General features: G+C 43.6%; 1 long non-coding RNA gene across 3 annotated transcripts; it reads right to left on the reverse strand.

The window, feature by feature from the left end:
• Nucleotides 1-3537: 3537 nt before the first annotated feature.
• LOC146377108 (uncharacterized) lies at nucleotides 3538-37786 on the reverse strand. 3 transcript variants are annotated; one of them, XR_014801717.1, is made up of 5 exons: nucleotides 37274-37786; nucleotides 33609-36367; nucleotides 33093-33480; nucleotides 31257-31418; nucleotides 3538-6887 (listed from the first exon to the last, which is right to left on the reverse strand). It is a non-coding gene; the product is annotated as an uncharacterized LOC146377108 (long non-coding RNA). The 3 variants fall into 3 exon arrangements; XR_014801716.1 differs by having other exon boundaries at nucleotides 31257-31413; nucleotides 33093-33508; XR_014801715.1 differs by having other exon boundaries at nucleotides 33093-33508.
• Nucleotides 37787-72089: the final 34303 nt, after the last annotated feature.

Here is a 72089-nt window from a genome sequence, read left to right on the forward strand (position 1 = left end):
CCACACTAAATAACAGCTTTCTTCTGTGTTCTCACCTGCTCCTCTCACTCCGTTCTCTTCTCCCACTTTGCAGTCCAATGGCAGTCAGTTCTCTTCAGCTTTGTCCTGTGTTTTCCACTGTCTCATCTTGCCATTTCATTCCAAAAGTGGCAAGTCACTCAGACAGTCTCCTCAAAAGTCATCTTCACACACAGTGAAGTTGCAGCTTGCTGGAAACACATCTCTATCCAGTCAGGTGATGGGTTTTCTTTCTCTCTCATGCCGTTTGCACACACTGCTGCTGGACCTCTCTGCTCAGGACTCTGCTGTTGTCTCTTGGGCTGCTGTCAACTGTTGATGTTCATGCCTGTGCTTCTGGAACTGCACTCCTTGTCTTCAGGCAGGGGTTAGCTTCTGTGGAGCTTGCTTTCTCAGGGTGAGGAACACATAGGAGTTAAGCTTTAAACACAATTCAGCCAAAAACTCGGCCTGGGTGTTTCCTAATGATGTAAGGAAACACTCATAATTTTCTTCCAACTGCTGCATATGGAAAATTGATCCAGGTCTGCTCTTCACCTGCAAGTGAAACACTGAGACATTTTCATTATTATCATCACTTAAACACGCTTAAACAACACACATCTCTCTCTCTGGTTTTTGAACTCTCCTTTCTTAAAAACAGAAAGTGAGATTGCAGTTGTTTCAGGCTGAGAAACACCAAACACTCTTTATTTATCATTGGGGTTTTTTTCATCAACACAAATTTTATTTCTTTTGTGTCCACTGGGGTAGTTGGTGACCTGCAGAATCATCACTGTCCCAGCTGGAGACCGCTTCACACACACACACACCGTGATGTCAGACACATTCACACTCACTTTTTCATCTGCTTTGTGCACAAATTCATTTCTGTCTTCAATGATCTACATACTATGTGCTGCCCGGTGAATACTTTGCAATGTATTCCATCCCCTTTCAAGGCATACTTACTCAGTTTATTCCCCATTAGAAAACAACAAACAGCCACACTCAAACTACATCGGGTCCGCACTCACTCACACGCGCGTTCACACACAAAATAGGCACCAACGAGTGCTCTATCCTCCTTACATATCAGTGGAGAAACCAAACACTCAACGCCCTCAGCGGCGAGGAAAAAACCTCCTTTCGGTCGAGAAACCTTCTTAACCCTCCTTAAAAAAAACTTGCGGAGAAACCATACCTCCTTGAAAACTTGCGGGGAAAACATGTAGCTTGCATCTCCATGCACAGGTAGCGCGCTCCCGTACCTGCGTTAAACTGCACGGTCACATAGCCACTCTCTATTGTTTTAGGTCCACGTGCACCTGCACGACCAACGCTCCCCCGGACTCGCATTTACACGCGCAGTCACTGTAACACATAAGGCCTTCTCTACTTACTGTTTGTGTTGCTTCTCGTTCACGGGAAGAGTCTCTGGATCCCGTTAATTGCCATCCAACCCGAGGGGAGTTCAGACGCTAACTCACCGGCCTGGCGCCAAGTTAAGCACCTGGGCTTTCTCCAAAAGTTGATTCTATTCATCTGGACGTAGCATTTTGTGGGAGAAACATTTCGTCACTCATCCAAGTGATTTCTTCAGTCTAAGCTGACTGCAGTTTTCCCCAATCTTATAAACAGTACATTTGCATAATGACTGAAACCAGCCCACTGAAACCAGCCCACTGGCTACAGGAAGAGGGTGATAGACTGTCTGAAGCAGTTAGAACAAGACAAGGCTATTGACCGGACCTCATACCACAGGCTATACCCAGGGGAGTCTACACCAAGTCTGTATGGTTTACCAAAAATACATAAACAGGGTGCACCTTTAAGACCAATTGTCTGTATGATCAACTCGGTCATCTATAACATCTCCAAGTTTCTGGCTTTGATCCTCAACCCGCTGGTGGGCAGCTCTGAACACCACATCCAGAACACTTTGGATTTTGTTGAGAAGGTGAGAGATGTCATTATGGAGGCAGATGAAATCATGGTCTCGTACGACGTTACATCTCTCTTCACTTGCATCCCAGTCATGGAAGCATTGGAGGTAGTTTGTAAGAGATTACATGATGACCCCAACCTCAGCAACAGGACCACTCATAGCATCGACCAAGTGTGTTTGCTCAAAATTGTCAAAAATGACCCCAAACAGTTCCTATGGAATCTTCTATGAAACTTTCATTCTTAGCAACTCTGACTGTCCCACTTACACTTCTGATGGATCAGGAATTAATTTTTACACAGTAACATACATGATTTATAGTCAGGGCTGCACATAAGTGGTCCGAGGGTGCGCATTCGCTGTAAAAATAAAAGTATTCCTGGAAATTCCGAGAATGAGCGCTTCTTTTGCGGTGGAGGAACAACAAAGTAATTGCTTACGGAGCTTGCTCTGTTCTGAACAAATGTCTGTCCTCCAGATTATCTTATGTACACAAACGCACGTTCTAACTTCTTATCTGGTGCGTGTCTTTTATTTTGACAGCGAATGCACACCTGCAGACCATTTATGTGCAGCCCTGTTTATAGTTTTCTGTGCATTTCAAACATAGTCCATTCTGATGTTTTTTTTTAAATATCTAAAGTAACATGGCTGCTATGAGGCCAGCTAAGATCCCTGTGGACCTTGCCCTACAAATGATCCAGGACGGATGGGGTGAGGAGCCCATCGGAGGCATTGACTCAGAATCTGACATCTCAGATATAGAGGACCCAGACTATGCCCCCCCCCCCCTCCCCCCTGCACTGAACAAGGCCAGTGAGATACAGAGGAGTCATCTGAAGAGGCAATGGATATTGGGTCTAACAGAATGAGCCCCTCTTACTGCTCTAGCCATAATATTCTGAATTAGTCAGCCAGGGCTTGCACCTGGGTTTAGTACTGTCTCCCCAATAGATGTATGGAAGATGTTCATGTCTGATAATATAATAGAAGAGGTGCTGACATGCACAAACATGGAGGCATGAAGAGTAGCCACAGACAGGGGAAAAGAGTGGAAAAATGTAATCAAACATAAGCTCCTGGCCTTCCTTTGACTGACCATTCTTGCAGGAAGTGAGAAGAACTGGGATGTACCAGTTGGTGTGTTTTTTGGGAGTCCTCTGCATAACCCATTGTACAAGGCCACTATGTCAATTCAAAGATTTGAAGATATTCGCCGTTTCTTGCACTTTGATGATAAGAGGACCAGAGCCTACCAACTGAAAACAAACCACATGGCAGCTTTCCGCTACATATGGGACCTGTTCCTGGTCAACTGCAGGCAGAAATTCATCCTCAGTGATTGTGTTACAGTGGATGAACAACTTGTGCCTTTCAGAGGGAAGACCAAGCTTCTGCAGTATATGCCGAGCAAGCATACAAAAGTGATACAAAAACTCAAATTTCTTAAAATTAATGAAAAAATAAATAAAAATGCAAAGGGTCAAAAACATGTTTTATGAGGAACATGTTTTATTCCCCTTCGGGTATTCCTATCCTCGGTCAGAAGGCACAGGTGACTTATATGATGAAAGAGGGGTCCACAGCCATGATAGTTTGGGTTCCTTTAATCCAGAAACATCTTCAGAACATTTTTAATCTTTAATCTTCGTATGATTAAGTGAATTTGTGTGAGTATGTATGTGGTTCTGTAAAATAACAGAAATTACAATTAAGAAACAATTAAGTAAACCAAAACTGGTCTAAATAATATGGAAAAGGTTGAACAGAAAAATCTAATTCAAAAATGACTAAACACCACTCTCTGGTGGACACAAATGGGCTGCTGCATAGGGATCGACTCCATCTTTACTTTGGGCAGCTCAGTCCACAAAGGTGGCGCCATTTTGGTCAATTCAACGTGAGTAACTACAGTGTCTCGTGGCTACACAAACCACTGGCAAACTCTATACAAGCACACACAACATACATGGGCGAGTATAGGATGAGTTACAACCATAGAACAAACAAATACAAGGCACTTACTTATCGTTCACGCACACGCACTACACATGTTCAGTGCAACAAATTAGCTCCACCAGTGCTATCACAGTGAACCAGCGCAAACAAACCCAGGAGGGGAGGAATGTACCATCTTAGCAGTAGTTAGAGGGGGTGCGTGGAAGAGTCTATATACACAAATCACAGGGGTTTTATACAGCCGCCCCCTAGTGTGTATAGCACATTAGTAAACATTAAAAAAAAAACATGTGAATATAACTAAAGACATTCAGCTGACCGTTGAGGTAAAGTGATAAGTTTTGACAAAGGCCATTGGTATTTATTTTCCCCAATGGTGACTTCAGCTACTCACACCTGTCCATCTGGGCTGGGAAACACCTGTGTTACCTGTCCTATGGGCCAGGAAGCCCGTGGGAGCTGATAGTCCACCACCATGACAGTTTGTCCCACTTTCAAAGGTGGAGTAGTCTGGTTCACTTCTGGCAATGCTGCAGTCCAGGCAGGTAGCGCTGAGTGAACTGAGTCCAGAACTGATCCGTGATGACTTGGCTGTAATGCCATTTGCGCCTTCCAAGTTTTTCTCTGGTGGCATAAACTGCCTGGGGAAGTGAAGCATCACGCTGCCCCATGAGCAGCATATTTGGCGTGATCGGATCAACATCACGCCAAATAGGCTGGAGGGCAGCACGGTGGCACGGTGGTTAGCACTGTTGCCGCACAGCAAGAAAGTCCTGAGTTCAATTCCAACATCAGGCCGGGGTCTTTCTGTGTGGAGTTTGCATGTTCTCCCCGTGTTTGCGTGGGTTCCCTCCGGGTACTCCGGCTTCCTCCCACCGTCCAAAGACATGCAGCTTGTGGGGATAGGTTAATTGGATAATCCAAATTGTCACTAGGTGTGAATGTGCGAATGAAAGTGAGTGCGAATGGTTGTCTGTCCCTGTGTGTTGGCCCTGCGACAGACTGGCGACCTGTCCAGGGTGTACCCCGCCTTTCGCCCTATGACAGCTGGGATAGGCTCCAGCGCCCCCCGCGACCCTGAAAAGGATAAGCGGAAGCGAATGGATGGATGGATGGACGGATCAACATCTGCAATATCCGAGGAAACGTATCCCAGTGGCTTGGAATTAAGTATGCCCTCTACTTCAATAAGAACGGTAAGCAACAAATCGTCTGGCACCGCTGGACCTTTGAGAACTACTTGAAGTGCAGATTTGACTGAACGGATCTCCCGTTCCCAGGCTCCCCCAAAATGTGGAGCATGTGGAGGGTTGAAGTGGAAAGTGATGCTCTGTTCACTGAGCTTCTCCTGCAGCCGTGGCTCCATCGCTTTGAATGCCTCCTACAGCTCTCTGTCTCCTCCTCTGAAATTGGTGCCCTGGTCACTCAGTATTTCGAAGGGTTTTCCTCTTCGAGCAATAAATCTGCGCAGCGCCATGAGATAGGAGTTAGTGTCCATACCAGTGAGGAGGTTGAGGCGAATGCAGCGGGTCGTAAGGCATTTAAATATAATGCCCCACCATTTCTCTTGTCTCCTGCCTATCTTTACAGTGAAAGGGCCAAAACAGTCAATTCCTGTGGACCAGAATGGTGGCTGATGTAATCGCAAGTGGGTAGCAGGAAGATCAGTCATCTTCGGTGAAACAGAATTGGCTCTCCACTTCTTAACACTCCAAACAGTGATGCTGATGCTTCTTTATAGCCTGTCTGCCTCTTAAAATCCAATACATGCGTCTCAATTCGGCAAAGACACGTTCTCAGCCAGGATGCAGGAGACGTGTATCATAGTCTTTGATGATGAGCTGAGTAGTAGGGTGGTCACGATAGGATGCAGAGTGTCAATGTCCATCTGCTCTACTCGCCGGAGACGTCTGCCTACTCGTATGAGGCCAAGCTGACTGTCATATTCTGGAGAAAGGTTGCTCAGTCTGCTGTCTTTGTGCACCTCTTTCCCAGATTTGAGTGTGTGTACTTCAACAGGAAAGCTGTCTTGCTGTGCCTGTTTGAGTGCGCCCCAGGGTGGCTGTGGCTACAATGTAGCTTGCCATCACCAGTGTGTGAATGTGTGTGTGAATGGGTGGATGACTGGATGTGTAAAGCGCTTTGGGGTCCTTAGGGACTAGTAAAGCGCTAATGCAAATACAGGCCATTTAGCATTTACAAATACTTTATAGTGGTAGGACTCGGACTGGATCCAGTTCAACACAGTGGTAGAATCGGTCCATAAAGTAGTCTCACTGATGGGCAGAGTAAGCTTAGTGAGGAGGAGTCTAGACAGTTGTGCCCCAGCCAGTACAGCACACAGCTCCAAACGGGGAATCGACAGTTTCTTGCGGGGGGCTACACATGATCTGGCCATGATAAAGGTAGTGTGGACCTCATTTTCTGCTGATTTGAATCTCAGATATGCCACTGCCTCGTAAGCACTCTCTGATGCATCACAGAATATATGCAGCTGGAAAGTTCCCTCTTGGTTTGCTGGAGCTGTGTAACATCTGGGCAGACAGATTTCTGGTAGATACTGTAGCTCACTCACCCACTCTTGCCACCGCTGGAGTAACTTGCCCTCGATGGGATCGTCCCAGTTTCTGTAGTTCTGCCGCAGACATTGAACAATAACCTTTGCCCGGGTCGTGAAGGGGATGATAAAACCCAGTGGGTCGTATTGAGAGGCGAGGATGCTGTAGATGTTTCTCATAGTTGAGTCCTGAGGAACCACTGGCCGACATTTGTAGGCGATCTGGTCCGTGGAGCAGTGCCATGCCAAGCCTAGGGTTGGTTCTTGGGGATCTGGTTGGTGTTCAGTCAACCACAGCTCGCAGGTAGGGGACTTTGCTTCAGTTGGGAGATGAGCAATGGCCTCCGGGTAGTTACTGGCCCACTGTCGGATTTCGAAACCACCAGTAGATAGCAACTCTCTGATGTTATCGACAAGTAGTCGCGCCTGCAAAGCAAAGGGCAGAGATTGCAAGCAGTTATCGACATAAAATAAGCACAGCACTGAGTCTAGTACTTGTTCATTGCCATCTTTATGATCCTGCACGTGGCGCTGAAGGGCATACGTAGCACAACAGGGGCTGCATGTGGTTCCAAAGGTCAGGACACACATCTCATAAATGTCCAGGCTCCGATCTCTCTCCATATCTCTCCACACAAATCTCAGCAGAGGCCTGTCATAAGGAAGAAGCTGCACCTGATGGAACATACCTCGTATGTCCCCACTCACAGCAACAGGGTGCTCCCGAAATCTCAACAGGACACCTATTAAGGATGGACCGAGAGTTGGACCTGGTAGCAGCTGGTTGTAAGGCAGTCTTGCCTGTATTGGAAGTATTAAATTTAGTTCTTTGCATTCTTTTGGCGAAAGAGAAAGACTGGACTCAGAGTGGTATAGCTCAAAAATGATCTTTATTTTACATTTCCGGAAATGGAGACGCAGATAAAAGCTCAGGTCTGAATTCTCTGCAGCTAAATCCGTATATATATTTCTGCACTGCGTCACACGGACACACAGTCAGTTCCTCTTTCTTTTTGTGTCTGATTTCCTGTGCAGCTCTGCACTAAACTTCTCCTTTCTAAAGTCTGTTGCCAAGGCGACCTGTCACCCTCTGACCTAGTCTTTGTCTCGTCTGGGGGTTGGTTTCTAAAGGCCGTCTTATTAAAATACATAAAACAATATAATCAGCAAATAAGCATTAAGAATATATATTTAAATCCTAACAGACCCCCTTTTCGTCTTTTTTAAAAGACGACATAATCCCTGATCTATCCCATTAAGTTCACTTGCATGTGAGAATAATAGCTAGAATGTAACAAAAGAAATCATATCAAAAATGAAACTTTTCAATTGCCCAACCCTTTAGGTCATCCATCCCCTCAACTAATTGTACATTTTCAATGTTCCCTTACTATTATGGCATAATTACTTGTATCCACAACAAATAAATCAAACAAATAAATCAAGCCTTTAGACAGCACCTCGCGTTTACGCTGGAGTACGAACTGTCCTACCTTAGGTACTACCCCCTTTTTAACCAGAATCCCAGTTTAAACCCACTTCTGACTTCCCTCACTGCTCACTGTAAAATCCAAACAGATATAATTAGCTTTTCCTAATAACAGGTCCTAGATTACTTCGATCGCTCTCTGGAAACAGTCTCTATTGTCTAACCCGTTTCCTCTTTAAAAATTTACTTAGGAGGAGAGGTAAGTGACGGAAGTGACGGAGAAAGGTAAGCGACCAATGTTGTAGGTGACGTCAGACGCCGGAGATTTGGCGGAAAAAAAAAAAAGCGAATGGTAGCATAGAATTTAACAAAGTTTCTTTAAACTTCAGTATTGCCAAATAAACTAACCAACTGTCATATAACTAACATCTGTCCTATCATCTCTAACACCCTGGAGGACAACGAGGAGAGTTTAGACGCTCTCCAAGAATACATCGACCGGTGCTTCGAAGATTTAGTAATGAAGAAGGCCCAGAGTGCGTCTTCCCCGGCCAAAGCTGAGACGCCGTCATCTAAAAGATATCGCCCGGCAGACTCCCCCGGCACAACATCGCCTGCCGGCAAAGATATCGTCGACATCCTGGAGTCAATCGATAAGCGATTGTCCAGTTTTGATGCAAGGCTGTCCCTGGTGGAGATCTTACACCAGGAATTTAAATCTCTAAAAGAATCCCTGGAGTTCAGCCAGCGGCAGGTGGAAACACTTGCTGCGGAAAACGCCACGCTACGGGACTCGGTCAAATCTCTAACCGAAAATGTGACCCAATTAAACATAGAAAATAAAAAATAAAAGAGACCGTTATAGATTTACAAGCCCGTAGCATGAGAGATAATCTGGTGTTTTCTGGTATTCCAGAGTCTGCCGGAGGGGACCCGGAAACAACCGTGAGAAGCTTCATTAAAATCCACCTGAAGCTGCCGGAGGACACGGTAAAAAACATAGGGTTCGAAAGAGTGCATCGCATAGGGGCTCCGAAGACAGGAAGCGGGAGACCACGTCCTATTGTAGCCAAATTCGGCCACTTCAAGCAGAAGGAGCAGGTGAAGAGTCGCGGCAGAGAGCTGAAAGGAACGGATTTCAGCGTGAACGATCAGTTCCCCAGAGAGATCCTGGAACGACGCAGGGTCCTCTTCCCAGTCCGACGTAGTTTTATCCAGAAAGGCTCCCGGGCTGTCATCGCCGTGGACCGGCTCTACGTGGACGGACAGCTCTACCGCGACCCTGGCACCACTCCATGGCTGTATTGACCGCACACCAGATAAGAATCCGCTACACTATTCTCTTCACTCACACTCTCTTGTATTAACTTTTGCTTAACTATGTAATTTCAGTTTGCTAATTTAGTATAACGTCACCGTCACTCTCCGCCAATGCTTTAATTGGAATGTTTTCGTTTTTATTTCTTTTTCCCTCTCTCTCTCTTGTCGCGCACCTTGCTTTTTGGTTTATTTGCTTTTCTTTTCTATCACTATGTCGATCACCTGTTTCCCTATCCATCCACAAGTGACACTATTTCTACATGCTTACTCTGCACGATCACGCACACACATGCGTTTAAAGGCAACACATTTACAACAGCCACACAGCGCACACAGATATAGGACACATGCACACATTTGCTCATATTAGTTATTATGCACACACATAGTCAGACCTATGGAGCTTCTTGCCACGCATTTTCTTCTCTTTACTTACAAAAAAAAAAAAAAAAAAAAGGATGTGTTTCCATTTTCCTCACCCGTCTAAGCGAGACACACAGCGTACATCATTAGCCACAAACACACAACTATGGGCATGCTAAGATTTGTCACATGGAATGTGCATGGAGCTGGCTCTAGGGAAAAAAGGTTAAAAATACTTAACCAACTTAAAAAATTACAGGCAGACGTTGTTTTATTACAAGAAACCCACATGCCTGTCACAGGTTTGAATAAACTTAAAACACCTGAGTTTCCTAATGTGTTCTCAGCCTGTTATAATTCTAGACAAAGAGGAGTAGCAATTCTAATACATAAAAATATTAATTTCACAGTACTCGATACAGTTATAGATCCAGAGGGCAGATTCCTAAACGTCAAACTATCTATACTTAACCAAAAGCTAGGTATTGTAAGTATATATGGTCCAAATGTTGATGACCCCTCATTCTTCCACGGTTTTTTTAGTACACTCTCCGAACACCTAGACTGCACAATTGTTCTGGGGGGAGACCTCAACCTGGGACTAAATGAAGAAATGGATAGGCTCAATACAGCAGGAACTCAGCGTAACTGGCAGTCCACAAATATAATCAAACAGTATATGAGCGACTTTGGTCTTTGCGATGCATGGCGCTCCCTTCACCCCAATAGTAAGGAATATACTTTCTTCTCACATGTCCATCACTCCTACTCTCGTCTGGATTATTTTCTGGTCAGCAGCTCACTGCTGAGTAACATTACAGACACTGAGATTCATCCTATAGCTGTCAGCGATCATGCTCCTGTATCTTTAACACTAATACAGATGAATAATACTACACCAAGAAAAAACTGGAGATTTAATACATCACTGCTCAAAGACGAAGAGTTTATCAAATACTTTAAAAAAGAATGGACTCTATATTTAGGCTTTTATGACATTCCTGGAACATCAGCATCTGTCCTCTGGGAAGCAGGGAAAGCCGTGATGAGAGGTAAAATAATCTCTTTCTCATCACATAAGAAGAAAGAAGAAAACAAAAAAATTCAGGAACTAGAGAAAAACATCAAATCCTTAGAAAAAGCCTATGTGTCACACCAAGACCAAGAAATATTAAACAAAATACGCAAGACAAAACTAGAATTAAATGAAATTATTAATAAAAAGACTAAATTCGTAGTACAAAGACTTCGCCTGCAAAATTATGAACACGGTAACAAATCCGGACAATTTCTTGCTAACCAGTTAAAAATCAATAAAGAAAAAACAACTATATGTGCTGTTAAAGATTTATCTGGGAATACAATATATGATCCTAAAAAAATAAACAAAATTTTTAGGGATTTCTATGAAACTTTATATACACCACAAATAAACCCATCTAAAAACGAAATTGATCAATTTCTCGACAACATAACTCTTCCAAAATTATTAGACACCCAAGCAATGGCACTGGATTCGCCACTGACGCCAGGTGAACTCCAGGAAGCTCTGATAAGTATGCCCAATAATAAGGCTCCAGGTCCAGACGGTTTTCCAACAGATTTTTACAAAGAATTCTGGACAATTCTGGCACCAGTTTTTCACAGGATGTTGCAGGAAATCAAAGAAAATGGTAGACTACCACCAAATATGAACTCTGCAAATATCAGTCTCTTACAAAAACCAGGCAAAGACCCTGCATTTCCTTCAAGCTATCGTCCAATATCCCTTATTAATGTAGACCTTAAAATAATCTGCAAAGCTCTCTCAAAGAGATTAGAGAAAATAACCCCCCTTTTAATTCATCCTGACCAAACTGGTTTCATAAAAGGTAGGCACTCATCAACAAATACACGTAGATTACTTAATTTAATAGACTACGCATACAGTAAAAACATTGAAACCATAATATTTTCTTTAGATGTAGAAAAAGCATTTGACAGAGTTAACTGGAAATTTCTATTTGCAACTTTACATAAATTTGGTTTTGGACCCTCTTTCATAAACTGGTTAAAAATATTATATAACTCCCCAACAGCTTGTGTCAGAACAAATGACCAAACATGACCAAACAGGGATGCCCACTCTCCCCTTCACTGTTTGCAATTTTTATTGAACCACTAGCAGCAGCAATTAGACAGGCTACAACAATTAAGGGCATAAAATGTAAGAATATAGAACATAAAATCAGCCTTTATGCAGATGATGTGTTACTTTTTCTCCAAAACTCACAAACCAATATCTCTGGGGTAATTACATTGATAAATTCTTTCTCAAGTGTCTCAGATTATTCAATTAACTGGTCGAAATCAACAGTTCTTCCGATTAATTGCTCCTTCCATAATTCTTCTCCTTCCCCACTGCAATGTGGAAATATAAAATATTTAGGTATTAATGTCTCTCCTAAACTTTCAGAATTAACTAAATTAAACCACATCCCACTTTTAAAGACAGTAGAAGGCGACCTGGCTAGATGGAAATCTTTACCCATATCACTCATGGGAAGGGTCGCCGCTATAAAAATGATGGTCTTGCCAAAAATAAACTATTTATTTTCAATGATCCCAAATAAGCCATCACAAGATTGGTTCAGATCTCTAGACTCGTATATTTCTAAATTCCTTTGGAAAGATAAACCCCCACGTATCAGCTTAAAAACACTACAAAGGACCAAGGATAAAGGAGGATTAGATCTGCCTAACTTTAATCACTATTTTTTAGCCAACAGGCTTCAGTTCATCTCTAGATGGTTTAAACACACCCTCTTAGATGAACCTTGGATAGATGTAGAACAGGCACTATGTAATAACCTAGAAATTTCAGACCTACCATTTATCAGCTCAAACATCAAACGACACGAATGCTTTAAAAGCATCAATATTAGCTCTTCTCTGACAGCATGGTGGGAGTTTCTAAAAATGACAGAGTCTTCATTAATCCCATGCAAACGTACACCTATCTGGAACAATCCGGACATATTACAAAACAATAATATGATAAACTTTTCAGATTGGAGTTGCAAAGGAATTAAATACTTGGAACATATGTTGGAAGGAACAGACTTTATTTCGTTTGACAGACTAGTTACACAATATGGGATCAACAAGAAACGATTTTTGGAATATCAACAAATTAAATCCATAGTAAAAAAGAAATTTAATCCCAGTGAAGCTGAATTACAAACACCACCAAGTGTGGTACAATTTTTTAGTCTAAATCCCCCCAAATTATTGTCTAAAATATACAGAACACTTTCTAAAATAGATGAATCAATATCCCTTCCTATTGCAAAATGGGAAGCAGATTTATCAATCAACTTAGACCCAAACCTTTGGTCTCAGATATGCTCAGACACTTTACCCTACCGCCTACTGGTGTTGGCCAGAGGGGCCGATGGCGCGATATGGCAGCCTCGCTTCTGTCAGTCTGCCCCAGGGCAGCTGTGGCTATAACCGTAGTTTGCCTCCACCAGTGTGTGAATGAATAGTGGCATTGTAAAGCGCTTTGGGTGTCTTGAAAAAGCGCTATATAAATCCAATCCATTATTATTATTATTATTATTATTTCAATTCCACCCCGCCCCTTCGAAACATCTTATGTGTCGAAGTATGAAGGACAATTGATTAGAGAGAGCAACCTGAAAATGCTTCACCACCTCTTCGGAAATTTAAGGAAAAATGTTAATGATATTATTTCTCAGAACACCTCAGCAATTCTCTCGAGTATATTTGCTCCGGGCCTGCAAACCTGTGTCAAGGAAAAAAATCAGTTTAATTATCATGTTAAATCTTTTGAACTCCTGGCTCCACCCAGAGCCTGCATCCTCGGAACTACCTAGAAACAAAACCTGTGTGTTAACATTAACTTCACATTTCAAACTCAGTTTTCCCCACTTATGATCCAATCTGCGTTATAAGAAACAAAACTTAAGACAGAACAGTTATCAATCGTGTGCTTCATACAAAATTTCCATATTTTTTAATTTCATGCTGATCCTCTCAGTGTCATCGTACTTTTCATTTTGACTTTATCAGCACTAACCAAAATATGTTTTCTCTCTTTACTTTGCTCCTGTCTTCCTCCAGTACCAGCTAGTATCACATACCCTTACCGATTGTGCTCTTTTTGATAATTTACTGTTTTAAAGGGAAAAAACCTTGGTCCCTTGGACCAGTGTTTGTTATTCCATAACTACATTTTGAATGTAAGAAGTCTACCAATCCCCTATATAAACTCCTAAATATTGCTTTGGTTCTGACTATTTTTCTCTATAAAATTTAATTGACTTCTACAGTGGCCTGCTTTTGTCAATGGTAACCTGAGTAATATCAAAAGTCAAGTCAGTCAAAACTTTAGTCCACATCGTCAGTCCATCACAGTTCAGTCACACATTCACTCACACGCATTCACACGAGATATTGCTGATAGTGGAGACTCCCGCGCAAATAATCACATTCTCCACCCTCAGCAACATGAGCTCATTCATTTGTTTTTTTTTTTGTTTTTTTTAGAAAAACAGTTCTTTATGATCTTTTAGCTGGATTGACTTGCTGCAATCCTTTTGGACAGGAACTCAAACGCTCATCGGTGTCATGGTCCGCGGCCCGGTGTCCAAGGAGCTGATGGGATGCCCACGCCCACGGGTGTGGCTGTCAACTCCACACCTGCATCCCAGGTGGTGGAACATTTAACCCAGCTCAGCCAGCTGCTCCACGCCAGTCCGTTAGTTGCCTCTCAGCGGTAACATGCTTCCACGTGAAGGCGTTTGCGAAATTCTCTTTTGCTGGAACAAACGCTAACCCTCTCCTTGTGCGCTTAGGTAACAGCTCGGCGTGTTTGGAGCCCTCTCCTGCCTGTCTTCCTGCCCGCCTGGAGTTTTTGGGTCACTACCGGCACTCGTCTCCTCTATTCACCTGGAGCTTCCCTGCGGACCCCCACCCCTCCCTCCAGTTCCCACGGCCCCATCTGGACCGTAAGATTACTTCTCTACCCACGTTTGCTGTTATTTCTCCGTTCCCCAGTAACCCTCTTCCTCTTTCTGTTGCAGCCTCCCACAGTCCCGATTACGGCGTTCCTGAGTTATTTCCCGGTCCCTTGGTTTTCTAGTTACCTGGCGTGTTTTCCTTTGACCCTTCCGGGACACCCTTAATTAAAATAAAGGTTTTTTTGCGTGTACCTTGGCTTGTTGTCTCTGCTTCTGGGTCCAGCTTATGTGCTGAACTACGGTTCATGACAATCGGTTCCCACAGTTAGAGCTTTTCCTCAGCCCATTATAATCTGGAAAAGCTCACCTTATATTTGTTCTCCCAAAAATGTTTTACAGCGCTGTTAATTCAATCTTGCAGGCCTGCTTAGAACAAAAATGAGAAAAAACAGAGCTGATTTTTAGCTCATCAAAGCACAAAACATCGTCACCTGACAGGTTTTCTCTAAGTGCACTGTTACAAAAATAATCGGCCCACTTATAGACATGTCCATGATTAGTAAAACTCCCTCTATTGAAATAAGAAAACAACCCAAACCTAACTGACAGAATTAACCCATCACTAAAACAAAAACCCCAAAAATCTTAATCCCAGAAAAGTTTTGCTTACTAATCTAACAATATGTTGTGGGAATTAGAACTTCGGGGCCACAAAGGTTTTGCCCTACTCTTGGCTTAACTAATACTTACATGGTCCGAAATCAGACTTAAAATCACTCCCTCTGTTCATTTTCCCCACATCATATTTCCGGGGTTGGCCTCAGGTTCTTCAGCGTCCCGAGACTCCACGGTAAACTGACATAATTTCACCTGCTAAATACACAGAAAATCTTGTTAAAAGCCGCACAGTTTGCACAAAATTAATATTCCCATTAAACCCTTTCTAAACACGTTATAACAATCTATCATCACTAAATTCTACATTTCTTTTCCAAATCTGGACTACTGGACTTAGTCACAGACCTGACCACTTTATTTAATTGTCCTGTATTTTACCATTATATATTTTACCAAACAATTCTTCTCAGTCACAGCTATGTTTCCTTCAGTGGAAGCCTTAGACACACAGCCAGACAGGAAGCTTCAGTTCTTCTTTTTTTTTTTTCTTTTTTTTTGTCGCCACTGATTCAGCTAATTTGCATACTCACTCATCTCAGAAGAAGTTGCCTTTACAAGAGAAATGCATATTTAAAACATTACCACATTATTAAATTCTTTTCTTTTCTTTCTAGAGTAATCAGTTCTTTTGGTCAATCGGCATAAGAGCACTTCTAATTGACTATTCTAAAAACTAAGCTTTTAATCACTGGTTTATCTGTTTCCTTTTCACAAAAATCACTCTATTGTCATGGAACTTCCCTGAGTTATTCCTCAAATTCAAGCTTTAAGTGTGTTAAATCTACACCATTTAGCATTTTGTCATGTATTCACATTCATGAATGTAAGCATGTCTTCATTGCATGTATGTTTTGTATTCAGATTAATATTGAGTGTAACCTGATCTTCATTGCATATGTGTTTTATAATCAGATCTAATTCATGCATCTTTGCGCTGAGCTGTGGATTCAAACTCTCTCACTTCTGATTCTCTCCAAAAATAATTTCACATGTGACAATTTGTATATGTGTCTTTTCTATTCATTCATGTAATTGTTAGTTTATTTATTTCTTTATCTCTCGCTCTCTTTTTTTTTTTTTACCTTTCTGTTGTTATGCTCTGGACATTTCTAAACCTCCATGAGCTCAGTCTCAATCTTCAATCCAATTTCCCATATTCTGTCACTTAAACTCATCCAGCCTTGACTTCTCACTGGTCCTCGTCCCTGTTCTCACAGTTTCCTGTGTGGCCTCCCAGATCAAACACAGGCCCAAATCAGCTGTTTCTTCTCTCCATTCCTTCTCTCTTGATCTTTTCAGTCTTTTCTTGGAGGTTCAAACTCAGAGTCCAGTGCTGTCCAGTACTTTCACCCAATCTTGTCACTGGTCAAAGCACATGTTCCATCCACAATGGTATTCATAGATGCTGCTGGACCCTTCAGTGTTTTAGGGCAGTTGCACTGTCTTTTGCCTGCTGTTGATTCTTCAAGTACACGGTCTTTCTCTGTCTGTCTTCTGTCTTCATCAGGAGATTGACTGTCCTTTAAGCTTCTTCTCAGGATAAGGACAGGATGAGAGGTGAAGCTGTCAAATTTTTAAGCCAAAGACTGGCCTGTTTTCGTCCCAATTCTGTTAATCTATCATTTTGCCGCTGTACTCATGTTTTCAGGTTGAGAAGAGTCCACCTATATTAACAAAATAAAACATTTATTTAATATCATTTTCATTACTATTTCTTAACACATTCATTCCCTAATTCTTCAGTCTAGATTTTTAACACGTCTCTCTCTCACTCGTTGCACACTACACACACACCCTGAATCCTCCCTTAGTTATGCTGCAATAGACGTAGGCTGCCGGGGGATTCCCATGATGCATTGAGTTTTTCCTTTCCAGTCACCTTTCTCACTCACTATGTATTAATAGACGTCTCTGCATTGAATCATATCTGTTATTTACCTCTGTCTCTCTTCCACAGCATGTCTTTATCCTGTCTTCCTTCTCTCACCCCAACCGGTCGCAGCAGATGGCCGCCCCTCCCTGAGCCTGGTTCTGCCGGAGGTTTCTTCCTGTTAAAAGGGAGTTTTTCCTTCCCACTGTCGCCAAAGTGCTTGCTCATAGGGGGTCATATGATTGTTGGGTTTTTCTCTGTATCTATGAAGCGCCTTGAGGCGACTTTTGTTGTGATTTGGCGCTATATAAATAAAATTGAATTGAATTGAATTGAATTAGCCAATTTCCTTTTATGGGCATGCAAACATGTTTACTTCCTGTAACAGGACCCCCCCCACACACACACACAGCAGTTCTCATACACACACACTCTTCATTTCACTGCATTTTCATCTGTTTCTACAACCTAACCGAACTCTTATTTTATATTTACAGTGTATATACCCTCTGTAACTGTACTAAGTTTTGATTTAAAAAAAGAATGCACCCTCAGCACACACACACGCACAAGTATACTCAGCTCTTTGCATTTGCAAGCATTCACATCAAAATCCAGCGTGGTTAGCAGAGCTCTTTTGGCTCAAATCCTCAGCACAATTAACAGTTTTTTCCACACAGATCACCATTCTTTAGCTCAGCTCTGTAACACAATTCACACAATACTTTCATCCGCATTTTTTGCACACTTTCCTGAGCTTCCCTAAAGAAAATCGTCTCACACACACACACACACACACATCACACCCTTTTCTCTCAGACTTTCAAACCAATGTGCACCTTTGATCATTCATCCAAATAACAATTTTACACTTCATTTATACATTCACACATTTATATGTATAACAAAAGACACCGACTGCCAAAACAAATTATTTCCATATCACAACTTCACATCATCTTCCTCTAGTACTAGTCATTCGCCCACCTTGCTGGTCAATCAACCCGCTTCGGGAACGCCTTCACCGATAGCGGTCAAATTTCTAGGCCCTATATTAATTTATAAGTGCTTCCCGCAGCTTGACAGGAAGCTCCACTAACAAACGTCTCAGTATCCCACTGGCGCCTGAAGCTTTTCTTAAAACTTTACCTGTCAGCCACGTTGACTGGTTACGCCCGAGCCCCGCTCTGTCGTTCAAACGGTGCAAGAAAAGTGATGCTTGACCACTGATTATTAACGACTGTCCCTAGTTGTTGCGGTAATCAACCGAACTAAGCCTCTTGCCGGAGGAAATTGTCACACGTCCGTGACAAGATGGAGACGTAACGCTCAGAACCTTTTGCACCCCAAGGGAATGCCTCCCCGTCCTAAATAATTTTAATAATTTTAAAAAGCATCACTGTGGACTCTAACCGGCAGTTTATTATCTGATGCCCGGGTCCAACCCTGCTAATCAATGTGGGAATAAAATCCCCTGACCAGATGTCCTAATCTAATCTCTTTTCTTGGCTGACGTAACACACTCACACACATAACACACCAACTTCAAACACACGTCACAACTTTGAACTTCACCCCAGTATTAACAACAATAAGCTTTCATCAAATATTCCCAGACTTTACTTTACTCAAAATTACCATGGACATGTCACCCGAAATCTACTTAACAGATTTTATAATTTACTTTAATTTAATTAATTTAATTAACTGTCTTAGCGCTTGAGAGGGAGTTGGTAACAGGGATGTGTGCAGACATGAAGCTTCAGTAGGTTGATGTAGAAAGGTACCCGGTCCCTGGATGGCCCAACCGAGGTTAGTGTTGACAGCAACAGGGCTGCCTAGTGGACCAACTTTGACAGGTGACAGAGGGGTGATGAGCTGGACATTATCTGAGCCTATAAGAAGCATAGGCTGCACATCCTTAAATGCTTTGATGGGAACGTCAGCCAGATGTGGATATCTCGGACAGAGTATGTCCACTGGACAGGATTGTTTTGCCAGATTAAGTTCTTTAGCAGTAAAAACACGTCTGATGTGATGTTTGATTTGGGGAGAGCTGGGTGCACATAGTTCGAAAGAGACAGATGCTCCTTGTAACTGTGACACCTCCTGCCTGATGGTTCGTAGTTTGAGGGACTCCTCTGTGATATTTAGTTGTAGATAATGAACCGCTGCAGATAGAGCAATAGTCCGCTCTGATCCGTCGTCAAGAATGGCGTAGCTGGACAGAGATCAGCCATTATTGTGGAGGGTAACTGGGACCACTTTAAGCATGACTCTGCCTGAATGAGTAACTTGGTCCAAATACACCATACTGGAGGCTGTACTCAGTGTCAGGATACTTATATCTGAGCTGGAGGCAGCTTCATGGAGGATCTGCAGGTGTTGTTCTCTACAGGTGGCACAAGGTTTCTTCAGATTGCAACTGTCAGGCTGATGACTCCGACCACATCTCCAGCATCTCTTGTCATTAATCCACGTAATAATCTGTGTAGTACTCAGCTTGCTGAAGTTAGAACAGGAACTCAAGTAATGTTCTGTACTGCTACAGAAGGGGCAGTAGGGTTTAAATTTCTCTCTTTTCTTCCCTTTCATAGGTTCTTTACTCTCAGTAGGGGCTGAAGTGGTATTAGCGGACGGTGTTGTAAGCTTGTCAGTGCCATAGTAGACTGATGAGGATGTCTTTAATGGTCTCGATGACTTGTCTCGGCGATCTGAGCGGGGTTTATCAGATATGTAGCTTTTTGTTGCTCTTCGTGATATCTGTATGGCCTGTGACTTCCTCTCCAACCACTGTGCAGTCAGGGAGAGTATAGGTGTTAGCTGAGTCACTCTGCAAGATGCCCTTTGCAAGACAATATTCAGCAAAGCTGTCTTGATAGGAGAAGGGGAGTTTACTCAAAAGCCTGTCCACATGGGAGCCACACTCTAGTTCACTCTTAGCAGCTCCTTCCATGGAGTTTAGTAGTCCCACCAGACTACTAACTGATAGAGCAAAGTCTTCAAACCCCTGTGCATCTCCAGCTTTCACTGTAGGAGCTCTCAAAATGTTGTTAATTTTACCTTGGACTAATTGGCATGGTTGTCCATAACGCTGCTGTAGAGCCTGCATTGCTTTAGTGAAGCGCATAGGGTCATGCACATACCTCTTTGCTAGCTGAAATGCAGGAGGGAACTTCAGATGATCCAGCAGTACTTGGAATTTGTAATCCTCAGATAGATGTGGGTGTGGTCCCAAAACTCCATCCAGACCTTTCTTCAGTAGCAGAAAATCACTCTCTTTTCCTGTGGTGAAACGGATCAGATTGGGTTTAGGAATGCCATATGAAGAGGAAATAGCCATCTCCAACAAGTTCGGTCTCTGAGAGGAAGGCAGAGATGAGGAGTATTGTGGGCTGCTCTGAATTACATCATGCTGTGAACCAACAGGTGGCGGTGCAGCTGGAGCAGGATACTGTGAACTAACAGCAGGTGGCAGCACTGGTGTAACGTATGGCACTGGGTGGCACAGACCACTGTGAGGTTGATGTAGGCCAGGGGTGCTCAATACGTCGATCGCGATCGACCAGTCGATCGCAAAGGTAGTATTGGTAGATCGCATGGCATTAAAAAAATAGATGCCAGCCTATCATCCATCCCGTCACTTGATTGATACAGGGAAGCCAGTCAGATGACATCAGATTTTTTCTGACGCTTAGGTCGCTGCGCATGCGCAAACAGCGGCGCGAAGTGTAGTAAAACTGACAAGCTAGTCAGCGAGTTAACTCCAATTTTTAGCTCTCGGTTTTTTCTCTTAAACCTAAGAAAGGGTTAAAAATGAGTGAGGGAGCTGGACCAAGTAAGAAGACAAAAACGTATCACTTTCATACGGAATGGGAGGAGGACTTTTTTTTCACGATGTCATTTTCGAAGTGCGTTTGCCTCATCTGCCAGGCTACCATCGCAATGCCAAAGAAGGGAAATGTGGAGCGGCATTTTCGAACTGTTCACGGAAAATATGACACTACATTCCCGCCGAAAAGCGAGCTAAGAAAGAAAAAGGTGAATAAACTAAAATCCCAGTTGTCCGGACAGCAGTCATTTTTCACACAACAAACTTCAAAAGCGAAAGCCGCCACCGAAGCATCGTTCCGGGTGAGTCACATCATCGTTAAAAACAAGAAGTCTTTTCAAGATGGAGAGATGGTAAAAGAGGCATTCGTTGAAGCAGCTGACTCATTGTTCCGAGACTTTAAAAATAAGGCAGAAATAACATCTTCGATCAAAGCTCTCCAGCTGTCAAGAAGTACAGTTACACGGCGCTGTGAAGCCATGGCGGAGGATTTAACCCAGCAACTTTGGAAGGACATCGGAGATTGCCAGTGTTTCTCACTGCAGTTGGACGAATCTACGGACGTGAGTGACACAGCCCAGGTGTGCATTTTCATTCGTATGGTGTTTACTGATATCACTGCAAAAGAAGAGCTATTAACAGTCCTGCCCATGAAAGAACAGACGCGAGGAGAGGACATATTTCAGTCGTTCAAAAACTTTATCGAGAAAACCCAGCTCCCAGTGTACAAATTGGTGTCTATTACCACAGATGGAGCACCCGCAATGGTTGGCCGCTTGAATGGATTTATTGCCAAGTGCAGGCAGGACGATGCTTTCCCGGACTTCCTAAATTACCATTGCATAATCCACCAACAAGCGTTATGCGCTAAAATGCTCAACATGAAGGAGATCATGAATGTTGCAACGAAGATCGCCTGTTCTATTCGCGCCAGATCTCTTCAAAGACGGTTATTTCGTGCACATCTGGAGAAGGCTGACTGCGACCACTCTGAGTTGTTGCTACACACTGACGTGAGGTGGCTTAGTCGAGGGAAATTTCTGCAAAGATTTCGAGAGCTCTGTCCGGAGATTAAGGAGTTTTTCCGTGTAGCTGGACAAGCAGAATACATGCAACTTAATGACGGTCAGTGGCTGTTAGACTTGGCATTTTTAACCAATCTGACAAACATGTTGAATGACCTTAATCTACAGCTGCAAGGAAAAGACAAAACAGTGATCAACATGATCAGCTCAGTTAATGCTTTCAAACGAAAGATGCAACATCTCTCTTTAAAGCTGCAGCGCCATGATTTGATAAACTTTCAAAACCTGGCGTCAGAGCTGGAGATGCAAGGGATGGCCTGTTTGCAACTTGACAGTGCACGCTACACAGAGCAGATTGACAATTGTCTGTCAGAGTTTGACAAACGCTTTCAAGACTTTTCTTTGCTCGAGCCAGTCGCTACCTTCATGTGCTATCCTTTTCGGGAAGATGCTGAGGTCGATTCACTCGCATCAAAAATTGCAAAACTATTTCACCTGAACTCTTCTGGAGTGGAAGATGAGATTTTGACACTACAAGCCGACATTGAGCTGAAGTCCAGAGATCATGGACAGTTCTGGAACTTACTCACAGAAGTAAAGTACCCCAACATGAGGAAATGTGCTGCGTCTTTGACTGCATTATTCGGCTCCACTTATTTATGTGAGTCATCATTTTCCCACATGAAGATCATTAAGTCCAAGTACCATTCCACCATGACTGATGAACATTTGGAAGTGTGTTTGAGGCTGGCCGTCAGCAGCTACTGTCCGGACTATGCATCCCTGGCTGATTCAATTCAGTGCAAGTCATCAGAGTAAACTCAGGTAATGACAAAAAATTTACATTGTTAATTGTGTTGTGAAATATTGGATATTGCGGTTATGCATGTATATACATTGTAGATATAAAGAATCCTCAATATATTTATAAATAAGTATATGTTTTGGATTTTTGTAGTGGGTAGATCATTTTGACTTGGTCATTTTATAAGTAGCTCACATGCGGAAAAAGTGTGAGCACCCCTGATGTAGGCCAATTCAGGTCTCTTTGTTGATGCCAGGGAGGATGTAAATGCAGACCGGGATACCACTGGTGTTGGCTGAGCAGCTGACGGCATAGGAGAGTGGACGCAGAGAGGAGGCTGAGGAATAGGTTAGTTAACAGGGAGAGTAGGAGCTGTTGACTGTAATATTTGAGGATTATCAACATGATGAGCCATGGGAGAGGTCTGCTGTACAGTATTCAACTGGGAGCCAGGTATTACTGGAGATATGGGATGGATGTTTTCCCGTCTGCCCATAGGGGGATCCTGTGTAGGATTATTATCCACAGTAAGTAGAGGCATACTATGGCTCCGGACCTGGGGTTGCAACTGTACTTGGGGGGGTTCTTTGACCAAGGTTCAAAGATACTTGTATAGCGCTCTGTATCTCCCTCATCTGCTCCTGTACCTGAGTAACACACTGCTCCATCCTCCTTATTCTCTCCATCTCTGGTGAGCCGTCGATGCCAGCTGTTGGGTGCATTGGAGTAGATGTTTGAAGCACTGGAATATTTGTGTTAGCATCCGGTGGAACTGGGTTAGTTGGCTGGGATGGATAAGTCCAGATGAAGTCATCCAGATATCTTGGAACCCGATGTGGTCTCCTGTGCCAGGCACCTTGTTGTTCTTCATCATATTGGGTTGTCGCCATGTTAGGAAAAGCTGTAATTTATCCGGCTCAAAGGACCACTTGAACTGGACATGTGTGTGCCGTCTGAGAGGCCGTCTGAATTATGAGACCAGTCCAGTTTATTGTTCAGATGAACACCAAGGTACCTGTAGCTGTCCGCAGTCTCAATGTCCATACCTTGGATGGTTGCAGTGGGGGATGTTTGTGCCTGCGGAAGTCTACCACCAGCTCCTTGGTTTTACTAGTGTTGATCTGGAGGTAGTTCTGCTGGCACCAGTCCACAAAGCCTTGTGTCAGTTCTCTGTACTCCTTGTTGTCCCCATCAGTGATGAGGCCAACTATTGCAGAGTTGTCAGAGAACTTCTGCAGGAAGCACTGGGTGGAGTTGTGGGAGAAGTCTGCAGTGTAGTTGGTAAAGAGGAGCGGTGCCAGAACCGCTCCCTGTGGGGCCCCCGTACTGCAGACAACCCTGTCCGACACACAGCCCTGAGTTCTCACATACTGTGGTCGGTCAGTGAGGTAGTCCAAAATCCATGTTGTCAGGTGATGGTCCACTCCTGAGTTCTCCAGCTTGTCCTTCAGGACCGTGGGAAGAATGGTGTTAAAGGCACTGGAGAAATCAAAGAACATGATTCTCACAGTGCTCCCAGTGGTCTCCAGGTGAGAGAGGGAACGATGCATGGACGTGAATGACGGCATCATTCACTCCGATGCCAGGCTGGTAGGCAAACTGAAGTGGGTCCAGTGATGAGCTCACCAGGTGCCGAAGCTGAGCCAGGATCAGCAACTCCAAGGTCTTCATCAGGTGGGATGTCAGAGCCACTGGCCTATAGCTGTTGAGGTCCTTGGGGCGTGAAGTCTTAGGCACAGGTACGACACAGGAGGTTTTCCGGAGCTGTGGGACTCTCCCCAGTCTCAGGCTCAGGTTGAAGAGGTGCTCCATCACCCCACACAGTTGATCTGCGCAGGACCTGACGACCCTTGAGCTGATGCCATCTAGACCCGCAGCTTTCCTGGCTTTAATCCTCCTCAATTCCCTCCTAACCTGGGTGGTTGAGAGAGACAGGCTGGAGCCTTGTGTTGAGAGTGTATTGGATGCTGTTGTTGGAGGTGGAGAGGAGTGAGCAGGGTGAGTAGAGGAGGTGTTAGGTATCTGAGGTGTCAGAGGTGGAACAGCAGCAGTGGGGGTGGGTGAGTCTGCAGCCGATGTTGGAGACTGCCTCATGGATGAATCAAATCTGTTGAAGAAATGATTCGGTTCATTTGCCCACCTCACATCCCCCCCAGGCAGAAAGTTCTGACCTTTGTGGCTGTGAAGGTTCTCAGTCATCCAGGTCATCGTAGTCAAAGGAGCTTGCAAAGAAAAGCGTCTGGACTTCTTTAAGTTACTTGAAGACGTTGGCCTGAGATGGTTCTGAGGCCTCTCCAGACTTCGCCAACATTGTTTTGTTGAAGCTGGTTCTCCATCTTATTCCTGTAGCTGTCCTTCCCTTTCCTTATCAGTCCCCTCAGCTCTCTCTGAACCCTTTTCAGCTCCTCCTTGTCTCTAGATTTGAAGGCCCTCCTCTTCTGCTGGAGGACAGCTTTAATTTCTGGGGTAATCCACGGTTTGTTGTTGGAGAAACACCGCACAGTCCTGGTGGGTGCGGTGTTATCTACACAGAAGTTAATATAGTCCGTAATGCATGTCACCAAGCTGTCAATGTCCTCTCCGTGGTCATCACAGATCACCTCTGACACAGTAGACTCAAAACAATCCTTAAGAGCCTCCTTGCTCTCCTCTGACCATCTCTGCACTGTGTGGGTGACTGGTGGCTCCCTGCGCACTAAGGGCTCATACACAGGGACAAGGTGCACCAGGTTGTGACCTTAATAGATTAATATTATATTAATAGAAGGGCTCTCAGAGATTGCGTTTGCAGTCTGCTGACCACAGAGTGGAGAGAGTCACAGGCTGCATCCGCGTTGGCTGAGGGGGGGACGTACGCTGTTATCGCGATAACATGCGAGAACTCCCGGGGCAGGTAATACGGACGCATGCTAACGGCTAACAGCTCAATGTCTCTGCTGCAGAGTTGTTCTTTTACAGTGACGTGCCCGGGTTTACACCATCACACCATCACAAAAACTGCCAGTCCCCTCCTTTCCTCTTACCGCTGTCTCGCGTCCTGTCCGCCTGCAGCAGCTGGAATCCCGGTAGTGTCACTCCCGTGTCCGGAGTTAGTGGTGTTAACCAGCACTCCGTTATCATGATGCTACATTGCTGGTATTCCCTCTGTGACCAGGTTGGCGACGTGAGTTCGTCCATCTTATTGGGTAAAGATCTTACGTTTCCAATGCTTAGAGAAGGGAGAGATGGTCTCTTTCTCGGGCGACAGCGCTCCCTCCCTCCCTTTTGAGCTGTGATTTTCAAGCTATTCAAAAAATGATAACTTATACTTTGTTTTACTCCATTCAAATACATGTAATAGTCAGAAACGCACTGTCTTGGCGAAATAAAGTGTGTTTTTTTAAACTTCATAAAGATAGCTGTAACTTTTGATAGAAGACTCAGACACACATATTTATGGCTTAATCTTATAGAATTCAATATCCCCGTGTTGGGCAAACAGGTTTTGCAGCTGTTTGAGCTGAGACTTTCAAGTTATTCACAAAATGAAAACTTATACTTTGTTTTGGGCGAGAACTCCATTCAAATGCATGTAATAGTAAGAAACGCACTGTCTTGGCGAAATAAAGCGTTTTTGTACAACTTCATAAAGATAGCTATAACTTTTGATAGAAGACTCAGACACACACACACCGTAAAAAATCTAACTTGCAATTGCTGAGCTTACAGTCATTTCTTTCACAATTCAGCAATAAAAGTTGAGTTGCCCCATAAACTCAAATACATTAAGGGTTTCAACTAATCCTTTAACATTTTGGAGCAAAAGTTGGTCTCAGATGAAATGTATTGCTGGCAAAATGAATGAATTCAAGTTTTACATGAGTTGAAGCTGTTGGCGCCTTTCTGTGCCTGAGCACGCGTGCGCATCTCTACTTTTGCAAGGACTGAAAGCCACCTGGCCATCTGCCTTAATGCAAACACGAGGCTTTTTACACCAGGAGCTTGATGCAGCTAAGGTCTCATCTTTCTTAACCTCCTAGGACCTGGCGTTCAAATATGAGGACATCACATTTTGGGTTATTTAGACCAAAATACTCAACTTGGCTCTACAAGGGCCTGATATCCACTTACGAGGACATTATACTGCTACTGTTCTATCGAAATTTTAAACGAATATGGAATTACTCTGTGACAGCAGAAATGTGCATAAACTACTTACGGTACATTTTGCCAAAGTAAGACATTTTGTCTAGGGGTGGGTTTTAATTATCGATTTATCGATTAAAATCGATTCTAGCTTGGATAACGTGATATCAATTCGTTAAAATCCTGAATCCTGAATCGTTAGAGAGTTAGATTAGCTTCAGTGCATCTGTAATAAATATGTGCAAGTTTCAGTGCTTCGTTTAAACTGTGTGATACTTATACTGACCCAGGGTCAGTGTAAAATACAATCCTAGCTGTGTGAACAAAGCCTGGCTCCGTTAATCCTGCATGACAAACCTCAGGATGCAGGTTATTATTACTCTTTCCTGCTGGCACACCTGTCACAGCTGAGAGTCAGCTAGAAACTTACAGTGACGTGGACATCATGCAAAGACTGCCAGACTCTGTAATACTGCAAATGATCAGTGACTCAGGTTAACACTAAACTTTAAACGGTACCTCTGTGTCTCTCTGTGTGCTGAACATCTAGAATCAGATTGAGTCAGGCTGCATTGACTTTATTCATTGGGACTTTAATGTGTTAAAAGCAGGTTGAAGACAGCTCAGAAACATTTGAAGATTAAAATTTAGCATTATGGCTGCTGGTGGTTTGTAAAGCCTCTACTCAGCTGTATTTTTGTTACTAATTTATGTTTCTTTGTTGTTTAACACAGATTTCAGAAGAGCAAAGATGCTTAATAGTTTAACTAGATTGGAAATCAAAAAAATCCAGATTCTTCTTCCACAGAAGTTTCATCTGTCAGTGTGGGACTGCTGAGTCATCTGAAGACCTCATTTCATTCATTCTCCACATGATGTTCATTTACAGAAATGTTTCACAGGAACTGATTCCTCCCAAAGGGTGAACTAGTGTGTTTCCATAGATTACCTCTGTATGAATGTACTTCTTAAATGAAGGCAAGTGTTTGTCCTTTTTTGTTTCGCAGGTACAGTACGTGATATTAAGGGCAGGCGGTCAACACTGGGGGAAGACAAGAAGCAGACGTACTTCCAAGAGGGAGCTGCAGTGAGGACACAGCCAGGTCACTGAGGTCAGAGGTCAGAATCTGAAACAGCTCAGGTTTATATTTTAGGGGTTATAAAAAAATCTAAATGTATTTATAAAGAAACCTTTCAATAATAGTCATAATTATGATTATTATAAGAAATATCAAACATTTAAGTGGATTTTCTGTTACACATATTGTGTTAGCCCTGCGATAAACTGGCAGCCTGTCCTGTCTTTGTCCTGTATCAGCTGGGATAGGCTTCATCCTCCCGCAACCCTGAATTGGATACATTGTATTCCATTTATGTAATCTGATCATTTACAAACTCAAGGTATCTAATCAAAATGTAAGTAATAATTATAAAATGGGAAAGCAGAAATAAGTGTGACATGAATGTAAATGTGTGAGCTGACATAGAGGGCAGCTACATGCAGTCTGAAAAACCTTTGTTGTCAAGTTTGCAGGTATATCAGCACGAGACATTCTTACATAGAAGAGACTGTTAAAGTCTCTAACTCAGTGAAGCATTATTGGTCCAGTCTGTTTGGATAAATATAGTAAGTTGATGTATGTGCATTTATTGACACATTTTCTTAAGTGCTTATCCAGTTCAGGATCACAGTGGAGCTGCAGCTGGACACGTTCAGTAAAGAAACCTTACAAAAGTTAACAATAAACCTGCATCCCTGTACATTGTTGTCCACAGGATGAGAAAATCAAACTGGAAGACTGTGGAACATGTTAATAAATGTTTGTGTTTATCCCTGTGTCTTTCACAGGAGGCGCTGGAAGGTTTCCCTAATAGTTCCTGGTGAATCAAAGCAAAACCATAAAGGTTGCTGGACTGCATCATGGCCTTACCCCTGAGCAGTCATCCTGTTAAAGGAGGAATCAGTTAGAAGCTGTTTTCAAAGTAGCTGAGCAGATTTCATCTCAAGTAAACGATTAACTGTTTGTTCATCTGTTCTGCCACTTAAAGAGCATTTAAGGACGTCTTTTGAGTGTCCAGTTGAATTAATTCTACTGGCTCTCATGGTCATTTGTGATTATGGACATATTTTTCATGTTCATCCAGCTATTTAGTAAATTCTATCTATTTAGTAATATCTGTCAGCTATTAAATGTAATATAAATATAAAAATATCTAAATATCTCCTGCCCTTTATATTTTAATGATGTAAGACCATCCGTCTGTTATCGTGTTACATTAGCATTCCTCACATACCAATGAGATGCTGTACAGTACAATCCTACTGACACATGAGAGGGATAAATTTATGTATCCCAGATAATTGTTATTCATCTAGTCATGGCAGATCCACCCCATCCTCCCAAGTTAACTGCAACCCAAAAGAACTAGTGGGGCTATTTACACACTCACAACCAGTGTGGGGTAAAAAGAGCCACCAAAAAGCTGTCAGCCACAGATGTGCTATAAGAGTTAGAAACTCTACTTATGGAGTCAAAGGAGCTTGCAAAGAAAAGCGTCTGGACTTCTTTAAGTTGCTTGAAGACGTTTCACCTCTCATCCGAGAAGCTTCTTCAGTTCTAAGGTCAAATGGTGGAGAGTCCCAGATATAAACCTAGTGGGAGTATCCCCCCGCAGAGGGACAAAAGGACCCCCTGATGATCCTCTAATCGCCTGAGCCAAGGTGTGAAACTGGGTGTGGGTCCCAATCAGCCAGGGTTTCGGGTGAGCTCATTGTGAAACCTGGCCCCACCTTATCATGCGAATTCCTGAGGTCAGATGGCCCAGGATGTGAGTGGGCGTTAAGGTGTCTGGGGAGGGAACTCAAAACTGGATTATAGATGGCAGACAGTTGGTGTCGTAAACCACCGCCTCTGTTCAAAGATGGTCGCTCACAGTGGACATAGATGGCTTCTTTCACTCCTCTTTCAAACCATCTGTCCTCTCTGTCCAAAATGTGAACATTGGCATCCTCGAAAGAGTGTCCTTTATCCTTAAGATGCAGATGGACTGCTGAGTCTTGTCCTGTGGAGGTGGCTCTGCTATGTTGTGCCATGCGCCTGTGAAGTGGCTGTTTGGTCTCTCCAATGTAGAGGTCTGGGCATTCCTCGCTGCACTGTACAGCACTGTACTGTACTCTACTTATGGAGAAACTTTCTAAGTCTAACAGGGAACAGGTACTCCTGCCCAAATAACATGATATAACCCCACATACAGCCCAGCCATAAAATGAACCAAGTCATTTAGTTAAAGACAGCATGGGACCAAATGCATGTAACCAGCCTGCACCAGCCTGACATTTCTTCCTCCTGAATTAAATGAATGAATGGATGAAAGTTAAATGACTACAAACCTATGGCCACTAGTTCCCACACTGGAGCTCCCTGACACTGTGTGTTAACCGTATTTAGCTTGTATCAACAGTTGTAACAGGCTAAGCCACCTGAGACACTGCATTGAATGATTGTTCCTGTCTTAATGATTTCAGCTGACTGGTTTCAGCTCAGATGTTCTGGTTTTTCCTTTCAGTAGATCAAAGCAGCTCGTGCTCTTTCTGCTAGTAATAGTAAGAGAATCACTCAGGACTCGCTCACCCCCTCCCTCCTGGCTCACAGCTTCTTCTTCTTCTTGGTTGGCAACCAATGTTAAGGCGCATTACCGCCCCCTGGCTCACAGCTCAGTGGACATTTAGATGAGAAAATATATATTTAACACATTTAAGGAAAATACTAATAAAATAAAAAATTAAAATATATTAAAATAAAATAAAATAAAATAAATAAATGTTTATTAAGCAATTTTGATAGGAAATTGCTTAATTTTAGAAATGTTTTTGCTCTTTTTTGCTCTATAAAATAGTTGTTTTCTTTTAGAATCATTCATCTTAGCAGTAGGATTTACATGAAAAGAGAAACAAATTAAGTTTGAGTGAAAATGTAAAGTTTTTGCGCTCTCTGGTCGACTGACTCAGTGAATTAAATGACTCAAAAAACCCGATTCACTTTGGTGAGTGACTCATTAAAACTCGATTCAGTAAAAAGACTCAAATTTACCATCACTACCCTCACTCCCTCTCTCACTCACTCAGAAACACTCCTAATATAACCAAGGAAATAAATAATATTGAAGATTTACTTACATCATTACAAAAACAGCAAAAACATCTCCCTTTGATTCTATTTCTCCATTCCTGCTTAACATCAGGCAACAAATATCTCAATAAATCACAGTAAAATGTAAAGCACATATTTTCTCTGCTTTGTCTAACCTCTGCAGAGCCTCTGTCAAGAAAAACATCTGTAAGCGTAAAACAAATATACATTTCATAACACGTCACTGGACAAACCTCGGTCAGTTGATTTCCTCTGTGCAGTGTAGACGAGCATCAGTCAGCAAGTCAAGATGGTGAGATGGACTGGTGTCCTTTGTGACTCTGCTGGTTCTTCTGAGGAAACACCACCGTCTCTCCACACTGTCACCATCTGTGAGCACAAACTACCGCTCTGCTCTGCCAGCATGTAGGAAATCAGATATCACACACACAGGGGTGAAGAAACATTAGAGCTCAACTTTGGATACTTTAGATCTAAACAGATCAAACTAGCTCTTAGTTTCAACAATCAGTGAACAGACAAACAATGATACCATACTGATTCTGTATGAATACAATATGGTATTTTCAATACAGGTGTCAAATTAATTTATTAAAACTAATACAGATATTATGTATATATATTTTTTTGATAAATTAGTTTGCTAAATTATAAGAATATATTTTTCTTTTTTTTTCATTTAACAATTGCAACTGAAAGAAATTAAATATTGAACAAAAATATATTGTCACATTCTGAGCATGCTCAGCTTGCTGACAGACTTGAAGTTGCTACAGATCTTAAGAAGTGATAATTATAGGGAAGAAACTTCTCTTTTTCATCCCTTTAATCAAACATTTGATGCCTCAGCTGTCTCAGTCCTATAGCGTTCTGCAACTACAACTAACCTGAGGCTTGGATTTGGCTGCAGGTGCCCCTGTACATCCTTCTCAGCAGCACACATGTGGGTACCATTTAATTAGGGCTGGGTATCGTCACTGATTTCTAGAATCGATTCAATTCCGATTCACAAGGTCCTGAATCGATTCGATCCACGATTCGATTTAATTCGATTCGATTCAATTCGATTTGAATCTGGGAACTTTTGACAGTCAGAAATATTATAATTCAGATCAGTACATTTACATATTTTTGTATCTATAAAAAGGAAGCTTACACACGCAAGACTTTATCAAAGGTGTAAGCCTCACAGCAGATGCCTTTGTGTCAAAGTAGCTGAAGATAAAACACAGAAAAACATGAAGGTGGTTTTCCTGGCCTGGGATTTTATAAAAATATTCTGCAGTACATCAAAAACGAAAGAAAACTATTAATCAACATATGAACATTACCTCTGAAGTTACAGCGGTTTTATTAGAAACACGGCTAAGCCTTTTGCATTTTGCATAATTTTAAAAAGTTTAAATTTGTTCAGTATTGAACGGCAGAAATTAGGTTTTCTTTTCGGAAGTATATAAAACGAAAAAAAAAACGTCGGCCGACAGCGCTGTAAACAACGGTAGACTTGTGTGCAACAAGCAAGCGAATAATGAAGAAAACCGATTTTTAGATGGGAAACTGTTCTTGAAGTACAGAGAGAGAGAGAGAGAGAGCTGTGCATCGTGGTTGAAGCAAAACAGTAAAAGTAAGAGTGAATACATGACGATGTTTATGTGAAGCATAGTTTGGATCTTCTTTTGCTGCTGGTTCGGTCAATATTGTTTGGAAACTAACAGCTTTAGAATCAGCGCATAAAGGGCGTGAACACAAAGCGCGGACCTGCCGACAGATCAGAATCAGCGAGCTGTCGGCTTTCAGCCCCGACTCTGAGAAAGGCGACATCTAACTGATTCTGATCCGCGGGTTGCGCTGTGTGTTTAAGTCTTTGTGCAGAATCCGTGTTCCTGCTCTCATTTACTGTCTTAGCTGTTTGGTGGTTGTTGAAATTTTGTGAGATTTCACCTGAGATTCTGGCATTTCGGGCAAAATAAATTTATATTAAAAAAATCGATTCAGGATTTTAATGAATCGATTTTACGTTATCCAAGCCAGAATCGATTTTAATCGATAAATCGATTATAAAAACCCACCCCTACATTTAATCACACTTCTTCCTGAGACCAAAGGTGGCATCCCGTGTCACGGTCTTATCATCATCCAGAAGAAACATTTGAAGAAACATCATGGAGAAGAAACATTTACGCGCCTCCTGGTTTTGTTTTCTGATCCTGCAAAAAGACTGAGGACAACAAAGCCCAGAGAACACGAGATACACAACATCCAACATTCAGACTCAACAGCCTCCATAAATGAAGAGCACCAGGTTGGTTCAGTTATAGTAGATATAAGCATACTTCACATTACTGGGTATGAATAATAATGAGGAGGTAAACTTTGAAATGCAGAGCATGATGTCCCATCATCAGACTGTAAACAAACATCCACCAGGCTTCTTTGTTGGCAAAATTGATGATTCTCCTATCAGGGATCAGTAGAGTGTATTAACCTGTGGTATAAGCAGCAGTCACTGAAATATTACTGTTTCAGATAAGAAATCTACCACATAAAAGCCAGGGTGGGAGGGATCTCTGCAAACTGACTTTTACCTCTGCAAGTGTGAAGCTCAACAAAAATCTGACTCTCCAGTCACAGACAAACAAAAACCTCCAGCTGGGAGATAGAAAACGCTGTCTGGGTCCTGCTGGATGTTGCTGGTCAGAGTCCCACATTAGCACAGTGCTTCTTGGTCCCACTGACCCATGTGGACAGTGACTGTGGAGAACTGTTCTGGAAAACAGAAAAGAGAATTAAAATAACAAAAAGCCAAACAGGATTTCCACAAAGACTATCTTGGAATCAGCAATCAAAAAATCACTGGTTCATATTTCAATTAAATATGAACAGGTTCCTTAACTGTAAGCAGTTCAGATCTGATTTAATTTAATTTCCTTCACACAGCACATTTGTCCAGGCTGACAGGTAAACATAAAATTAATCTCAGGTAACATGACTCATAGTAGAGATTCAGTAAGAAAGATTGCTAGCTCTAATATTATTACCACACAATCCAAGGACACACCAACAGCTCAGATTTCTAGAACTATTTAAACAAATGTCTTCTGAATATTCAATTCATGTTCACAGTGGGAGGGTGGGGGGTGTCGTGGAATTTTTAAAATAAAGTCTGCAACACAGAAAGAGCTGTGATCAAGCTATTTATTACTGCGCACAGGAGAGCCAACACACATCAAACATCACAGTTCAGTCATGCCAGCTCTGCCACAGAAGTGGTGCTCCTACTCCTTTATGCATTCCAAGGAAGAGGGAGGAAGTTACAAACTGATCCTACCACACTTCACGTGTCTCGCTATGAAACCTAACGGATCAATGGTTATGCTGTTTTGTGCCCTTGGCCTTATCAGCACCTGTAAAGGGAGTTGTTTTCTCAAACTGCTGACGCTGAAGTAAGTTCATCTAGTTTTAGAAACTTTCACTGAACAGTCTATAACAGTGTCACAACTAAGCATATGCATAAGCACTTAAATACTTTAAATGAGAATAACAGAAAATTTCTATTACAGAGGCTAGAGCCTGTCCCAGTAGTCATAGGTAGAGCACACCTGGACAGGTCACCAGTCTGTCAGAGGACTAACACAGAGACAGACATCAGAGTAACAAATCTATTTAAAATTAATGTAAGTTTGCTGCAGCTGTTTGTATGAACATGTGTTTCTGTGCTCACAGTCCACCTCTGAGGAACCTGCAGTTCATTTTAAGTCTACTTTAAACAGACCTCACAAAAGGCTGATGTCGCTGGATCAGTAGTCTGATTTAAGTACGATACCTTTGGCCAGGGATTAATCTGGTACATCGCTTCACTGCAGTCTTACGTATTTTCCCCACACCTGAATAAAAAATACTGATATATACAAATAACAGCTTCAGCTGATGCAGCCTGACTCAATCCTAAATGTTCAGCACACACAGAGACACAGAGGGACCGTTTAAAGTTTAGTGTTAACCTGAGTCACTGATCATTTGCAGTATTACAGAGTCTGGCAGTCTTTGCATGATGTCCACGTCACTTTAAGTTTCTAGCTGACTCTCAGCTGTGACAGGTGTGCCAGCAGGAAAGAGTAATAATAACCTGCATCCTGAGGTTTGTCATGCAGGATTAAAGGAGCCAGGCTTTGTTCACACAGCTAGGATTGTATTTTACACTGACCCTGGGTCAGTATAAGTATCATACAGTTTAAACGAAGCACTGAAACTTGCACATATTTATTACAGATGCACTGAAGCTAATCGAGATATCTGCTGTCAATCTGTGGCTGCGATTAAACACTTTACTGGAAACTTTACTAACTAGTAACTTCATCAGTCATGACAGAAGCTAATATTTCTGTGCTAACATCGTTTAAACAGTAACAGCTTTACTACAATATAAGCTAACGTTTACACCGTAACTTTAAGCTAGCACCATAAAGACGGTAAAACACGTAATAATATCTACAAATGCATCTTAAAGCTGTTATATTAGCACTCGGTGTATTACTAACATAACCACATTAACATTATTGACACTCGCTGACTTTTAATAGTCATTTCCTCCTCAGCCTTGTTCCTGCTCTGGAGAGCAGCTGGGTCCTTTTTATTCCTGTCCCTCTGTAAATACTTATATTTTATATATTTATGTTTAATGTTTTTCTGTTTAAGAATTTTAATATTATTTCAAATAAATTGTTATAATGACTAATGTCTCAGTTCTACTACACAGCAAATGTTGGCACACGACTTGACACATGTAGAATTTATTTCATATTATACTAATGACAAAATATACTAATACAGTCGGATGCAAAAGTTTGGGCAATCTTGTTAATAGCCATTATTTTCCTTTATAAATCGTTGGTTGTTACAATAAAAAATGTCAGTTAAATACATCATACAGGAGACACACACAGTGATATTTGAGAAGTGAAAAGAAGTTTACTGGATTTACAAAAAGTGTGCAATAAGTGTTTAAACAAAATAGAGCAGGTGCATAAATTTGGGCACCACAAAAAAGAAATGGAATAAATATTTAGTGTATATCAATGTGTGTGTTTCCTATATGTTATATGGGGTGCCTGGTGTCTGGTCGTGCTTCCCATCCAGAGCTCAACAGCAGAGAGGAAAGTTCCAGCGCTCCTGGAATCCCTCTGTGATGGACCGCCAGTCTCCAGGTGAAGGCACAGCCATGAAGTCGTCCACTAGACAGTCCCAGATGGCCGTCGCTACCTGGGGGGTGATCTGGCACACCGTGGACACACCGACTCTGAAACTGAACGCGATGGTCCTACAGGAGTCCCCGGTGACAAGGAACCTGGACAAAATTGTTCAAAATTAGTATTATGTGTACAGCAGTTAAAAAATACATTATTCAAATTCCAAAAGACTTTTGTGATGTCCGATTTAAATCACAAAACTTAAATCTTACATAAAACATTTTGTAATTATAAGGATAATTACATAATATATATTAGATATAATATAAAACAGTCAGTTGTGTTTTGTTTTAACTTTAACATATCATAATTTGATTGGTAGCAACTTTTAACACTACAGTGTGCCAATCACTCATAATTCCTAAACATGTCAATCAGGTAGGAATGAAGTAAGACATTAATAGAAATAAAGAGTTGTATGTTGACATTTAGCCCTTTCCTTGCTTATATCATTGTTAATATTTTTGAAAAATTAACCTGTGATAAGACAGCATATCAAGATAGAACCATATAACTAAAGATGAACCAAACGGTTCACAATTTTATCTAACTCTCAGTTTTAAGAAAGGCTGGTGACCCCTGTTATAGAGTCTGACAGCTGTGAGGATTATATACAAATATTCAACTAAACCAGAATTAAACCAGGTCTAAATAAAAAAAAAAAGGAGTGAGTATCACAACAAAGATTAACCCACAGTGGTCCTTGTACCAGTTTGATATCAGCAAACACAGAGAGCATACACTGATATGACACCACAGCCATGCTATCATTGCAAACACTGATAACAGCATAAATCGAATTAAATCGGGACTTGATGAGACCTTTCGAGTATCAGTAGAAATATTATAAACAGTTGTCTCCATACCACAGTTTTCTATCAGTAAACACCGACAGCATTCACTGTTAGCATACCACATCCATGTTAGCAGTGTATAAACGATAGTTTAGCATATATTAGCACAGGTATCAATAAAGGACTACCGTATTAAACACTTTTACTAACCTCAGGCAGACGGACAGGTGCTCTGCAGGTGCGATTGAGTGCCTGTAGTTGGTGTCTAGGCAGGCGATGCTTGGACCAACGCGGGACAGCAGGTCCACAAACTGGGCGAGGGGAAGACGGCGATATCGCTGAAATCAGCTGTCATCCAGGCGCAGCTCCTGGAGTAAATGGTGAAACTCACCAAACTGCTCACGCGTCTGAAGGACCTGATGGACCCAGGTACGGCGAGGACGTCCTTAACGCCGCTGCTTTGCTCTCCACAGTAAATAGAGAAGGGAGACTCTCTCTTCAAACGCTAGCTCGACAGCTGCCATCTAGCAAAGATACCGGTCTGGCACAACTTCCTCCCACATCCCTCCCACATTTCCGGTTCACGCGCGTCAAAATATGCAATTTTGAGGCGCGATGGATTTTTCTTGGACACGCGTCGAGGTGCGAATGTGCACACGTCAAATTAGGGGCGTTTGGGGCGTTTTCGCTCGTGTCTATCGCGTTTTGTGTGAACACACCATAACAGAGATGAACCGTCAGTTTGTCACAGGTCAAAGTGGAATGAAAGTGATTGGTTGAACAGGTGTCCGTGATCTGTGTTTTCTGCATTTTCATCAGAGTAAGAGACTCAGCAGCAGATTAGAATAACAGTTGTACATTTAATAAATCACCAAATGAATACATGCAAGGAACGAGCAAACCTGTTCCGACAATTTGAGTTTGTGTTCCCTCAGCTGCAGACTCGCTGCTGTTTAAATGTTTAAGAGGAAGATTAGATATAAAGCAAACGTCAAACATAGACTCAGTCTGCGTTCACATTTGATATGAGGCCAGCACGTACAGTGGCTATGTCCTGTCTTAAGATCATATATGTCAAATTGTGGTCTGACCTGCATCGACCCAGCCCCTCAGAGTCAGTGGTTACCATGGCTACTGCATAAGCAGCTGTAATGTAAACAGCTGGCACAGCGGAAACCTACCGGGAGCATGGGTGTTTATGTTTTTCATTGCAAAAGAACCGTCTGAATGAACAGTCAGAACTGTCTGAATGGTTAACTGAAGTTAACTTGGATAAATTATAGTTAAGGAGTATCACAAATAACGCCCAGTGAGCTGTGTGACTGTTCACCACTACACTGAAATAAGTAGGTTATTACTGAAATACACGTGCTATATACCTATGATATAAATAGGGAGGTCCTATTAACATGTTTAGTTTTAAAGGACACCTTCCTGTCTTTAGTCTTATTCATGAGCAGTATTAGTTTTCTTCTAACATCCAGAAGTCTGCACGATGTGTTTCATAGTTTGTAACAAGCCTTTGACAGTTAAACATAACATGACCGAAAAAGAAAAAAAAAGAGAAAAAAAAATCACAAATTATATGTTAACCTCATTTATTTTTAGTTAAGTAAAGTCTAAAAATTCTAACAGACAGCTGGTGCTTAGAATACAGTTGAATAACTATTAAAAAACAGATCATATAATATTTCTGTCCAGGTTGCAGTCTTCATGATGAACACGCTGTTGCAAACTCTGCTCCTCTCGGTGGAAATGCGCCTTCTCTTCTCTTTCTTTAAAACATTTTATAAGTCAGTTTACTCTCAAAATTCACTGTTAAATCCAAAACACACCAGATAAAGAAAAGCGAATGGTTCAGTCTAACACATGTGCCAGTGAACCATTAAACGTCTGTAAAACTGTGCAGTTATGAAACGCAACTTTAACCTCAGCCAAACCGATTTGCTCAGTTGTAAATAAAACAGCGAAGTAAACGTGACCCGACAGACAAAACCTGAGCGAATTAAGTCCAGCGTTTAACCACTGAGAGCTAAAACTCAGCTGAGGTTTCAAAGCTGTTGCCGGTGATTGGACATCAGCCGCTGATAAAGTGGGTTCGCCTATAAAGTGCTCTGTTGGGAAACAAGCTCTCGGGGAAAAACTATATTTACTTATCTTGTGCAGAAAAATGTGCTGACATTGCGTTATATTGTGCACCGGCTGCCCAGTTAAACTGTGACTATCACCAGGTAACGTGGACGTGTTTCTTGAATTAGCAGCAGGTGTTAAACACCCGCTGACAGGTGAGGAGGAGGAGGATGCATGCAGGTAAACTGAGGGCCTGTTGAGCTGATCGTTGGTGTCGTGAGAAACACGTCAGCTCGTTCTTTATGTTACAGAAGCACAGAGACACAAGACCAGGCGGAAAGAGACGATTGTTCGGTGAAAATGAGAATCTGCGAATGCAACATGTGGAACACAGAGAGTGGAATATCTAAACAAACCGGTTAACGTAGCCCCCCCTCCAAAACAAACAAATACACACAAAATCAACAGTTAAGCTGGAACACCAGGGCTGTGAGCTCGGTGCACTCTGTCAGCTGACTGTTAGCAGAGCTAGTGAAATCTCTGAAAACATCTGAGCACTTTTGCAAACATGTTCTATGTTGACAACCTGACCAGACATTCGCGGCTAAAACACTATTATTAAAACAACACCACCACCATTGCTGCCTGTGATTTGAAATGCATTCTGGGATAACAAGTCGACACAAGCAATCGATTATCTAGGATTGACCCGTCTTGCCTTACTTTGCACGGCAACCAATCAAATGTTAGAGAAGCTGCATGGCAGCGTTAACCCCACCCACTTAGTTTGATGGGTGAGGCTGACAGATAAAATTATTTCATGGTGAGACCTGAAGGAGTCAACTGTGCCAAAATGAATTAATTAAATACACCATTAAATAATTATTTAAATGTGGCAATAATTAATTAAAATGTGAAATAAATTAATAATTAATTAAATGTGTCAATAATTAATTAAATGTGTCATTAATTAATTAAATATGTCAATAATTAATTACATGTGTCAATAATTAATTAATTAATTACATGTGTCGTAAATATTTATGTAATTAATTATTTCCAATTTTAATTAACTATTGCCACATTTAATTAATTATTTAATGGTGTATTTAATTAATTCATTATGGCAGTCCTGGCATTCCACAGAAAAAGGGCCATTGCCATGTAAATGTGAGGTTAATTCTTCAAAAATATATTTAAAAAAAAAAAAGCATTTTTAGGCCTGTTAATAAAATTAATTAATTCCTGCTCTTAAATACCTAAAAAATTCAACTGGCATGGTGTCCAATTGTGTGCAAAAATTGGACATTTTTGTACCGCATGTGGATATTCATGTATTGACAGTGCTGTAATTTTTCACTGTTTCACTTTAGAAACATAAATCTTTACGGGTGATGTTTATATGTTGGTTACTGAATTTCTGGAATGAAATGTGACCTTAGGCATATTTTTAAAAGGGTTATATGCTAAAAATGAAAAAAAATAAGGCAAGGATAAAATCTACTTAATTTTTCTGTGTTCCAGTCTCAATACTTTGACACAGTAATATCTGCTTCAATATTTACACCTCTGATGAAATTTCACAAGTGTTAGCTTTATTTTGATACCAAGATTGTAAGCACAGAGTTTGAAATTGCAGAGAAATAATCAATTAAATTTGGGCATTGCATTTTCGAGCAGGAAGCTCAGAAAACCCTTTGGGGCTTAAGAGGTTAAAAAACACAGATGCATTAGAATGGTAAATGGCCTGCATTTGTATAGCGCTTTTCTAGTCCCTAAGGACCCCAAAGCGCTTCACACTACATTCAGTCATTCACCCATTCACACACAGGCGATGGCAAATAAAATTTTTATCATTAGAGAAAAAATTACCAGTAATCATCCCACAGATGTAATATTATCTACAGCTACTCTTAGTACCATTGATGTTAAGTTAGACTCTTTTTCTCCAATTGATCTTTCTGAGTTAACTTCAATAATTACTTCCTCCAAACCATCAACGTGTCTTTTAGACCCCATTCCTACAAAACTGCTCAAAGAAGTCCTGCCATTGATTAATTCTTCGATCTTAAATATGATCAACCTATCTCTAATGGTCGGCTATGTACCACAGGCCTTCAAGCTGGCTGTGGTTAAACCTTTACTCAAAAAGCCATCTCTAGACCCAGCAGTCTTAGCTAATTATAGGCCAATCTCCAACCTTCCTTTCATATCAAAAATCCTTGAAAGAGTAGTTGTCAAACAGCTAACAGATCATCTGCAGAGGAATGGTTTATTTGAAGAGTTTCAGTCAGGTTTCAGAGCTCATCACAGCACAGAAACAGCTTTAGTGAAGGTTACAAATGATCTTCTTATGGCCTCTGACAGTGGACTCATCTCTGTGCTTGTCCTGCTAGACCTCAGTGCAGCGTTCGATACTGTAGACCATAATATCCTATTAGAGCGATTAGAACATGCTGTAGGTATTACAGGTACTGCACTGCAGTGGTTTGTATCATATCTATCTAATAGACTCCAATTTGTGCATGTAAATGGAGAGTCCTCTTCACACACTGAGGTTAATTATGGAGTTCCACAGGGTTCAGTGCTAGGACCAATTCTGTTTACATTATACATGCTTCCCTTAGGCAGCATCATTAGAAGACATAGCATACATTTTCACTGCTATGCCGATGACACCCAGCTCTATCTGTCCATGAAGCCAGATAACACACACCAATTAGTTAAACTGCAGGAATGTCTTAAAGACATAAAGACCTGGATGGCCGCTAACTTTCTGCTTCTTAATTCAGATAAAACTGAGGTTATTGTACTCGGCCCTGAAAATCTTAGAAATATGGTATCTAACCAGATTCATACTCTGGATGGCATTACCTTGGCCTCCAGTAACGCTGTGAGGAACCTTGGAGTCATTTTTGACCAGGACATGTCCTTCAACGCACATATTAAACAAATATGTAAGACTGCTTTCTTCCATTTGCGCAACATCTCTAAAATTAGAAATATCCTGTCTCAGAGTGATGCTGAAAAACTAGTTCATGCATTTATTACTTCCAGGCTGGACTACTGTAATTCATTATTATCAGGATGTCCAAAAAACTCACTGAAAAGCCTTCAGCTAATCCAAAATGCTGCAGCAAGAGTACTGACAGGGACTAGAAGGAGAGAGCATATTTCTCCTGTTTTGGCTTCCCTTCATTGGCTTCCTGTTAAGTCCAGAATTGAATTCAAAATCCTGCTCCTCACATACAAGGTCTTAAATAATCAGGCCCCATCTTATCTTAATGACCTTGTAGTACCATATCACCCTATTAGAGCACTTCGCTCTCGCTCTGCAGGCCTACTTGTTGTTCCTAGAGTATTTAAAAGTAGAATGGGAGGCAGAGCCTTCAGTTTTCAGGCCCCTCTTCTGTGGAACCAGCTTCCAGTTTGGGAGACAGAAACTATCTCTACTTTTAAGATTAGGCTTAAAACTTTCCTTTTTGCTAAAGCATATAGTTAGGGCTGGACCAGGTGACCCTGAATCCTCCCTTAGTTATGCTGCAATAGACGTAGGCTGCCGGGGGATTCCCAAGATGCATTGAGTTTTTCCTTTCCAGTCACCTTTCTCACTCACTATGTATTAATAGACCTCTCTGCATTGAATCATATCTGTTATTAACCTCTGTCTCTCTTCCACAGCATGTCTTTTATCCTGTCTTCCTTCTCTCACCCCAACCGGTCGCAGCAGATGGCCGCCCCTCCCTGAGCCTGGTTCTGCCGGAGGTTTCTTCCTGTTAAAAGGGAGTTTTTCCTTCCCACTGTCGCCAAAGTGCTTGCTCATAGGGGGTCATATGATTGTTGGGTTTTTCTCTGTATCTATGAAGCGCCTTGAGGCGACTTTTGTTGTGATTTGGCGCTATATAAATAAAATTGAATTGAATTGAGTGTAGTGAAGTTGCAGTCAATTGAAAAAGAAGAGGTGTGGTTGTCACAATTGAGAGTAATTCTTCAGATTAGCAATAGGTGGATCTCAGCTTCCCAATTTCAATTAAAGTCAAAAACACAAAAATCACAGGAGAGGAGCAAAGTTCTATGCTAGCTGTTTTATTGAAGAGTGCAGCTCAGCAAAACAGAAGGAAAAGCAAAGCTCCCTAGGGTGTTTGCCGCAAGCGCATGCAGGTTGGGACCAACCCTAACGGACAGACAGCAGGAAAAAACCCAGAGGGCTTTCCTAGGTCCTATTTTAAAGGTACCAGTAGTCCCATCTCCTGCTGCTGAGTAACTTTCCCACGTGCCCAAAAACAGCAGGTGCAGGGTCAAGTACGGGCCAGGGTTCGGGCAGGGCTCTGGCTGAGGGCCCTGCCCAAAGGGACACCCTTAGGTTAACCCTTTGCTTTGCCTTCTGACAATAGGTCACAACATGGTCAAAGGTCACACGTTAGTACGGCAAATAGCATAGTTTTTTGTGATAATCTTACGATATTCATGTGAATAATACTTGACCTAACTACATCAAATATATGGGTTAAATGCATTACATAAAAATAGACACTCCAGTGTAGGTTTATAGTGTGTGTGTGTACATGACAGCGATTTCATTATGTTGTTTTTCAGTATCTCTGTTGCTATGTTAAGAGATATATCTCATGAATGTGCTGCATGAAAAACATGTATTGTGTGTGTGTGTGTGTGTGTGTGTGTGTACAAAACACCTTGTGCCTAAAACGCTACGTGAAAAGTTACAGTATATTCAGTGCAGATAGATATATAGGTATACATGTCATACAAAAATCCACCACAGGGGGAAAGAAGATGACAGTGGATCAGATTAACAAATCACTGGATTTACCTTAAAGAAACCAAAGCGAGGTGAAGTCAACTTTGTTCCTGATGCCCCAAAAAAGTACAATGATGAGTCTCTCTAAAATTAAAGATACATTTTGGAAGATGAAATGAAGAAGAGGGATAAGAACATGGCACTCATCACCCAAAAGATTCAATTCAATTCAATTCAATTTTATTTATATAGCGCCAAATCACAACAAAAGTCGCCTCAAGGCGCTTCATAGATACAGAGAAAAACCCAACAATCATATGACCCCCTATGAGCAAGCACTTTGGCGACAGTGGGAAGGAAAAACTCCCTTTTAACAGGAAGAAACCTCCGGCAGAACCAGGCTCAGGGAGGGGCGGCCATCTGCTGCGACCGGTTGGGGTGAGAGAAGGAAGACAGGATAAAAGACATGCTGTGGAAGAGAGACAGAGGTTAATAACAGATATGATTCAATGCAGAGAGGTCTATTAATACATAGTGAGTGAGAAAGGTGACTGGAAAGGAAAAACTCAATGCATCTTGGGAATCCCCCGGCAGCCTACGTCTATTGCAGCATAACTAAGGGAGGATTCAGGGTCACCTGGTCCAGCCCTAACTATATGCTTTAGCAAAAAGGAAAGTTTTAAGCCTAATCGTAAAAGTAGAGATAGTGTCTGTCTCCCGAATCCAAACTGGAAGCTGGTTCCACAGAAGAGGGGCTTGAAAACTGAAGGCTCTGCCTCCCATTCTACTTTTAAATACTCTAGGAACAACAAGTAGGCCTGCAGAGCGAGAGCGAAGTGCTCTAATAGGGTGATATGGTACTACAAGGTCATTAAGATAAGATGGGGCCTGATTATTTAAGACCTTGTATGTGAGGAGCAGGATTTTGAATTCAATTCTGGACTTAACAGGAAGCCAATGAAGGGAAGCCAAAACAGGAGAAATATGCTCTCTCTTTCTAGTCCCTGTCAGTACTCTTGCTGCAGCATTTTGGATTAGCTGAAGGCTTTTCAGTGAGTTTTTTGGACATCCTGATAATAATGAATTACAGTAGTCCAGCCTGGAAGTAATAAATGCATGAACTAGTTTTTCAGCGTCACTCTGAGACAGGATATTTCTAATTTTAGAGATGTTGCGCAAATGGAAGAAAGCAGTCGTACATATTTGTTTAATATGTGCGTTGAAGGACATGTCCTGGTCAAAAATGACTCCAAGGTTCCTCACAGCGTTACTGGAGGCCAAGGTAATGCCATCCAGAGTATGAATCTGGTTAGATGGACATCACATTCTCTCTCGGGAGGAAAGAAGTTGTGGAGATGCAACCCTTGGTCAAGGAAATGCAGCTCAGATGGCCAGCTGTCTTCTTGAAAGAACAGGTAAGATAATCTCTTAAACATTTAAAGGAAAACTTCCGTTTTTTTCAATGTGGTCTTATTTCTAGAATGGAAAACGTTCATTTGCTCACCCAGACAAGTTTCAAGGCATTTGGAGTCGTTAGAAAGAAATTTCACAGGATTCACTGGGACAACTAAGAAATGCCTGAATTAAGCTGGAGGGTTTTTAATATAAGGAAAATAACATTAAACGTGGTTAAAAGCTCCAAAAAGTTGATTTTACATGATATAGGACCTTTAAAATTTCTTCTGAAAGACTCCAAATGCCTGGAAACTTGTCTGGGTGAGTAAATGAACGTGAGCTCCATTTCTTGTGCCCTTGAGAAGCATGTGTTTGTATCACTCCAGTATCTTGTAGGTTGAAGGCTACCGTTGAGCTAACAATGCTAATGGTAAAATATTTAAAAATAGTCGGCTCTAAAAATATGAAGCTAATTTTGGTATTACCAACAACTCTATTGAAGTGACATCTATTTACTTATCAACTTACTGTGTAGGTTGATAATAATAATAATAATAATAATGGTTTGCATTTATAAAGCGCATTTCTAGGCACCCAAAGCACTTTACAATTCCACTTTACAAGCTGTTTGAGCTTTGAGATTTTCAAGTTATTCACAAAATGAAAACCTATACATTGTTTCGGGTGAGAACTCCATTCAAATGCATGTATCAGTGAGAAACGCATTGTCTTTGCGAAAGAAAGCGTTTTTGTACAACTTCATAAACATAGCTGTAACTTTTGATAGAAGGCTCAGACACACATATTTATGGCTTTCTCTTATAGAATTCAATATCCCTGTGTTGGGCAAAAAGGTTTTGCAGCTGTTTGAGTTAAGATTTTCAAGTTATTCACAAGATGTAAACCTATACTTTGTTTCGTGCGAGAACTCCATTCAAATGCATGTAATAGTGAGAAACGCATTGTCTTGGCGAAATAAAGCCTTTTTGTACAACTTCATGAAGTTAGCTGTAACTTTTGATAGAAGACTCAGACGCACATATTTATGGCTCTCTCTTATAGAATTCAATATCCCCGTGTTGAGCAAACAGGTTTTGCAGCTGTTTGGGCTAAGATTTTCAAGTTATTCAAAAAATGAAAACCTATACTTTGTTTTGGGCGAGAACTCCATTCAAATGCATGTAATAGTCAGAAACGCACTGTCTTGGCAAAATAAAGTGTTTTTATACAACTTCATGAAGTTAGCTGTAACTTTTCAAGGTTCAAGGTTCTTTATTTGTCACATGCATAGTTATACAAGTATAACACACAGTGAAATGTAGCCTGACACGCTCCTCGACATGTGCAGAAATGGGGGGGGGGGGGGGGGGGGGGATAGAGGAAGAACATTAAATATATATATATATATATATATATATATATATATATACAGTATATACATTGGGTGAATGTGCAGTAGGCAGTTTCTGATAGAAGGCTCAGATATGCGTATATGGCTTTATCCTATAGAATTCAATATCCCCGTGTTGGGCAAACAGGTTTTGCAGCTGTTTGAGCTAAGATTTTCAAGTTATTCACAAGATGAAAACCTATACTTTTTTTCGGGCGAGAACTCCATTCAAATGCATGTAATAGTCAGAAACACACTGTCTTGACAAAATAAAGTGTTTTTGTACAACTTCATGAAGTTAGCTGTAACTTTTGATAGAAGACTCAGATATACGTATTTATGGCTTTATCTTATATAATTCAATATCCCCGTGTTGGGCAAAAAGGTTTTGCAGCTGTTTGAGCTAAGATTTTCAAGTTATTCACAAGATGAAAACCTATACTTTTTTCGTGCGAGAACTCCATTCAAATGCATGTAATAGTCAGAAACACACTGTCTTGGCGAAATAAAGCGTTTCTGTACAACTTCATGAAGTTAGCTGTAACTTTTGATAGAAGACTCAGATATACGTATTTATGGCTTTATCTTATATAATTCAATATCCCCGTGTTGGGCAAACAGGTTTTGCAGCTGTTTGAGCCTAGATTTTCAAGTTATTCACAAAATAAAAACCTATACTTTGTTTCGTGCGAGAACTCCATTCAAATGCATGTAACAGTGAGACACGCACTGTCATTGCAAAAGAACGCGTTTTTGTACAATTTCATATACATAGCTACAACTTTTGATAGAAGACTCTCAGACACACATATTCATGGCTTTATCTTATATAATTCAATATCCCCATGTTGGCAAACAGGTTTTGCAGCTGTTTGAGTTAAGATTTTCAAGTTATTCACAAGATGAAAACCTATCCTTCGTGCGAGAACTCTATTCAAATGCATGTAATAGTCAAAAACGCATTGTCTTGGCGAAATAAAGCCTTTTTGTACAACTTCATGAAGTTAGCTGTAACTTTTGATAGCACACATATTCATGGCTTTATCTTATATAATTCAATATCCCCGTGTTGAGCAAACAGGTTTTAAAGCTGTTTGACGTAAGATTTTCAAATTATTCACATAATGAAAACCTATACTTTGTTTAGGGCGAGAACTCTATTCAAATGCATGTAACAGTGAGAAACGCTCTGTCGTTGTGAAAGAACGCGTTTTTGTACAACTTCATATACATTGCTATAACTTTTGATAGAAGACTCAGATATACGTATTCATGGCTTTATCTTATAGAATTCAATATCCCCGTGTTGAGCAAACAGGTTTCAAAGCTGTTTGACCTAAGATTTTCAAGTTTTTCACATAATGAAAACCTATACTTTGTTTCGGGCGAGTTCCCCATTCAAATGCATGTAATCGTAAGAAACGCACTGTCTTGACGAAAGAAAGCCTTTTTGTACAACTTCGTATAAATAGCTGTAACTTTTGATAGAAGACTCAGACACACATATGTACGGCTTTATCTTATAGAATTCAATATCCCCGTGCTGGGTAAACAGGTTTTGCAGCTGTTTGAGCTACGATTTTCAAGTTATTCACATAATGAAAACCTATACTTTCTTTCGGGCGAGTTCCCCATTCAAATGCATGTAATCGTAAGAAACGCACTGTCTTGACGAAAGAAAGCCTTTTTGTACATCAAGATGTTCTCAGCCAGAAGCACAGGCCCTGGTGTCGTGAAGATGGCCTCACAGGGAGCACTGGCCCTGGTGTAATATGGATGGCATCAGCCAGTAGCATAGGCCTTTGTGTATTGTGGATGGGATCAGCCACCAACACACGCCCTGGTGAAATGTAGTTGGCCTCAGCCATGAACACAGGCCCTGGTGAAATGTAAATGGCCTCAGCCAGTAGCACGGGCCATGTTGTAATGTGGATGGCCTTAGCCAACACCACTGGCCCTGGTGAAATGTGGATGGTATTGGCCAGCACCACAGGCCCTGGTGTAATGTGAATGTCCTCAGCCAACACCACTAGCCCTGGTGTAATGTGGATGGCATCAGCCAGTAGCACAGACCTTTGTGTATTGTGGATGGCATCAGCCACCAACACAGGCCCTGGTGAAATGTAGTTGGCCTCAGCCAGAAGCACAGGCACTGGTGTGGTGAACATGGCCTCACAGGAAGCACTGGCCGTGGTGTAATGTGGATGGTATCAGCCAGCATCACAGGCGCTGGTGTAATGTGGATGGCCTCAGCCAGCAGCACAGGCCCTGGTGTGGTGATGATGACCTCACAGGAAGCACTGGCTCTGGTGTAATCTGGATGGCCACAGCCAACAATGGCCCTGGTGAAATGTGGATGGTATTGGTCAACAGCACAGGCCCTGGTGTAATGTGGATGGCCTCAGCTAACACCACTGGCCCTGGTGTGGTGAAGATGGCCTCACAGGGAGAACTGGCCCTGCTGCAATGTGGATTGCATCAGCCAGTAGCACAGGCCCTTGTGTAATGTGGATGGCATGAGCCAGCAACGCAGGCCCTGGTGTGGTGAAGATGCCCTCACAGGGAGCACTGGCCCTGGTGTAATATGGATGGCATCAGCCAGTAGCATAGGCCTTTGTGTATTGTGGATGGGATCAGCCACCAACACAGGCCCTGGTGAAATGTAGTTGGCCTCAGCCATGAACACAGGCCCTGGTGAAATGTAAATGGCCTCAGCCAGTAGCACAGGCCATGTTGTAATGTGGATGGCCTTAGCCAACACCACTGGCCCTGGTGTAATGTGGATGGCATCAGCCAGTAGCACAGACCTTTGTGTATTGTGGATGGCATCAGCCACCAACACAGGCCCTGGTGAAATGTAGTTGGCCTCAGCCAGAAGCACAGGCACTGGTGTGGTGAACATTGCCTCACAGGAAGCACTGGCCGTGGTGGAATGTGGATGGTATCAGCCAGCATCACAGGCGCTGGTGTGGTGATGATGACCTCACAGGAAGCACTGGCTCTGGTGTAATCTGGATGGCCACAGCCAACAACAATGGCCCTGGTGAAATGTGGATGGTATTGGTCAGCAGCACAGGCCCTGGTGTAATGTGGATGGCCTCAGCCAACACCACTGGCCCTGGTGTGGTGAAGATGGCCTCACAGGGAGAACTGGCCCTGCTGCAATGTGGATTGCATCAGCCAGTAGCACAGGCCCTTGTGTATTGTGGATGGCATCAGCCAGCAACACAGGCTCTGGTAAAAATGTGGATGGTAACAGCCAAAGACACAAGCCCTGGTGTAAGGTGCATGGCATCAACGAGTAGCACAGTCCCTGGTCAAATGTAGTTGGCCTAAACCAGAAACACAGGGCCTGGTGAAATGTGGATGGTCTCAGCCATAAGCACAGGCCCTGGTGTTGTGAAGATGGCCTCACAGAGAGCACTGGCCCTGATGAAATGTGGATGGCATCAACGAGTAGCACATGCCCTTTTTTTTGTGGATTTCATCAGCCAGCAACACTGGCCCTTGTGTATTGTGGATGGCTTCAGCCAGCAACACAGGCTTTGTTTAAATGTAGTTGGTCTAAGCCAGCAACACAGGCCCTGGTGTATTGTGGATGGCTTCAGCCAGTAACGCAGGTTCTGGTGAAATGTAGATGGCCTCACAGGAAGCAGTGGCCCTGATGTAATGTGGATGGCATCAGCCAGAAGCACAGGCCCTGGTGTGGGGAAGATGGCCTCACAGGAAGCACTGGATCTGGTGTGGGGAAGATGACCTCACAGGGAGCACTGGCCCTGGTGAAATGTGGATGGCATCTGCCAGTAGCACAGACCCTGGTCTGGTGAAGATGGTCTCAGCCATAAGCACAGGCCCTGGTGTGGTGAAGATGACCTCACAGGGAGCACTGGCCCTGGTGAAATGTGGATGGCATCATCCAGAAACACGGGCCCTGGTGAAATGTGTTTGGTATCGGCAAGCATCACAGGCCCTGTTGCAATGTGGATGGCCTCAGCCAGCACCACAGGCCCTGGTGTAATGTGGATGGCATCAGCCAGCAACGCAGGCCCTGGTGAAATGTAGATTGCCTCAGACAGCAGCACAGGCCCTGGTGTCGTGAAGATGGCCTCATAGGGAGCACTGGCCCTGGTGTAATGTGGATGGCATCAGCCAGTAGCACAGGCCATGGTGAAATGTAGTTGGCCTCAGACAGAAGCACAGGCACTGGTGTGGCGAACACTGCCTCACAGGAAGCACTGGCCGTGTTGTAATATGGATGGTATCAGCCAGCATCACAGGCGCTGGTGTAATGTGGATGGCCTCAGCCAGCAGCACAGGCCCTGGTGTGGTGATGATGACCTCACAGGAAGCACTGGCTCTGGTGTAATGTGGATGGTATTGGTCAGTAGCACAGGGCCTTGTGTATTGTGGATCGCATCAGCCAGCAACACAACCCCTGGTGAAATGTGGATGGCATCAGCCAGTAGCACAGGCCCTTGTGTATTGTGGATCGCATCAGCCAGCAACACAAGCCCTGGTGAAATGTGGATGTTTTCGGCCAGCACCACAGGCCCCGGCTTAATGTGGATGGCATCAATGAGTAGCACAGGCCCTGGTATAATGTGCATGGTATCAGCCAGCAGCACCGGCCCTGGCCTGGGGAAGATGGCCTCAGCCAAAAGTACATGCCCTGGTGTGGTGAAGATTGCCTCACAGGGAGCACTGGCCCTGTTGAAATATGGATGGCATCAGCAACTAGCAGAGGCCCTTGTGTATTGTAGTTGGCCTCAGGCAGCAACAAAGGCCCTGGTGAAATGTAGATGGCCTCAACCAGCAACACACGCCCTGGTGAAATTTAGCTGGCCTCAGCCAGTAGCACAGGCCCTGGTGTAATGTGGATGGCATCAGCCAGCAACGCAGGCCCTGGTGTGGTGAATATGGCCTCACACGGAGCAGTGACGCTTGTGCAATGTGTACGGCATAAGCCAGTAGCACAGGCCCTGGTATAATGTGTATGGCCTCAGCCAACAACAGTGGCCCTGGTGAAATTTGGATGGTATTGGCCAGCAGCACAGGCCCTGGTGTAATGTGGATGGCCTCAGCCAACAGCACAGGCCCTGGTGTAATGTGGATGGTCTCAGCCAGCAACACACGCCCTGGTGAAATTTAGCTGGCCTCAGCCAGTAGCACAGGCCCAGGTGTAATGTGGATGGCATCAGCCAGCAACGCAGGCCCTGGTGTGGTGAATATGGCTTCACAGGGAGCATTGACGCTTGTGCAATGTGTACGGCATCAGCCAGTAGCACAGGCCCTCGTGTAATGTGTATGGCCTCAGCCAACAACAGTGGCCCTGGTGAAATGTGGATGGTATTGGCCAGCAGCACAGGCCCTGGTTTAATGTGGATGGCCTCAGCCAACAGCACAGGCCCTGGTGTAATGTGGATGGTCTCAGCCAACATCACAGGCCCTGGTGTGGTGAAGATGGCCTCACAGGAAGCACTGTCCCTGGTGTAATATGTATGGCCTTAGCCAACAACAATGGCCCTGGTGAAATGTGGATGGTATTGGCCAGCACCACAGGCCCTGCTGTAATGTGAATGTCCTCAGCCAACACCACTGGCTCTGGTGTGATGTGGACGGCATCAGCCAGTAGCACAGGCCCTTGTGTATTGTGGATCGCATCAGTCAGCAACACAAGGCCTGGTGAAATGTGGATGTTTTCGGCCCCCACCACAGGCCCTGGCTTAATGTGGATGGCATCAAAGAGTAGCACAGGCCCTTGTGTAATGTGGATGGTATCAGCCAGCAGCGCAGGCCCTGGTCTGGTGAAGATGGCCTCAGCCAAAAGTACAGGCCCTGGTGTGGTGAACATGGCCTCAAAGGGAGCTCTGGCCGTGGTAAAATATGGATGGCATCAGCAACTAGCAGAGGCCCTTGTGTATTGTAGTTGGCCTCAGCCAGCAACGCACGCCCTGGTGAAATTTAGCTGGCCTCAGCCAGTAGCACAGGCCCTGGTGTAATGTGGATGGCATCAGCCAGTATCACAGGCACTTGTGTATTGTGGATGTCATCAGCCAGCAACACAAGCCCTGGTGAAATGTGGATGGTTTCGGACTGCACCACAGGCCCTGGTGTAATGTAGATGGAATCAATGAGTAGCACAGGCCCTGGTGAAATGTGGATGGCATGAGCCAGCAACGCTGGCCCTGGTGAAATGAGGATGATATCAGCCAACACCACAGGCCCTGGTGTAATGTGAATGTCCACAGCCAGTAGCACAGGCCCTTGTGTATTGTGGATCGCATCAGCCACCAACACAAGCCCTGGTGAAATGTGGATGGTATCAACGAGTAGCACAGGCACTGGTGTAATGTGGATGGCCTCAGCCAACATCACAGGCCCTGGTGTGGTGATGATGGCCCCACAGGAAGCAGGCACAGGCAGTGGTGTAATGTGTATGGCCTCAGCCAACAACAGTGGCCCTGGTGAAATGTGGATGGTATTGGCCAGCAGCACAGGCCCTGGTTTAATGTGGATGGCCTCAGCCAACAGCACAGGCCCTGGTGTAATGTGGATGGTCTCAGCCAACATCACAGGCCCTGGTGTGGTGAAGATGGCCTCACAGGAAGCACTGTCCCTGGTGTAATATGTATGGCCTTAGCCAACAACAATGGCCCTGGTGAAATGTGGATGGTATTGGCCAGCACCACAGGCCCTGCTGTAATGTGAATGTCCTCAGCCAACACCACTGGCTCTGGTGTGATGTGGACGGCATCAGCCAGTAGCACAGGCCCTTGTGTATTGTGGATCGCATCAGTCAGCAACACAAGGCCTGGTGAAATGTGGATGTTTTCGGCCCCCACCACAGGCCCTGGCTTAATGTGGATGGCATCAAAGAGTAGCACAGGCCCTTGTGTAATGTGGATGGTATCAGCCAGCAGCGCAGGCCCTGGTCTGGTGAAGATGGCCTCAGCCAAAAGTACAGGCCCTGGTGTGGTGAACATGGCCTCAAAGGGAGCTCTGGCCGTGGCAAAATATGGATGGCATCAGCAACTAGCAGAGGCCCTTGTGTATTGTAGTTGGCCTCAGCCAGCAACGCACGCCCTGGTGAAATTTAGCTGGCCTCAGCCAGTAGCACAGGCCCTGGTGTAATGTGGATGGCATCAGCCAGTATCACAGGCACTTGTGTATTGTGGATGTCATCAGCCAGCAACACAAGCCCTGGTGAAATGTGGATGGTTTCGGACTGCACCACAGGCCCTGGTGTAATGTAGATGGAATCAATGAGTAGCACAGGCCCTGGTGAAATGTGGATGGCATGAGCCAGCAACGCTGGCCCTGGTGAAATGAGGATGATATCAGCCAACACCACAGGCCCTGGTGTAATGTGAATGTCCACAGCCAGTAGCACAGGCCCTTGTGTATTGTGGATCGCATCAGCCACCAACACAAGCCCTGGTGAAATGTGGATGGTATCAACGAGTAGCACAGGCACTGGTGTAATGTGGATGGCCTCAGCCAACATCACAGGCCCTGGTGTGGTGATGATGGCCCCACAGGAAGCAGGCACAGGCAGTGGTGTAATGTGGATGGCCTCAGCCAAAAACACTGGCACTGGTGAAATGTGGATGGTAGTGGCCAGCACCACAGGCCCAGGTGTAATGTGAATGTCCTCAGCCAACACCACTAGCCCTGGTGTAATGTGGATGGCATCAGCCAGTAGCACATAATGAAAACCTATACTTTGTTTCGGGCGAGTTCCACATTCAAATGCATGTAATGGTAAGAAACGCACTGTCTTGACGAAAGAAAGCGTTTTTGTACAACTTCATATAAATAGCTGTAACTTTTGATAGAAGACTCAGACACACATATGTACGGCTTTATCTTACAGAATTACAATATCCCCGTGCTGGGCAAACAGGTTTTGCAGCTGTTTCAGCTACGATTTTCAAGTTATTCACATAATGAAAACGTATACTTTGTTTCGGGCGAGTTCCCCATTCAAATGCATGTAATCGTAAGAAACACACTGTCTTGACGAAATAAAGCGTTTTTGTACAACTTCACATAAATAGCTGTAACTTTTGATTGAAGACTCAGACACACATATTTCTGGCTTTATCTTATAGAATTCAATATCCCCGTGCTGGGAAAACAGGTTTTGCAGCTGTTTGAGCTACGATTTTCAAGTTATTGACATAATGAAAACCTATACTTTGTTTCGGGCGAGTTCCCCATTCAAATGCATGTAATCGTAAGAAACGCACTGTCTTGACGAAAGAAAGCGTTTTTGTACAACTTCACATAAATAGCTGTAACTTTTGATAGAAGACTCAGACACACATATTTATGGCTTCATCTTGTAGAATTCAATATCCCCGTGCTGGGCAAACAGGTTTTGCAGCTGTTTGAGCTAAGATTTTCAAGTTTTTCACATAATGAAAACCTATACTTTGTTTCGGGCAGTTCCCCATTCAAATGCATGTAATCGTAAGAAACGCACTGTCTTGACGAAAGAAAGCCTTTTTGTACAACTTCATATAAATAGCTGTAACTTTTGATAGAAGACTCAGACACACATATATACGGCTTTATCTTATAGAATTCAATATTCCCGTGCTGGGCAAACACGTTTTGCAGCTGTTTGAGCAAAGATTTTCAAGTTATTCACATAATGAAAACCTATACTTTGTTTCGGGCGAGTTCCCCATTCAAATGCATGTAATCGTAAGAAACACACTGTCTTGACGAAATAAAGCGTTTTTGTACAACTTCACATAAATAGCTGTAACTTTTGATAGAAGACTCAGACACACATATGTACGGCTTCATCTTATAGAATTCAATATCCCCGTGCTGGGAAAACAGGTTTTGCAGCTGTTTGAGCTACGATTTTCAAGTTATTGACATAATGAAAACCTATACTTTGTTTCGGGCGAGTTCCCCATTCAAATGCATGTAATCGTAAGAAACGCACTGTCTTGACGAAAGAAAGCGTTTTTGTACAACTTCACATAAATAGCTGTAACTTTTGATAGAAGACTCAGACACACATATTTATGGCTTCATCTTGTAGAATTCAATATCCCCGTGCTGGGCAAACAGGTTTTGCAGCTGTTTGAGCTAAGATTTTCAAGTTTTTCACATAATGAAAACCTATACTTTGTTTCGGGCAGTTCCCCATTCAAATGCATGTAATCGTAAGAAACGCACTGTCTTGACGAAATAAAGCGTTTTTCTACAACTTCATATAAATAGCTGTAACTTTTGATAGAAGACTCAGACACACATATGTACGGCTTTATCTTATAGAATTCAATATCCCCGTGCTGGGCAAAAAAGGTTTTGCAGCTGTTTGAGCTACGATATTCAAGTTATTCACATAATGAAAACCTATACTTTGTTTCGGGCGAGTTCCCCATTCAAATGCATGTAATGGTAAGAAACACACTGTCTTGACGAAAGAAAGCGTTTTTGTACAACTTCATATAAATAGCTGTAACTTTTGATAGAAGACTCAGACACACATATGTACGGCTTTATGTTATAGAATTTAATATCCCCGTGCTGGGTAAACAGGTTTTGCAGCTGTTTGAGCTAAGATTTTCAAGTTATTCCCATAATGAAAACCTATACTTTGTTTTGGGCGAGTTCCCCATTCAAATGCATGTAATGGTAAGAAACGCACTGTCTTGACGAAAGAAAGCCTTTTTGTACAACTTCATATAAATAGCTGTAACTTTTGATAGAAGACTCAGACACACATATGTACGGCTTTATCTTATACAATTCAACATCCCCGTGCTGGGTAAACAGGTTTTGCAGCTGTTTGAGCTACGATTTTAAAGTTATTCACATAATGAAAACCTATACATTGTTTCGGGCGAGTTCCCCATTCAAATGCATGTAATCGTAAGAAACGTACTGTCTTGACGAAAGAAAGCGTTTTTGTACAACTTCATATAAATAGCTGTAACTTTTGATAGAAGACTCAGACACACATATGTACGGCTTTATCTTATAGAATTCAACATCCCCGTGCTGGGCAAGAAGGTTTTGCAGCTGTTTGAGCTACGATTTTCAAGTTATTCACATAATGAAAACCTATACTTTCTTTCGGGCGAGTTCCCCATTCAAATGCATATAATCGTAAGAAACGCACTGTCTTGACGAAAGAAAGCGTTTTTGTACAACTTCACATAAATAGCTGTAACTTTTGATAGAAGACTCAGACACACATATTTATGGTTTCATCTTGTAGAATTCAATATCCCCGTGCTGGGCAAACAGGTTTTGCAGCTGTTTGAGCTAAGATTTTCAAGTTATTCCCATAATGAAAACCTATACTTTGTTTTGGGCGAGTTCCCCATTCAAATGCATGTAATGGTAAGAAACGCACTGTCTTGACGAAAGAAAGCGTTTTTGTACATCAAGATGTTCTCAGCCAGAACCACAGGCCCTGGTGTCGTGAAGATGGCCTCACAGGGAGCACTGGCCGTGGTGTAATATGGATGGCATCATACAATAGCATAGGCCTTTGTGTATTGTGGATGGGATCAGCCACCAACACAGACCCTGGTGAAATGTAGTTGGCCCCAGCCAGTAACACAGGCTCTGGTGAAATGTAAATGGCCTCAGCCAATAGCACAGGCCATGTTGTAATGTGGATGGCCTCATCTAACAACACTGTCCCTGGGGAAATATGGATGGTATTGGTCAGCACCACAGGCCCTGGTGCAATGTGAATGGCCTTAGCCAACACCACTGGCCCTGGTGAAATGTGGATGGTATTGGCCAGCACCACAGGCCCTGGTGTAATGTGAATGTCCTCAGCCAACACTTGTAGCCCTGGTGTAATGTGGATGGCATCAGCCAGTAGCACAGACCTTTGTGTATTGTGGATGGCATCAGCCACCAACACAGGCCCTGGTGAAATGTAGTTGGCCTCAGCCAGAAGCACAGGTACTGGTGTGGTGAACATGCCCTCACAGGAAGCACTGGCCGTGGTGTAATGTGGATGGTATCAGCCATAAGCACAGGCCCTGGTGTGGTGATGATGACCTCACAGGGAGCACAGGCCCTGGTGTAATGTGAATGGCATCATCCAGAAACACAGGCCCTGGTGAAATGTGTTTGGTATCGGCCAGCGTCACAGGCCCTGGCTTAATGTGGATGGCATCAAAGAGTAGCACAGGCCCTTGTGTAATGTGGATGGTATCAGCCAGCAGCGCAGGCCCTGGTCTGGTGAAGATGGCCTCAGCCAAAAGTACAGGCCCTGGTGTGGTGAACATGGCCTCAAAGGGAGCTCTGGCCGTGGCAAAATATGGATGGCATCAGCAACTAGCAGAGGCCCTTGTGTATTGTAGTTGGCCTCAGCCAGCAACGCACGCCCTGGTGAAATTTAGCTGGCCTCAGCCAGTAGCACAGGCCCTGGTGTAATGTGGATGGCATCAGCCAGTATCACAGGCACTTGTGTATTGTGGATGTCATCAGCCAGCAACACAAGCCCTGGTGAAATGTGGATGGTTTCGGACTGCACCACAGGCCCTGGTGTAATGTAGATGGAATCAATGAGTAGCACAGGCCCTGGTGAAATGTGGATGGCATGAGCCAGCAACGCTGGCCCTGGTGAAATGAGGATGATATCAGCCAACACCACAGGCCCTGGTGTAATGTGAATGTCCACAGCCAGTAGCACAGGCCCTTGTGTATTGTGGATCGCATCAGCCACCAACACAAGCCCTGGTGAAATGTGGATGGTATCAACGAGTAGCACAGGCACTGGTGTAATGTGGATGGCCTCAGCCAACATCACAGGCCCTGGTGTGGTGATGATGGCCCCACAGGAAGCAGGCACAGGCAGTGGTGTAATGTGGATGGCCTCAGCCAAAAACACTGGCACTGGTGAAATGTGGATGGTAGTGGCCAGCACCACAGGCCCAGGTGTAATGTGAATGTCCTCAGCCAACACCACTAGCCCTGGTGTAATGTGGATGGCATCAGCCAGTAGCACATAATGAAAACCTATACTTTGTTTCGGGCGAGTTCCACATTCAAATGCATGTAATGGTAAGAAACGCACTGTCTTGACGAAAGAAAGCGTTTTTGTACAACTTCATATAAATAGCTGTAACTTTTGATAGAAGACTCAGACACACATATGTACGGCTTTATCTTACAGAATTACAATATCCCCGTGCTGGGCAAACAGGTTTTGCAGCTGTTTCAGCTACGATTTTCAAGTTATTCACATAATGAAAACGTATACTTTGGTTCGGGCGAGTTCCACATTCAAATGCATGTAATGGTAAGAAACACACTGTCTTGACGAAAGAAAGTGTTTTTGTACAACTTCATATAAATAGCTGTAACTTTTGATAGAAGACTCAGACACACATATTTCGCACTGTGTGTCTGAGTCTTTTATCAAAAAAACGTGAAAACACACTGTCTTGACCAAAGAAAGCGTTTTTGTACAACTTCATATAAATAGCTGTAACTTTTGATAGAAGACTCAGACACACATATGTACGGCTTCATCTTATAGAATTTAATATCCCCGTGCTGGGCAAACAGGTTTTGCAGCTGTTTGAGCTACGATTTTCAAGTTATTCACATAATGAAAACCTATACTTTGTTTCGGGCGAGTTCCCCATTCAAATGCATGTAATCGTAAGAAACGCACTGTCTTGACGAAAGAAAGCCTTTTTGTACAACTTCATATAAATAGCTGTAACTTTTGATAGAAGACTCAGACACACATATATACGGCTTTATCTTATAGAATTCAATATTCCCGTGCTGGGCAAACAGGTTTTGCAGCTGTTTGAGCAAAGATTTTCAAGTTATTCACATAATGAAAACCTATACTTTGTTTCGGGCGAGTTCCCCATTCAAATGCATGTAATCGTAAGAAACACACTGTCTTGACGAAATAAAGCGTTTTTGTACAACTTCACATAAATAGCTGTAACTTTTGATTGAAGACTCAGACACACATATTTCTGGCTTTATCTTATAGAATTCAATATCCCCGTGCTGGGAAAACAGGTTTTGCAGCTGTTTGAGCTACGATTTTCAAGTTATTGACATAATGAAAACCTATACTTTGTTTCGGGCGAGTTCCCCATTCAAATGCATGTAATCGTAAGAAACGCACTGTCTTGACGAAAGAAAGCGTTTTTGTACAACTTCACATAAATAGCTGTAACTTTTGATAGAAGACTCAGACACACATATTTATGGCTTCATCTTGTAGAATTCAATATCCCCGTGCTGGGCAAACAGGTTTTGCAGCTGTTTGAGCTAAGATTTTCAAGTTTTTCACATAATGAAAACCTATACTTTGTTTCGGGCAGTTCCCCATTCAAATGCATGTAATCGTAAGAAACGCACTGTCTTGACGAAAGAAAGCCTTTTTGTACAACTTCATATAAATAGCTGTAACTTTTGATAGAAGACTCAGACACACATATATACGGCTTTATCTTATAGAATTCAATATTCCCGTGCTGGGCAAACACGTTTTGCAGCTGTTTGAGCAAAGATTTTCAAGTTATTCACATAATGAAAACCTATACTTTGTTTCGGGCGAGTTCCCCATTCAAATGCATGTAATCGTAAGAAACACACTGTCTTGACGAAATAAAGCGTTTTTGTACAACTTCACATAAATAGCTGTAACTTTTGATAGAAGACTCAGACACACATATGTACGGCTTCATCTTATAGAATTCAATATCCCCGTGCTGGGAAAACAGGTTTTGCAGCTGTTTGAGCTACGATTTTCAAGTTATTGACATAATGAAAACCTATACTTTGTTTCGGGCGAGTTCCCCATTCAAATGCATGTAATCGTAAGAAACGCACTGTCTTGACGAAAGAAAGCGTTTTTGTACAACTTCACATAAATAGCTGTAACTTTTGATAGAAGACTCAGACACACATATTTATGGCTTCATCTTGTAGAATTCAATATCCCCGTGCTGGGCAAACAGGTTTTGCAGCTGTTTGAGCTAAGATTTTCAAGTTTTTCACATAATGAAAACCTATACTTTGTTTCGGGCAGTTCCCCATTCAAATGCATGTAATCGTAAGAAACGCACTGTCTTGACGAAATAAAGCGTTTTTCTACAACTTCATATAAATAGCTGTAACTTTTGATAGAAGACTCAGACACACATATGTACGGCTTTATCTTATAGAATTCAATATCCCCGTGCTGGGCAAAAAAGGTTTTGCAGCTGTTTGAGCTACGATATTCAAGTTATTCACATAATGAAAACCTATACTTTGTTTCGGGCGAGTTCCCCATTCAAATGCATGTAATGGTAAGAAACACACTGTCTTGACGAAAGAAAGCCTTTTTGTACAACTTCATATAAATAGCTGTAACTTTTGATAGAAAACTCAGACACACATATGTACGGCTTTATCTTATACAAATCAACATCCCCGTGCTGGGTAAACAGGTTTTGCAGCTGTTTGAGCTACGATTTTAAAGTTATTCACATAATGAAAACCTATACATTGTTTCGGGCGAGTTCCCCATTCAAATGCATGTAATCGTAAGAAACGTACTGTCTTGACGAAAGAAAGCGTTTTTGTACAACTTCATATAAATAGCTGTAACTTTTGATAGAAGACTCAGACACACATATGTACGGCTTTATCTTATAGAATTCAACATCCCCGTGCTGGGCAAGAAGGTTTTGCAGCTGTTTGAGCTACGATTTTCAAGTTATTCACATAATGAAAACCTATACTTTGTTTCGGGCGAGTTCCCCATTCAAATGCATGAAATCGTAAGAAACGCACTGTCTTGACGAAAGAAAGCGTTTTTTTACAACTTCATATAAATAGCTGTAACTTTTGATAGAAGACTCAGACACACATATGTACGGCTTTATCTTATAGAATTTAATATCCCCGTGCTGGGCAAATAGGTTTTGCAGCTGTTTGAGCTACGATTTTCAAGTTATTCACATAATGAAAACCTATACTTTCTTTCGGGCGAGTTCCCCATTCAAATGCATATAATCGTAAGAAACGCACTGTCTTGACGAAAGAAAGCGTTTTTGTACAACTTCACATAAATAGCTGTAACTTTTGATAGAAGACTCAGACACACATATTTATGGTTTCATCTTGTAGAATTCAATATCCCCGTGCTGGGCAAACAGGTTTTGCAGCTGTTTGAGCTAAGATTTTCAAGTTATTCCCATAATGAAAACCTATACTTTGTTTTGGGCGAGTTCCCCATTCAAATGCATGTAATGGTAAGAAACGCACTGTCTTGACGAAAGAAAGCGTTTTTGTACATCAAGATGTTCTCAGCCAGAACCACAGGCCCTGGTGTCGTGAAGATGGCCTCACAGGGAGCACTGGCCGTGGTGTAATATGGATGGCATCATACAATAGCATAGGCCTTTGTGTATTGTGGATGGGATCAGCCACCAACACAGACCCTGGTGAAATGTAGTTGGCCCCAGCCAGTAACACAGGCTCTGGTGAAATGTAAATGGCCTCAGCCAATAGCACAGGCCATGTTGTAATGTGGATGGCCTCATCTAACAACACTGTCCCTGGGGAAATATGGATGGTATTGGTCAGCACCACACACCCTGGTGCAATGTGAATGGCCTTAGCCAACACCACTGGCCCTGGTGAAATGTGGATGGTATTGGCCAGCACCACAGGCCCTGGTGTAATGTGAATGTCCTCAGCCAACACTTGTAGCCCTGGTGTAATGTGGATGGCATCAGCCAGTAGCACAGACCTTTGTGTATTGTGGATGGCATCAGCCACCAACACAGGCCCTGGTGAAATGTAGTTGGCCTCAGCCAGAAGCACAGGTACTGGTGTGGTGAACATGCCCTCACAGGAAGCACTGGCCGTGGTGTAATGTGGATGGTATCAGCCATAAGCACAGGCCCTGGTGTGGTGATGATGACCTCACAGGGAGCACAGGCCCTGGTGTAATGTGAATGGCATCATCCAGAAACACAGGCCCTGGTGAAATGTGTTTGGTATCGGCCAGCGTCACAGGCCCTGTTGTAATGTGGATGGCCTCAGCCAGCACCACAAGCCCTGGTGTTGTGATGATGGCCTCACAGGAAGCACTGGCAGTGGTGTAATGTGGATGGCCTCAGCCAACAACACTGAACCTGGTGAAATGTGGATGGTATTCGCCAGCACCACAGGCCCTGGTGTAATGTCAATGTCCTCAGCCAACACCACTTGCCCTGGTGTAATGTAGATAGCATCAGCCAGTATCACAGGACCTTGTGTATTGTGGATGTCATCAGCCAGCAACACACGCCCTGGTGAAATGTGGATGGTATCAACAAGTAGCACAGGCCCTGGTGTAATGTGGATGGCCTCAGCCAACAGCACAGGCCCTGGTGTGGTGATGATGGCCTCACAGGTGGCACTAGCAGTGGTGTAATGTGGATGGCCTCAGCCATTAACACTGGCACTGGTGAAATGTGGAGGGTATTGGCCAGCACAACAGGCCCAGGTGTAATGTGAATGTCCTCAGCCAACACCACTGGCCCTCGTGTAATGTGGATGGCATGAGCAAGTATCACAGGCCCTTGTGTATTGTCGATGGTTTCGGACAGCACCACATGCCCTGGTGTATTGTGGATGGCATCAACGAGTAGCACAGGCCCTGGTGGAATATAGTTGGCCTCAGTCAGTAGCGCAGGCCCTGGTGTGGTGAAGATGGCCTCACAGGGAGCACTGGCCATGGTGTAATATGGATGGCATCAGCCAGTAGCATAGGCCTTTGTGTATTGTGGATGGGATCAGCCACCAACACAGGCCCTGGTGAAATGTAAATGGCCTCAGCCAGTAGCACAGGCCATGTTGTAATGTGGATGGCCTCATCTAACAACACTGTCCCTGGGGAAATATGGATGGTATTGGTCAGCACCACACACCCTGGTGTAATGTGAATGGCCTTAGCCAACTCCACTGGCCCTGGTGAAATGTGGATGGTATTGGCCAGCACCACAGGCCCTGATGTAATGTGAATGTCCTCAGCCAACAGCACTAGCCCTGGTGTAATGTGGATGGCATCAGCCAGTAGCACAGACCTTTGTGTATTGTGGATGGCATCAGCCACCAACACAGGCCCTGGTGAAATGTAGTTGGCCTCAGCCAGAAGCACAGGCACTGGTGTGGTGAACATGGCCTCACAGGAAGCACTGGCCGTGGTGTAATGTGGATGGTATCAGCCAGCATCACAGGCCCTGGTGAAATGTAGTTGGCCTCAGCCAGAAGCACAGGCCCTGGTGTGGTGATGATGACCTAACAGGTAGCACTGGCTCTGGTGCAATCTGGATGGCCTCAGCCAACACCACTGGCCCTGGTGTGGTGAAGATGGCCTCACAGGGAGAACTGGCCCTGCTGCAATGTGGATTGCATCAGCCAGTAGCACAGGCCCTTGTGTATTGTGGAGGGCATCAGCCAGCAACACAGGCTGTGGTAAAAATTTGGATGGTAACAGCCAAAACCACAGGCCCTGGTGTAATGTGCATGGCATCAACGAGTAGCACAGTCCCTGGTGAAATGTAGTTGGCCTAAACCAGAAACACGGCCTGGTGAAATGTGGATGGTCTCAGCCATAAGCACAGGCCCTGGTGTTGTGAAGATGGCCTCACAGAGAGCACTGGCCCTCATGAAATGTGGATGGCATCAACAAGTAGCACAGGCCCTTTTTTTTGTGGATGGCATCAGCCAGCAACACTGGCCCTTGTGTATTGTGGATGGCATCAGCCAGCAACACAGGCTCTGTTTAAATGTAGTTGGTCTAAGCCAGCAACACAGGCCCTGGTGTAATGTGGATGGCATCAGCCAGCAACGCAGGTTCTGGTGAAATGTAGATGGCCTCACAGGAAGCAGTGGCCCTGATGTAATGTGGATGGCATCAGCCAGAAGAACAGGCCCTGGTGTGGGGAAGATGGCCTCACAGGAAGCAATGGTTCTGGTGTAATATTGATGGCATCTGCCAGTAGCACAGACCCTGGTTTGGTGGATATGGCCTCACAGGGAGCACAGGCCCTGGTGTGGGGAAGATGTCCTCACAGGAAGCACTGCCTCTGGTGCAATGTGGATGGCATCTGCCAGTAGCACAGACCCTGGTCTGGTGAAGATGGTCTCAGCCATAAGCACAGGCCCTGGTGTGGTGAAGATGACCTCACAGGGAGCACTGGCCCTGGTGAAATGTGGATGGCATCATCCAGAAACACAGGCCCTGGTGAAATGTGTTTGGTATCGGCAAGCATCACAGGCCCTGTTTTAATGTGGATGGCCTCAGCCAACATCACTGGCCCTGGTGAAATGTGGATGGTATTCGCCAGCACCACAGGCCCTGGTGTAATGTCAATGTCCTCAGCCAACACCACTTGTCCTGGTGTAATGTGGATGGCATCAGCCAGTATCACAGGACATTGTGTATTGTGGATGTCATCAGCCAGCAACACAAGCCCTGGTGAAATGTGGATGGTTTCGGAAAGCACCACAGGCTCTGGTGTAATGTGGATGGCATGAGCCAACAACGCAGGCCCTGGTGTGGTGACTATGGCCTCACAGGGAGCACTGTCCCTGGTGTAATGTGGATGGTAGAAGCCGGCATCACAGGCCCTGGTGTAATGTTTATGGCCTCAGCCAACAACAGTGGCCCTGGTGAAATGTGGATGGTATTGGCCAGCACCACAGGCCCTGGTGTAATGTGAATGTCCTCAGCCAACACCACTTGACCTGGTTGTATGTGAATAGCATCAGCCAGTATCACAGACCCTTGTGTATTGTGGATCGCATCAGCCAGCAACACAAGCCCTGGTGAAATGTGGATGGTATCAACGAGTAGCACAGGCCCTGGTGTAATGTGGATGGCCTCAGCCAACAGCACAGGCCCTGGTGTGGTGATGATGGCCTCACAGGAAGCACTGGCAGTGGTGTAATGTGGATGGCCTCAGCCAATAACACTGGCACTGGTGAAATGTGGATGGTATTGGCCAGCACAACAGGCCCAGGTGTAATGTGAATGTCCTCAGCCAACACCACTGGCCCTGGTGTAATGTGGAAGGCATGAGCCAGTATCACAGGCCCTTGTGTATTGTCGATGGTTTCGGACAGCACCGCATGCCCTGGTGTAATGTGGATGGCATCAACGAGTAGCACAGGCCCTGGTGGAATATAGTTGGCCTCAATCAGTAGCACAGGCCCTGGTGTGGTGAAGATGGCCTCACAGGGAGCACTGGCCATGGTGTAATATGGATGGCATCAGCCAGTAGCATAGGCCTTTGTGTATTGTGGATGGGATCAGCCACCAACACAGGCCCTGGTGAAATGTAGTTGGCCTCAGCCATGAACACAGGCCCTGGTGAAATGTAAATGGCCTCAGCCAGTAGCACAGGCCATGTTGTAATGTGGATGGCCTCATCTAACAACACTGTCCCTGGGAAAATATGGATGGTATTGGTCAGCACCACACACCCTGGTGTAATGTGAATGGCCTTAGCCAACTCCACTGGCCCTGGTGAAATGTGGATGGTATTGGCCAGCACCACAGGCCCTGGTGTAATGTGAATGTCCTCAGCCAACACCACTAGCCCTGGTGTAATGTGGATGGCATCAGCCAGTAGCACAGACCTTTGTGTATTGTGGATGGCCTCAGCCAGCAGCACAGGCCCTGGTGAAATGTAGTTGGCCACAGCCAGAAGCACAGGCACTGGTGTGGTGAACATGGCCTCATAGGAAGCACTGGCCGTGGTGTAATGTGGATGGTATCAGCCAGCATCACAGGCCCTGGTGAAATGTAGTTGGCCTCAGCCAGAAGCACAGGCCCTGGTGTGGTGATGATGACCTCACAGGAAGCACTGGCTCTGGTGTAATCTGGATGGCCACAGCCAACAACACTGGCCCTGGTGAAATGTGGATGGTATTGGTCAGCAGCACAGGCCCTGGTGTAATGTGGATGGTAACAGCCAAAACCACAGGCCCTGGTGTAATGTGCATGGCATCAACGAGTAGCACAGTCCCTGGTGAAATGTAGTTGGCCTAAACCAGAAACACAGGGCCTGGTGAAATGTGGATGGTCTCAGCCATAAGCACAGGCCCTGGTGTTGTGAAGATGGCCTCACAGAGAGCACTGGCCCTCATGAAATGTGGATGGCATCAACAAGTAGCACAGGCCCTTTTTTTTGTGGATGGCATCAGCCAGCAACACTGGCCCTTGTGTATTGTGGATGGCATCAGCCAGCAACACAGGCTCTGTTTAAATGTAGTTGGTCTAAGCCAGCAACACAGGCCCTGGTGTAATGTGGATGGCATCAGCCAGCAACGCAGGTTCTGGTGAAATGTAGATGGCCTCACAGGAAGCAGTGGCCCTGATGTAATGTGGATGGCATCAGCCAGAAGCACAGGCCCTGGTGTGGGGAAGATGGCCTCACAGGAAGCAATGGTTCTGGTGTAATATTGATGGCATCTGCCAGTAGCACAGACCCTGGTTTGGTGGATATGGCCTCACAGGGAGCACAGGCCCTGGTGTGGGGAAGTTGTCCTCACAGGAAGCACTGCCTCTGGTGCAATGTGGATGGCATCTGCCAGTAGCACAGACCCTGGTCTGGTGAAGATGGTCTCAGCCATAAGCACAGGCCCTGGTGTGGTGAAGATGACCTCACAGGGAGCACTGGCCCTGGTGAAATGTGGATGGCATCATCCAGAAACACAGGCCCTGGTGAAATGTGTTTGGTATCGGCAAGCATCACAGGCCCTGTTGTAATGTGGATGGCCTCAGCCAGCACAACAGGCCCTGGTGTGGTGATGATGGCCTCACAGGAAGCACTGGCAGTGGTGTAATGTGGATGGCCTCAGCCAACATCACTGGCCCTGGTGAAATGTGGATGGTATTCGCCAGCACCACAGGCCCTGGTGTAATGTCAATGTCCTCAGCCAACACCACTTGCCCTGGTGTAATGTGGATAGCATCAGCCAGTATCACAGGACCTTGTGTATTGTGGATGTCATGAGCCAGCAACACAAGCCCTGGTGAAATGTGGATGGTTTCGGACAGCACCACAGGCCCTGGCTTAATGTGGATGGCATGAGCCAACAACGCAGGCCCTGGTGAAATGAGGATGGTATCAGCCAGCAGCACAGGCCCTGGTGTGGTGAATATGGCCTCACAGGGAGCAGTGGCCCAGGTGCAATGTGGACGGTCTCAGCCAGCAACGCAGGCCCTGGTGTGGTGACGATTGCCTCACAGGGAGCACTGTCCCTGGTGTAATGTGGATGGTAGAAGCCGGCATCACAGGCCCTGGTGTAATGTTTATGGCCTCAGCCAACAACAGTGGCACTGGTGAAATGTGGATGGTATTGGCCAGCAGCACCACAGGCCCTGGTGTAATGTGAATGTCCTCAGCCAACACCACTTGACCTGGTGTAATGTGAATAGAATCAGCCAGTATCACAGGCCCTTGTGTATTGTGGATCGCATCAGCCAGCAACACAAGCCCTGGTGAAATGTGGATAGTATCAACGAGTAGCACAGGCCCTGGTGTAATGTGGATGGCCTCAGCCAACAGCACAGGCCCTAGTGTGGTGATGATGGCCTCACAGGAAGCATTGGCAGTGGTGTAATGTGGATGGCCTCAGCCAATAGCACAGGCCCTGGTGTGGTGATGATGGCCTCACAGGAAGCACTGGCAGTGGTGTAATGTGGATGGCCTCAGCCAATAACACTGGCACTGGTGAAATGTGGATGGTATTGGCCAGCACAACAGACCCAGGTGTAATGTGAATGTCCTCAGCCAACACCAGTGGCCCTGGTGTAATGTGGATGGCATGAGCCAGTATCACAGGCCCTTGTGTATTGTCGATGGTTTTGGACAGCACCACATGCCCTGGTGTAATGTGGATGGCATCAACGAGTAGCACAGGCCCTGGAGGAATGTAGTTGGCCTCAGTCAGTAGCACAGGCCCTGGTGTAATGTGGATGGCATGAGCCAGCAACGCAGGCCCTGGTGTGGTGAAGATGGCCTTACAGGGAGCACTGGCCCTGGTGTAATATGGATGGCATCAGCCAGTAGCATAGGCCTTTGTGTATTGTGGATGGGATCAGTGGCTCTCCTCTTCTGAGATTGTGCAAAAACATAAGTCAATGTAGTGTAAGCAGCTTGAAAAGAAAGTAATTGAACTTGTATAAATTTCTGGGAGACGATTGCTCACACGCGGGCGGCACAGTGGTTAGCACCGTTACCGCACAGGGAGAAGGTCTTGAGTTCAGCTCTACCGTCGCTCTGTGTGAAGTTTGCATGTTCTTCCTGTGTTTGCGTGGGTTCTTTCCTTGTACTCCGGCTTCCTGCCACAGTCCAACGACCTGCAGTTAGTGGCAATAGGTAATCAAAGTGTCTAAATTGCCGATAGGTGCGAATGGTTTTCTGTGTCTATGTGTTAGCCCTGTAACAGACTGGTGACCTGTCGAGGGTGTACCACTGCTCTTCTTTCTTTAACCTCAGGGGTTAGACAACCCTTCAGTCGTTGCACAGATCAGGGGATTATTCTGCCCCGATGTCAAACAACAATCTGTGTATCCTCGGGTCCTGTGTATCCCGTGTATTCCCCAGAAAAAGGAACAGGAACGTGTCCCCCTTTTGCCCAAGAGCCTCTCGAACCTCGTTGGTCTGGTGTTCCTGGATCACCGCCAACCCACTCATGGTTATTGCTGTGTTTATGGGATCCATCCTTTTGAGGTGACTTATCAGAGCCCAAAATGCCATGACACTTGGACCCAGTTGGTGTCTCGGCAGTCACTGTGTCTGCCTCTGCTGCGAAGGATCCTCGTATATCTGTGACCTCGTCTGGTGTCTGTTCCTTTCTCTGTAAGAGACAGAAAACCAAAACACCTCTCTGCCTAGCCCTAATAATCTACTGTTGTTATCTACTGACCTTCTGGTGATTCAGAATTGGTTTAGAATATTCAGAATGTCCCAGGGACTTATTCTAATCATATCCTATGTGTGTGTAAGCGTGTTTGCATTTAGCCCTCTGCACTCAAAGTCAATACCTGCAATATATCAGTCCGGACCATCACGCCGGACGAAGCTTATGACCTTCAAAAGACCAAGTGCCAACTCCTTATAAGCACATTTGCAAGGTGTGTAAGAAATTATTAAAACCACTCATGTGTTTCCTTCCGCCTACTGTCCCACAGTTTCCTCTCCAGTGTGGTACTCAGCTTCTCATGAACACAGGCATTTTATCTTCTAAACGCTATTCAATTCATTTCAATGATTAATGGAAATAATGATTTATGCTTCTCACTGGTTCTCTAAAAAAGGTCCGGAGACCTCTTGGGTCACTATTGGCTTAAGCTTTACCATACCTAAGTTATTAAAACAAATGTAGTCATAAAAATGTTCATATAACCTTTGTTTGATGTTAAAACCCAACTTCCCCCCCCTTTTTTGACACATTCCAATGTGTCAAATCAACGGAGCTAGAAAATTAAAAGAAAAGGTTAGTGACCTCATCTCTCAGAAAGTATCAGACTTTCTCCTATCCCGTGTCGTAGCTCCAGTAGGCTCCGCCCGGAGCCAAGAAAAGCATGATATTTGTGTTGTGTAAGCGCGTGCGGCCTTCTATGCTCAAAGTCACTCCAGTCCATAGATCAGCCAGACATCGCGCTGACTGTAGCTCTTAACCCTTATTAACTTGAGCACAACTCTATAATGAGTAACAAACTGCAATATGTATAAAAATGATCATGGTTACACCTGCAATGAAAGACCATACGATTATCCTGACCCCTGCAAATAGAAGATTAACCTGAGGGTATGACAATCACCGGAACACAAATGTTAATATAATGTCAAAAGCTTCAATAAATCATTAATGCAATGCTTGTTATATGATTCTGATGCAATAATAATGCTGATGCCAAAATAACAGTAAAACACCCCCTTTTTTCCCGTTTACAAACTTCACAAATAAACGTTTATCCATGCCTCTTTTGAATTTTATTTCCCCCTGTTTTTCCCTCACTGACCACAGCAGGGGAACCTATGTTTTGATTCAGCCATGAATCCAGCTCACCTGATTCATCACTGAGCCCCATCGTCACTGGCGTCTGACAGGGTGGTGCTGCATATTCTTCCTTTAATGTCTCTATTTTCAATCTGTTAATTAGAGTGCCTAAACATGAAGTAGACTACGTCCACAACAAGTCAATACAGCTGTAAATGTGGCCAATTATCAATCTATAACCAAGCAATAACGAAAAATAGCTTTTATTTTATGCATGTTTTTAGTCAACCACTCACCCAGAGGATCTTCAATCCCAGAAAATTCCTTCTCCTCATGTAATAAGTCAGTCCTCCTTCCATGCCCTGGTAACTGGTCCATCCAGAGCCATATCATCTCGAAATATACATACAACAAGCCAAACCACATCTTGGTCACACCAACCTTTTTCCGCCCTGAAGATGTCCAATGCCATCTTAGTCTGGACCAGGGTTTTAATAGATTTGCAATTTTCGTTAGTTTTTATTTTTATTTAGCTTCGACTTCAGATTTTCAATTTTATGTCAGTTGTAATTAGCTTTTACCAATTGTTTGCTAGTTCAGTCTAGTTTTTATTTTTTTTTTGAAAATCCTTAGTTTCAGTTTAGTTTTGATCAGTTTCAGTTATAGTTTTAGTTGTGTTTGCAATAATTAAGTGTAACAAAATCCCAGTTTCATCATATCAGTCATGCTCTTCTGCTTATCCTTGGGTATTGAGACTATTAACTCTTGCAGCACCGGGTGTTCGCAATTTTGGTTCAAGTCAATTGATAAACTTTTTGAAGGCAACTGACTCACACAGTTATGTAGATGTCCCAGTCCTGTTGTCTTGGGATGCATCACGCTGCCTTGCATGGGGTTAGCTTCTGTTTTCTGGGGATGAGGGTTGAGTGGGGGAGCTCTCTGAGGAGGGGGAGTGTGCTTTCAAGGTAAGCCAGGTCAGCCTTCTTGTGTGGGCTTTTCAAGTGCACTTTAAGGTTTGTAAAGTGGGATTTTTCCCCTTAGAAGTGTCCCTCATAATTTGTCTCTTTCCACTACAAGACACTTGCTTTATCCAAAACACAGTCATATTTAAAGTAATTCACACACACAGGCTCATGATTGCTTAAGGCCTATGTCTGAACTTGACTACAGAGGCAGAGCATCACTCCATCCCTTCAGGGTGAAGGACTCCACTTTCTTTGTGTCAAGGCAGCTCATAATTATCTTAATAGCTTTACCTAATCAAGTTATGGCTTACCATCACTTGTGTTATAAGTATGAAGTGTTCTAAATTCATTCAAATTTTGTTTCCAATTCACTTGCAGCAGTTTAGACCGAATTATTAACGATAATAACCTTGCTCTGGACTGTCAGAGGTG

Source organism: Perissodus microlepis, chromosome 11 (assembly GCF_051167445.1).
Source record: "Perissodus microlepis isolate ML-2025 ecotype Zambia chromosome 11, ASM5116744v1, whole genome shotgun sequence".
Taxonomy (NCBI): domain Eukaryota; kingdom Metazoa; phylum Chordata; class Actinopteri; order Cichliformes; family Cichlidae; genus Perissodus; species Perissodus microlepis.